The sequence below is a fragment of the Macaca mulatta genome, chromosome 5 (genome assembly GCF_049350105.2).
Source record: "Macaca mulatta isolate MMU2019108-1 chromosome 5, T2T-MMU8v2.0, whole genome shotgun sequence".
Taxonomy (NCBI): domain Eukaryota; kingdom Metazoa; phylum Chordata; class Mammalia; order Primates; family Cercopithecidae; genus Macaca; species Macaca mulatta.
The window spans coordinates 110,839,874-110,911,962 of NC_133410.1; the positions used below are offsets into that span (position 1 = coordinate 110,839,874).

At 37.5% G+C, this 72,089-nt stretch overlaps 1 protein-coding gene across 1 annotated transcript; it reads left to right on the forward strand.

The window, feature by feature from the left end:
• Positions 1-32,326: 32,326 nt before the first annotated feature.
• On the forward strand, positions 32,327-32,809 carry LOC144340816 (cytochrome c oxidase subunit NDUFA4). Its single transcript, XM_078002028.1, has one exon. It carries the CDS (start codon positions 32,341-32,343, stop codon positions 32,584-32,586), a length of 246 nt encoding a protein of 81 aa, XP_077858154.1. The 5' UTR covers positions 32,327-32,340; the 3' UTR covers positions 32,587-32,809.
• Positions 32,810-72,089: the final 39,280 nt, after the last annotated feature.

Below are 72,089 nucleotides of genomic sequence, written 5' to 3' on the forward strand. Positions count from 1 at the left end.
GTTATTAAAATAATAGAAAATAGTTCAATGGAACAAAATAGAGAGCCCAGAATAGATTCACATAAATATAGTCACCTGATATTTGTTGAAGCAGCAAAGGAAACACAGTGAAGAAAAGTTACTCTCTTCAAAAAAATAGTGCTAGAACAACTGGATATTCATGTGATGAAAAAAATGAATCTAGGCACAAACCTTATACCAGTCACAAAAATTAACTCAAAAGTGATTATAGACTTACATGTAAAATTCAAATCTGTAAGATTCATAGAAGTAACATGAGAGAAATCCTAGATGATGTTGGGTATGGTGATAAATTTTTAGGCATAACACCAAAGGAAGGATGCAGAAAAGAATTAATTGATGAGCTGGACTTCATTACAATTAAAAGTTTCTGCTTTGTGAAAGACAATGTCAAGAGAATAAGAAAAATCATAGACCTGTGGAAAAATTCACAAAAGACATATGTAATAAAGGACTATTATCCAAAATATGCAAGGAACAACTTGATTAAAATATGGAAAAATACCTGAACAAATTTCTTAGCAGAGAAGATATACAAATGGCAAACAAGCACATGAAAAGATTTTCACCATTGTACTTCATTAGGTAACTGCATATTAAAAAACAACAATGAGGTGCTACTACACATCTATTAAGATGACCAAAATCCAAAATATGATAACTTCAAATGTTGGTGAGGATGTGGAGCAACAGAATCCTCATTCACTGCTGGTGGGAATGCAAAATGATTCAACCACTTGGGAAGACAGTTTGGCAGTTTCCTACAAAACTAAATTTACTCTTTAGCGTAAGATTCATCAATCATGGTGTGAGTTGGTTGAAAGTAAAGTAGAAACAAAACACCAGAAAATTTCATCAATCACCCCTTGTTATTTACCCAAATGAACTGAAAATTTATGTCCACACAAAACCTACACACAAATTTTTATAGTAGCTTTATATATATATTTGCCTAAACTTGAAAATAACCAAGATTTATTTCAGTATCTGAGTGGGTAAATAAGATATGTTACATTCAGTGGAATATTATACGGTGCTTAAAAGAAATCAAGCCATGAAAACCCTTGGAAGAACCTTAAACTCAAAAATGAAAGAAGACATTCAGAAAAAGGCTATATACTGAATAGTCCCAACTATATGACATTCTGGAAAAGGAAAAACTGTGAAGATAGTAAAAAGATTAAATGTTTCCAAGGGTTAGAGGGGAGAAGGAATAGGCTTAGAACAGAACATTTTTAGGACAACAAAACAATTCTGTACAATACTTTATTTGTGGGTACATGCCATTATATATTTGTCGAAATCGATATTGCATGGTTTGGCTCTGTGTCTCCACCCAAGTATCGTCGCAAATTGTAATCCTCACATATAGAGAGAAGAAGATGATTGGATCATGGGGGAGGTCTCCGTTATTCTGTTCTCATGATAGTGAGTGAGTTCTCATGAGATCTGATGGGTTTACAAGTGTTTGACTGCTCCTCCTTCACGCACTTTTCTCTCCTGCTACCTTGTGAAGATGCCTGCTTCACCTTCCGCCATGATTGTAAGCTTCCTGAGGCTTCCCCAGCCATGCAGAACTGTGAATCAATTAAACCTCAATCTTAGGTATTTCTTTATAGCAGTGTGAAAATAGGCTAAAACACCATAGAATGGAAAACACCAGGCAGGGTGTGGTGGCTCATGCCTGTAATCCCAGCACTTTGAGAGGCCAAGGCTGGTGGATCATTTGAGGTCAGGAGTTTAAGTGAGCCTGGCCAACATGGGGAAACACCGTCTCTACTAAAAATACAAAAATTAGCCAGGTGCGATGGCGCACACCTGTAATCTCAGCTACTCAGGAAGCTGAGGCAGGAGAATTGCTTGAACTCAGGAGGCAGAGGTTGCAGTGAGCTGAGATTGTGCCACTGCACTCCAGCTTGGGTGACAGAGCCAGACTCCATATCAAAGGAAAAAAAAAAAAAAAGAAAAAGAAAATACCAGAAGTAAACTCTAAGGTAAACTATGGACTTTGGGTGATGATGTGTCAAAGCAGGTTGATGGAATGTAACAAATGTACCACTGTGGTGACTGATGTTGATAGTGGTGGAGGTTGTGCGTGTATGCTGGGATATGGGGTAGATGGGGGATATGGGAACTCTCCATTCTTCCCGTTCAATTTAACTGTGAACCTAAAACCACAGTAAAACAAAGTTTATTTTTTATAAAGGAAAAAAAAGGCAGCAAAGAAAACTGGGGGTAAGAACTTGAGAAATTTCATGATACATCATTCCTTTGATAGGAGTGATGGAATTGGTCACTCATCATGGAGGAAACACCCTGTGGAAAAAAAATGAAAATAAAGAATAAAATAAAATTATCCAATATTATGATTGAGACACTCATTATTCCTTTCCATTTACACATTGACAAAGGGATATTCATATAAATTGACACGATGCCATGAGTCATAGACTGAAAAGTTTCAGTTGACTTGTATGAGTTCATATGATGGATTAAATTGTGCCTACATAGAACTGCTGACTCAAAGATTTTGGGTCAAATTGTCTTTTGGCAATCATCTAGAAGAGGGCAAAAATATTTTCAAAGTTAAACAAACATTGTGGGTGGATCCATCTATATGCTGAAAATATTGAAGCACCGGTAGTCATACTTCCATTGGCATTTATGAATTCTAGAGGCTAGCTGGGGAGGCAGTGGGTAGGGAACAGTGCTAGGAGAAAATGGCAAGGACTTTGGAAATGAAATTCAGAAAGTATAGGATATCCCTGGGAATTTGGGGATTCCTTTTTTCGGTAGAAGTTGTTTTCTTTGCACTAAAATCTTCAAAACCAAAAAACAAAACAATTTCATCACTGCACAATATTCTGAACAATTGTGGCAAACAATTTTGTATAGGTTACATTTATAGAATATCAACATTTGATACATATGAGGTGACTTACAGAATGTGAGCTGGGTAAAGCTATCAAAATATAATTTAATTAAACAACTTAACTGTTATTTTTTACATATAAACTGTGATCAATTAGAGTATCAATTCTTGTATGAGAGAGTGACCATTGTTACAGATTGGCATGTAATGTTGACCAGATAAAGGCACATAGAACAGTGATGTTGCAAGAAGTGATGAAAAAACAAGAGGCTCCACGATAAAGGGAGAATCTGCTGTCTTATCACACTGAGTCATTGTCTTGGTCAGCTTGGACTGTCATAATAAAATATCCCAGGGTGGGTAAGTCAGCCAACAGGAATCTATTTCTCACAGTTATGGAGACTGGAAAGTTCAAGATCAAGGTGCCAACTAGTATGGTCTCCTGTGGGGGCTCTCACTGGCTTGCACATGGCTGGTTGTATCCTCACATGGTGGAGGGAGAGGGAGAAGAGAGAGAAAACACTTGTCTCTCTTCTTATAAGGACATGAATCCCATCTTGGGGGCCCTAGTCTTATGACCTCATCATCACTTAATTGCCTGTCAAAGTCTCCATCTCCAAATACCATCGCATTGGGAGTTAGGGCTTTGACATATGAATTTTGGGGGACACATTCAGTCCATAACAATCCTGATGACAAATCTTTGAAAAAGATATTGTTATGCCCATTTTCCAGATCAGGAAATTGAGTCTCAAAAAGATTAAACTATTTATTCACAGTTGAATACCTATGATCATTTCTTGAACCTCACTTGGCTACTTATAGCTAAACGTTTTATCATTTCTCTAGTGAGAAGGGACTCTGCTTAGCTTCACAACTATTCCGTAATGATACCCCTACATAATACATGGGTACATCTATCTGTATGTATGTTTACATGGGTCTGTTGAGGAGTTTTGTTTGTAAGCAACAAAATCATTAATTTCAATAAAATATGGAATTTGTAGGCAGGATGGTAGGGTTTGTCCAGAGTGGGTGGACAGGCTCAAGACATGAGTAGAGGAATTTGACCTGCTCTGGAAGATAGAGACAGGAGGGAGCCTAGGTAGGCCCCTTCACCCCTGGCAAAACCCTACCTTTAAGCCTAAAACAGCCTGAAGACTGAAAAACTGGACTGTTCCCAGATGAAGCCCGCCCTTCCCCCACCCAACTGATTCTTTCTGGATAATGCCCACCTGAGCACTGGGAGTCTGGGGTGGGGCCTCAGGAAGTTCATGCCCACTGGGGAGAAGCCTGTTGCCGTGGTAACCTGTTCCCATGTGGTAACCTGGGATTCAATCTGTGAGATGAGGGACTGTTAACAGGAACACCTCTCGCTTTGCTGAGCTTTTTTCCTTTTCACCCAACAAATTCCTTTCCCTCTCATCCTTGAAAGTGTCTGGGAGCCTAATCTTTCTTGGTCATATGACAAGAACCCAGTTTTTCCTACAACACGGGGACTTCAGCAACAGAGGCTCATGTATTTCTCATTAGGCCTTCAGTCCCTGGTATTTCCATTCCAATTTACATTTTCCCTAGTAAGATATTCTTTCTTGGGGGTTCGGGGGACAGAGTCTCAGTCATCCAGGCTGGAATGAAATGGCATGATCATGGCTCAGCTCACTGAGGCTTCAACCTCCTGAGCAGCTGTGACTACAGGTATGGGCCACCACGCCCAGCTAATTTTGTTGTAGATACAGGATTTCACCATGTTGCCCAGTGTATGAGTCTATTTTCACACTGCTATAAAGATACTATCTGAAACTGGGTAATTCATAGTTCCACATGGCTGGGGAAGCCTCAGAAAACTTACAATCATAGTCGAATGTGAAGGGGAAGCAGCCACGTTTATCACAAGGCGGCAGGAGAAAGAGAGAGCAAGGAAGTACCATACTTTAAAACTGTCAGCTCTCATGAGAATTCACTGTCATGAGGACAGCATGGGGGAAACAACCCCCATGATCCAACCACCTCCCACCAGGTCCCCCCTGGACATGTGGGGATTAAAATTTGAGATGAAATTTGGATTTTGAGGAGGACACAGAGCCAAATTATATTACCCAGGTTGGTCTCAAACTCTTGGTCTCAAAAAATCCACCTGCTTTGGGCTCCCAAAGTGCTGAGATTATAGGTGTGAACCACTGCGCCCAGCTCTAGTAAGATATTCTTAATGGCTTTGGTCATTTCACGTGATCAGGGAGGTTATGAGCTATGTGAAAGGTGATGTTAGCCACACTGATATGGTAACTAAAGAGACTTCTATATGTGATATGTACATATATAAATGTACATATTCACATATATACATGTACATATATACATTTACATACATAATCATGTCATATTTGTAATTATAGTAAACTATAAAGACTATACAATGAAATAGCCTGGTTAGGGTTGGTTTTGGCTTAAACTTTTTTTTGTACTTTTAAAAATGATTTATTCTTTTAGATATTGCTAAGGACAAGTATATGAACAAATAGGACTAAAAATAATATTTGGCAATGAAGAATTTTCTACCCAGAGTGAGCAAATCCAGTTCTTAAACCTTGAACCTGAATCTTGTACCTGAACACAAACCAACCCTTTTCAGGGATTTTATACTTAACACTTAACTATGCAAAGTGTTAGACAAAATCATTAATTTATTTCACATCTACTCATCAATTATCCCTCATTAAAGGAGCACAGGGTGTAACTTAAGAGGAAATATAGTGGGTAGTTCTAAAGTTTCTAACTTATTGGGGTTAAGTTTTTCAGTAAAGGTTTTAGACTTTTTTACTGAAAAAGCTGAAAACATGGTTGTACGTTTCACTTTTTAAAATATTTTAGAGGCTGGGTGCGGTGGCTCACGCTTGTAATCCCAGCACTTTGGGAGGCCGAGGTAGGCAGATCATGAGGTCAAGAGATTGAGACCATCCTGGCCAACATGGTAAAACCCCGTCTCTCCTGAAAAAAAAAAACAAATACAAAAATTAGCTGGGCGTCATGGCGTGTGCCTGTAGTCCTAGCTACTTGGGAGGCTGAGGCAGGAGATCACTTGAACCCAGGAGACGGAGGTTACAGTGAGCTGAGATCGCACCTCTGCACTCCAGCCTGGGCGACAGCAACAGAGCAAGACTCCATCTCAAAAAAAAAAAAAAGAAAAAGAAAAAATTTTAGAGTTATATCATAGACATAAATTCAGTTGTTTCTTCAGGACTACCGCTTAAATGCTTCTTCTGATCTCTATGAAATATTAATAGCTTGTCATGCTTTCTATAAAGGAACAACATAGCATAATTGACATTGTGAGGATCAATTTGACTACACACTGGGAGTGACCACATTTACCCATTTCACCATCTCCTATCATTCTAGTTGCTTCTTCTTTTAGCTTTTTGTAGAACTGACAGGTACAAATGTAAAAAAAAAAAAAAAAAAAAAAAAAAAAAAAAAAAGGAATGATAATGAATTAGGAAATTAGCATCTCCTACCTACCTTTCTTTGGGTTTAGTGGAGAGATGGAAACCTGTGGAGGGAATCATTTTCCTTCCTCATTTGCAAAGGCATATTATTTGTTCATCTGATCTCTGAGAGGAGAAATAATTAGTAATGAATTTCTCTTCATTTATACATTTTTTGTTGATTATTGAAGCAATCCTGAAAAGGAAGTAAGCAAGAATTATAATGGATCAATTTCATGTTAAGGAATCTGCAAACAAGACTTTCGTACCCCAGAAACATTCATCTAGCCTGCCAAACAAATGCCTCCCTAGGACTAACGCCTATAGTCAGGCAGAATTTTCCCAGATGCAGCTCTTGTTGCTTTCTCCTACTTGCAAATCTGAAAACCTGCAAGAGGGCAGGATGCCAATAATAGGGTAACTGCCCTTTGAGACATATCTAGTGAGGTTCAACTTTAATTTTTAACAAGTGTTTTTGATGAAGGTGATCACATTCTCCTGATGACTGCTGAGCCAGTTGCTAGTCAAAAGTAAGTATTATTCAGTGCAAACTTGAATGCAGATGATTTCTGAGAGCTCCATGGGTTTGTGTGTGTCTGTGCATGGGGAATAAGAGAGGAGGTGGGTAACTCCCTTAGCCAAGTTTTACAGTTGTTCTATGTGGGAGTTTCCAAGATCTTAAAAGGCAGAGAAAGCATCCTATATGTAAACTGTGTTTTAAATAGGTGAAGACTTACATCATCCATGAACAGAAATGGAAGAAATATCCATATTCTTTCTATCTCAGTTGAAATTGCAGAATATCCAGAAGCCCAGGAACTTCTCAGTTGATGCACTCTTGCCAAGAATGCTAGCCCTAGATTATATTTTTCTTCCCTGACAATATCCCAAGTAGGAGTGCTGTTCCTGCAAATGGTTCAGCATACTGCCTCACCAAAGGAGTAGCAGACAGTATCTCTATTATGCACCGTCCTTTTGTTCTTCCAGATGGATGTGATTTATGATCTAAGTTCCAGGTATAAAAATAGTGTGTGATGAACTTTTATATAATCTGGCTTTTTACCTGACAAAGGGTAGGGATGAAAACATTTTCACTCTTGGAAAAGTATCTCCATGGAAATAGATTCTATCCATTGGTTACATATATGATGGATTGAAGAATAAAATAATATCTCTGAATCCAGTATAGCACAGTCACTCTAGCACAGAGAAGTCATATAAATGAAAGTGAAAAAATGTGGCTGCTGTACAGACAACAATAGTATAAAGTAGCTATTAAATGTTCCAACCTGTCATCCAACAAAGTCTGGGCTACCACCTACCAGCTAGCTGTGCAGCCTTAGGCAATTATTTACGTTCTCTAAATGTAAATTTTTCTTTTCTTTTCTTTTCTTTTCTTTTCTTTTCTTTTCTTGAGATGGAGTCTCACTCTGTCGCCCAGGCTGGAGTGCAGTGATGCAATCTCGGCTCACTGCAAGCTCTGCCTCCTGGGTTCATGCCATTCTCCTGCCTCAGCCTCCCAAGTAGCGGGGACTACAGGCGCCCGCCACCATACCTGGCTAATTTTTTGTATTTTTAGTAGAGACAGGGTTTCACCATGTTAGCCAGGATGGTCTCGATCTCCTGACCTTGTGATCCGCCCACCTCGACCTCCCAAAGTGCTAGTATTACAGGCATGAGCCACCGCGCCTGGTCTCTAAATGTAAATTTTTCTATATGTATAGATGATATCATGTATCACATAGTTTTTTTTTTTGTAAGGATGCAATAATTAGAACAGCACTATGTCTAACATATAATTTTAGCTAGATTATTACTATTGCTATCACCAACGTGACCATATTAAATTAGGAAAATGAATCTTATATAACACTTTTATTATACCCAAACACATGGTCTCTGTGTATATTGACAAAAATGACATTTTCTACTCCCTAAGTAGATTTGTCTAACTGCCATTACCATTTATTCAATTTCAGTTGACCCTTGAACATGAGTTTGAACTGCATGGTCTACTTATATGTGAATTTTCTTAGCCCTCTGCCAACACTGAGACAGCAAGACCATCCCCAACTTTCTCTTTACAGCTGTAATGATATCTATTCAACCAGTCTCTGCTTATCAATATTAAGCTTTTTCTCCTTAACCTTTTGCTTTTACTAACTACATGCAATGAACAACCTTGAATACATCCCTTTTTGCACATGTCAGCATGTATTACTCGATATTCAGTTCTGAAAACAGAAACTGCTCTATTTTAAGGATGCAGGGATTTAATATAGGCAATTTTGTACTCACAAGTCATTAGAGGGTCATTGGCCTAGCTGGAACAATGAGTCCCCGGAAAGATCTCAGAATTGACAGGCCATGAGAACTCTTCTGTACCTTTGTGGCTCCCCCTGCAATATTAAGTTCAAATTAGAAAACACATTCCATACCTCTGATTCAAGAATCAGAAAGCCAAGGTCAAGAAAAAATTTTCTCCTTTGAAATTGCCCCTTCTTAGCTAGGGTCCTGGGGAACGGATGGTGGAATGCTGCTGCAGAAAAAGACCTCAGAAGTTGTTGACCTTGTTGGCCATCAGGACATAGTCAAAAGAGACCAAAAGGTGGCTTTATTCACACTTCTGCCCTCTAAATCTTATTTGACTGCATATGATTGATGGAACCTAACTTGCTTTTAGAACCCTAATTACATAGGAGTCTGAGAAATATTGACTTTTGTTTTCTAGACTGTGCAGTAGTATAAGAAGGCACTCTAGATAAAGGCTGGAATCAATGGTGAGTCAGTCTAACAGAGATAATAGCATCAATTTAATTGATAATATCATTCCAAAGAATTAAGAAAACCTCTCACAGAAACATTATAGTTTTCTCAAACGTGACTAATTGAAAGAATTATTTTTATTGATAGTTGATATTTGACCACATCAGATCAGAGCAAGACTTCCCTCTCATAAATATATTCCGTTTAGTCAAAGAGCATGGTCCCAAAGTAGCAGAAAGAATTAACTCTGGAACAAACAGGCTGAAGCACTCACACATACACATATAGCTCAAACCATAGTGATTCACTCAGGAAAGTGAAGTTGAAGTGGGATTCGTGTGTGATATTAAAGCCTACATATTCCAAGTGGGGGAAAACAGCAGAGAAGAAGAAGAAAGAAGGCAATCCTGAAAGGCTAGCTGATTGATAAAATGTTCAGTGTTGAAAGTAGTACGGTTAATGGGAATTGTCTTGCAAAGTTGTTGAAGCACTGTAATGTGCAGAAGTTAGGATGCAGTGCAAGTCAAAGGGCATTATTAGTAATTGTTTGGAGTAGTAAGGTAATGGCACATAATGTTTATAATTAGTAAAAATACAGAAATAAAGCACAGTGGCAGCTGTTACAGATTTGTAGTAATGAAAATCTGCATGATGATGCTGATGTTAAACTTCCATGGTTAAGAGGGAGCACATTTTTACTCACTGCTTGCATGTAGAAGAAAATGAAGTGCTGTATAAGCAGGAGCACAGAATAGGGATTCCTGGAAAGAATATATGTTAATAAATTTGTTTCTTAGAGGAGACTAATTATAAGTAACAATATTATGACTTTAATGGAGAACCAACATTCCTTGGACTATAAATTGGACTGTGGTCCAATTTTTCTGAGGAATTCTTAGAAGGGCTAAGTACAAAACCTAAGCTAGCTTTTATCTAAGGCCTGGCAACTACTTTCTTTCATTTGCCTAGGCAAAATGCTTGGGGTCATCTGAGTTTTGCTCTCTGAATGCACATTCAACCATTATAAAATCCTGTTGACTCTACCTTCAGAACTGATGCAGAACCTGACTGCTTCTCACTACTGCCACTGCAACCACTATGGGGCCACCCACCATCAGTTATTGACTGATTTTTTGCAGCTATTCCTCTGCTTCTTCACTAGCTCCCCACGTCTATTTTCAACTCAGCATCCACAGCAATCTTAAAAATCAGGTCACCCTTTGCTCAAAATTCTGAAATGCTTCCTTACTTTGCTTACAGAAAAAGCTAAAGTCTGTGCCTCTGCCTGAAGAGCCTGGAAGGCCCTATGTGACCTGCTTGCTCACCATCTCCAGCTTTCCCGTCCTCCTTATCTCCCTGCCCCAACCATTCACCCACCCACCCACCCACCCACATCATCTTCCTTGTTCCTTCAGCTGGCAGCCAAGATCCAACACTAATGCCCTTGCACTAGCTCTTCTCTTGCCAGAAATCTTTACATTACTGTCTCATCTCTTAAGCATTTGTCAAATGTGCTTTAAAATATATTAATCTGGCTGACTTATTTAAAGTGCAACCTACCCCACCACACATAATTTCTTAGCCCCTTTATCATTTCCTTTTTTCCCTTTATGACAATTTTAGCTTCTAAGTTGCTGTATAATATTCTTATGTATTGTTTTCATGGTTTATTGCATTTTGCTTCTGCTAGGTAAGTAACTTTAACTGTTTTATTCACTAATATATCCTAAATCCATTAGAACCAGGCCTGGCACAGAATGGTTGCTCAATACATACATTTAAGTTTTTGTTGGAAAGACAACCTCTCTGCACTGAGAGCAGATATGGCAGGTACTCTAATAGTTCATATAAGGCTATAACATTATTTGAGTGAACAGGAACTCAACCAATGGGTTCCTTTAGCTAATCCACCCATAACATCTCCTGATTCCCATACTACCAGTGCTTGTTTTTCACAGTCCAGCAGGAAGGAGTATGATATAATGACAATGGTTTGGTGTCTGACACTTTCCAGATTTTAACTCTACTAGCTGCTGACTAAATGGCTTGAAGGAAATTCGTCTTTTTTACACATCATTTTTCTCATCTGTGGAATGAAGATTCTATTAATCAGATCTCATAAAGTGGTTGTGAAAATTAAATGAGACAACGCAGGTAAAATGCTGAGCATTCAGTACATTACGTAAATGTAATTATAAAGCACTTGAGACAATGCATTTAGGATGTCATTCATTCCTCTATAATTTTAGTTGTGGTTTTAATTTGCTTACTAAACTTCCCTTTATTAGACAGTAGAAAGATAAACTTTATCCAAGCTCAAATCCGAATTATCAAGAACTCTAATACTAGTATATGAAGTATTTTATTGTATTGTGAACTCTTAGAAGTAAAATCCATATTCAAGTGAAAGTATAAAACAAAATATATTACATATGAATGAATTTGGATAATCTATTTACTTTTCTACATTATTAAGATATGACTTAACTACTAATTGAATCATATTTCTTAAAAATTATTATAAATAGACAATGAGCTTTTTATGGTTTCACCTTTCGAACATGAATTTATTATTTGGTATTTCTATTTTTAACAAAGTTTTTCTCTTAGGGCCATCTAGATTATGTCAATTTAATTTTTAAAATTTGATAATTTCAATTAGCTTCAATTTGTGAGTTACACATCTGAATTAAACAGTTGTCTAAATTTTAATCACCTTTGAGAATAAATCTTAGCATAATTGATTAGCAACTCTTGATATTATAGTTTTTTTAAGAATATTCTTTCTTTAAATGTGAGTTTTAAACCCATTGGAAATGGTCTCTTTTGTTATATAAATCTGGCTTTCAATTTTTGAATCCATTACCTTAATGTTCAATGCTATTTCCCATTCTGAAAACTCATTTTGTATGTGGGTATTTGAAATGATCAGAGATATTATCAAGAACATGACCAATAAGCCATAAAACTGCTCAACTCATTACTAGTACACTTTATTTGTTACTTGGAAAATTTCATTTCAGATTACTTTGGAAGAGAGGGTGAATATATATGTAGCAGTTCTCTGGGTGTAAGATGTATTTTCCCATGCATAATTTATTTAGAGTTGCACTCTAGCTGTTAGGTAAGTGTGAAACTAAGGCCACTGTGTTTAGAAAATGTCTTACAGGAATCTGAGCTTTCAGTGGAATCAGATAAGCTGGAGAAATGTACCCAGGAGCTAAGTGTTCATTTCATTCTCCTGACTTGCAATCCGCCTTAGGGTAAGACATCCCCATCCACAGCAACTTCACTAGCATTGAAACAGCATGGAAAAACACCCAAGAACAGCCTTCTGCAAACTGGCTTTCCTAAATAGGATATACTAAATTTCTCTTCCAAGACTGAAGGAATTAAACCAAAACCAAGAACTTAAATTAAGAGTAACCAGGGCGATTTCAATCAGAATTTCAACCTTTCACCATTTTTCAATACCTGTAGTGAATTTTGAATCAGTTACAAGACATTGTAGTCAAAGTCTTCTATGTAAAAAACTTCTTTAAACTTGTCAATCAAAGACAAAACAGGCACATGGCAGGGTACAGCTCTGTGACCTTCTGTTGGCTAGAAAGGAAGGGCCTGTCTCTTAATCTTTAGAAGGCTTCAGATAATTACTGAAATAGATTCCAGGTACACTTCAGAGGACATTTACTTTTCACCTCTGTCGATAAGTGGCATGATGGTACAGCCTATTTTTCTTTGGTTTTCAGTGGGATTAAAAGCTCACCTTGAATGTTTCAAAACCTTGTAAGAAGGTGCTTTGGAGCAGGTTGTAAGATGTATGAATATGTAGCAAAGCTTAGTTTGTTGTCCTTTATAAACACTTAAAGATCTTTGGATTAAAGGAATAATCTGTGGAGAACATTTTTAGTTGCTAAAATAAAGTGTGTGTTCATAGCTGGATAGTCTTTATCTTTATTTTAGGCCATAACTACTCTTTGTGATGAATAAGAGAAAGGCAAAAGATGAATGTGGAGATGTTCCGTTCCTGGAAAGCAAGTGTTGAGGATAAAAGCAGTTTCTAGAAATGAGTAAGTTAAGGTGGAAGCAGCAGGCCTTTGAATACTTAAGCCCTAAGCAAATGACAGTCGTCATTGTTAACTGTGAATTCACATGGCCCATGCGAATAGGATATGGCTGTTAATCATGTTTGAAAAGGTTACAGATTTGGATGGTAAAAAACTCAGCCCATAATGTCCAGAAAAAGAGGACACAAAATAGCTTTTTTTTTTCTGCAGGAAAGTTTTACAATGATACATAGGAAGTAGCAACGCTTCCAAGTGTTTCCTAATGTGAGAACTATTCTCAGCTTTTACTCCTATCAGTAAGTTATTCTTCCTGACAAAATGAGTGGAATGTCATCTTTTCTCTCACTGTAACACAGAATCACATAGCAGAAAAGACACAGGAAGCAGGATTTTCAGTTCACAGTGGCGAGAGAAACACAAAAGTGCAACTTCAAACTGAAAACAAAGAGAAAAAGCATTTCCCAGTAATAGGTTGCATATTTGCTTGGAAGAAGGGGCAGAATATAAGGGATAAGAATGATAGGTCAATTAAAAACAAAATGAAACTTAAAAAGAACATTGACTTTAGGAACAATCAGACATGTTTTCATTCCAACTTGTGAATATAGGCAGAAGCCCTATACCTCCATTTTGTCATGTATAACTTAGAAATAATAAAAAGATAATAAACTAACTCATATAGTTGTTGTGAGAGTTCAGTACTTAATGTAGTTAATGGAATGCTAGGCATGTAAGTGCCCAAGAGTTTGCTACTGCTATCATTCACCCCCAGAAAATCATCGATAAAGGCTATATAGTTAAAGTATATTTGAGCAAATACATGTGTAGGACCTGAAAGAAAAAGTCTTTATATGAGAAAACAACATGTAAGTATCAATCAGTAAGAGAAAAGAAGTCTGTGGTAGACAAGAGTGTCATCAGGTTTAGAAAGAAAAGCAACATGGACTGAACTGGAGACAGGCTTAAAAGTTGTCACAATTTTCCTTAGAATTGATGTAAGATTTGTCCTTATTTGTGTCTACATTTATGACAAGATTAATTGTAGAGTAACCTACAGATGATTAGTTCCAGTCATTAGTATACATCTGTCTTAAGTTAATAAACCTCTCCAGGTCTGGAAGATCCATTTCCATTCTGGGTTTGTTTTTTTTTTTCCCTGTATACTTGCAGCAGTCTAGATTTTGGTACTCAGAGAAAGGAAGAGCTAAAAAGTGACACTCCTTTATAGCAATTTTACTTTAACAAGCCTCTATTCTATCTGTCTGTGTTAAATACACATATCTACATGTATTTGTCTTAACATGCTACATTCTTACATATGGTTAAATGTTACTACAGACCCTCATGAGCTTTCATTCATTAGCATGAGTCTCCAAGGAAGCAGAAGAAAAACACTTTCTTTCTCTGGTCAGCTCTCATTTTCCTAACCAGAGGAACTATAGAAAGACATGTTGGGTTTGTTTCTCTCTGATCACTTACTTTTTGGCTATAGACCTCCTTTTAAGGGAGGCAATGAATGTTCTTGGATCAGTCCGATTTGGTCAGGAAAGAGGAAGCTATTTTAGGTATATTCGTGGAAAGAAAATTAATATAAAGAATTTGAGGCTTAGACAACCACTGGGAGAGCTACAAAAGGAAAGATCAGAAAGGTCTCTTCCAAGAAATCTGAAAGTGTGAGGATTTCATGGAAGCCACCAATAATGATTTTAGTTGCCAACAGAGCTGAAATAGGAGCACAGGAGAATTTCTGTAATAGGAGTGAACCAGACCTCATCTCTTTTCCTCTCCAGATCTTGTCTTTGTCTTCTCCTTCCCTGCCTTCTATCCCAGGGGACTGACTGTATGGACTAAATTGGTGGTTCACCTTGTCCTCTAGCTTCCAGTTGAGTTTGGTCAGTGGGAAGCACCAACAGGACACAAGAAGTTGTGGTTAGCACAGTTATTCTCCTGCCTTCCTCCCTTCAAGGTTATTTCAGGAAGGCTGTGTTCCTTGACTGCAGGTGCTCTCAGGTTAACCCCTTCTCCCAACATCTTCCTTCTTGGTATTGGTGACTGTTCCTTCCTCTTATCCTTTCAAGCCAACAGATAACAGCTTTTACCAACCCTACCATTCTGTACTACACTTTGGAGTTCCACTACATCCTGAAAGATCTTTGTATTATAAATACTCCAGGTTCCTGTTGGAAACTGGACTGATATAATAATTTTTTACCATGAGCTTCCCTAAGAAATGCACCTTTAAGATGGGTGACTGGAATTGTATGGTTTATATTTAAAGGAACTCAGGGATAACCTCTTTGCCAGGATTAAAGGGACATGTGTAATACACGGTGTGTGCTGGAATCTCCTTCTCACGTGATCATGCCTGATAGCATAAGATAAAGTAGAGGTGAGGGGCAAGACCTGACTGGAATGGCTGAGGAATTGAGTTATTTTGTAAATAATAGATAAAAATGCAAGAGCTATGGAATCAGTTGTTTATCAATTTGGGCAGCAGAGAGCATAAACAGAAATTAAGAGACATAGACATATAATTAAGAATACATGTGGGAGACTGGAACCTCTCCTGAGGTTGCATAGCTAGAAGCGTAAATGTAAGGAGTACAGAGTTGTAGCTCCAGTTAAACGTTCAGTCTTGCCAGATCTCTCCTTTTAAAGGAAGGACACATGGAAATAAGTGGGACCTTGAGTTTTGGGTTGGGACCATTTGGGAAAACTGTGGACTGACATTGAGATCTTGGATCTCCAACTACCTGTAAAATCCCCTTGCTGGGGAAGCAGCCTTGTCCCTCTATCAGCCCGCCTCTGAATTAAAGCCTTCAGTTATTACATGACAGGCAATTGTCTTAGGAGCTAATGATGATCTTTTCCACACCCACACTGACCTCTTATTACCTTTGTGTCCTCATTAATTACATACCAACATAGTCCTAAGAATTAAAAATCTTGCTTTGCAAGGAGGAGGTCTTAATTGTCACAAGATTTCAATATCTGTATTGTCAGGGGCATTGGGCATATGAGTAGGAGTATGTTTGAAAGATGATAAACCAAGAGCGAGGAAATATGCTCAGTTGGGTCAAATCTTCATCAATAAAGGTAAATTCATAAGGTATTTAGGATCTAATATGTGTGTTTAAGCCTCAGTGAGTCATCTAAATATTCTGATAGCTTGGGTCATTGAAGCCTGGGACTGAAAGATAACCAAGTTAATAAGATAAAGTCTAGAACTTTCCTGGCGCCATACAGGAAGGAATCTGAAGACTTAGCAATATAGGAATGTTAGATGAATATATTACACAAAATCTATGGAAAATCTCCCAATCATAAAATTCTAAGACGTTTGGAATTGTGAGATACCACCTATGAACTTACACTGATTTCTGGAGACCTGAAACATTACCATGATTTTCTGGTCAGAATGAGAGCTTATGATTGTCAGGTGATAATGAAGTCTTGGCTGATTTTCAGGTAAAATAAGTCCTATAATTACTGTATTTCTCAAGTCACAGAATGTATAATGAAAACAGATACACTTCGAAATTATTAGAACCCCTGATCCATGGGATGAAGACTAAATGGTAAGAAGGACTAAACATAAGTCCTGACACTGATTCTTCTAACAAAGATAATAAACCCAAAATACAACCTTATCTTTTGTGTAATTGCCAAGATTGATGTCACCATCAAATATTTAACTGATACAGTGATACTGATTCCTGCTACATCCTTATTTAAACTTGCCCATTTGGCTAGTGCCAAAGCCAGATGGGTTGTGGAAAATGAAAGCTAATTATCCCAAACTTATTCAGTGATTATGCCAATTGCAGCTGCAGTTCCAGATGTGCTACTTATACTAGAGCAAATAAACACAGCTTCTTGTAATGATTGATCTGCAATCTTTATTTTTATTTTTTTGTTTTTCATTTCAATCAGTGAGGAAAATCAGAAGCAATTTTCATTCAATGGCAGGAATAACAGTATATTTTTATTATGTTGAGCTCCTACTCTACGTTGAGTTATGTTCACCCTCCTACTCTCTAACATCTCTATCATCTGAAGGGACTTTGATCATCTTAATATCCCATAGAATGTCCTGCTGATCTGTAATATTGATAGTATTATGCCACTTAAAATTGCTGAACAAGATGTAGCAAGTGCTCTGAATGCCTTAGTAAGACATATTTGAACCAGAATGTGGAAGAAATTTCAGAGGCTTGTTGCATTATCTGTTTCTAGGGGTCCACGATTTGTGTTCTATTTAGCTTTACCATCTAAAGAGAAGAAGTGGTATTTTGCTGCTCATCATAAAAAGATGCTTGATGAGCTTCTGTACATTTTGGAGAAGGTATATAGCTCAACAATATGTTCCTCAACTCACCAAGGTTGAGCTGCTGCTTATTCTTCTGTGTTGCCCATCTGTCAAAAGCAGAGGCCAATGCTGAGTCTTTAATATGGCATTATTCCTCAGTGGGGATAGCCAGCAAAATGGTGGCTATTTGATTATACTGGACCACTTCCATCATCAAGGGGTCATGCTTTGTATCACATGAATAGATTAATATTCTGGGATAGGTTCGCCTTCTCTGTCAGCAGCAGAATGTGTGCACTCATGGAAAGCCTTATCTATCAATATCACCTCCAATCAGAGGGCTGCCTTGAGGTTAAAAATATATGTTAATAAGCCTAACCCTCAAAATTATTCCATACCACATTATCCAGAAGCAGCTGGCTTGATAGTGTCATAAAATGGCCTTCCATAGGTTCGGTTACATTGCTCACTAGTACATAACTCCTTTCAAGGTTGGGCTTTTATTACACACATTGGAACACCCCCCCACACACACACATATATACACATTTGTGTATATATGTATTGTGTATATATATTTGTATATATGTGTGTGAGTATATTTGTATTCTCATAGTTAGAATGTATAGATCTGGGAACCAATGGGTAAAAGTACAATCATCTTTGAAGATTGTTTATTTTTGAAAAAAAAAGATTAATAAACACCTTAATTATTGAATTATGATTGAATAACTTAATTGAATTTAATTAGCATAATACCATCAATGTCACAGATCAGCATGACATTCTATGGGATATTAAAATGATCAAGGTCCCTCCAGATGACAGAAATGCTAGAGAGTAGGAGCGTCAACATAATTCATCTGTAAGTTTTAAAGAATTTTGCCTGTATTTTTTTATCAGCTCGTGATGGAGTGGAATCTAGGATTGGAAGTAATTCTGAAATTTCTAAGATAGGTCTGGTATTCATTCAAAAGGAGATAACTTGTGGATATTAGGGAGGATTGATTTGTTGTCATCAAGGCTATCAATATAGTACCTTGGCCTTGATAGTTTGAGTTTTCTGAGAGCTTTGTTAATTATAGTTTTAAAATTCCCTTGGCTCTCTTCATCTTACCTGAAGTTTGGGATGATAAAGATAGTGGAAATTCCAAGTAATGATCATTTACAGAGTTCTTAAATAACAGAAATGATGAAATGTGTGTCCCTATTACTGGAGAGATAAGTTGGAATTCCTGAAGTGTAAAATCATGCTTTTTTTCCCCTACATTTACCATGAGAGCTTACATCAAGCTAAAGCCTCAAACTACCTGAAGAATAAAAACAATAATTATAACTCACTCATGGCTTATTTGAAGGTGTTCAAAGGAATCCTGAAGCACATTGTCTATTATTTAGACATTTTTATCTCTTGTATTATCAAATGTGATCCTCTCTATTGATGGCAGATCCCTCAACTAGGCACTGGGTAGCATGTCCACCTCTATCACCCACATACTAAATAAGCTTGCTCCATGTCAGACGCGGTGACTCATGCCTGTAATCCCAGCACTTTGGGAGGCCGAGGTGGGCGGATCACCTGAGGTCTGGAGTTTGAGACCAGCCTGGTCAACATGGTGAAACGCAGTCTCTAGTAAAAATACAAAAATTAGCCAGGCATGGTGGCTTGTGCCTGTTGTTCCAGCTACTCAGGAGGCTGAGGCAGGAGAATCAATATTGCACCCCAGCCTGGGTGACAAGAGCAAGACTCCATCTCAAAAAAATAAAATAAAATAAAAAATAAGCTTGCTCCATTGATTTTTTCCACCCTTCTCCCATTGCTTCACTCTCTCTCTTTCCTTTGGGTATACAAATGTGTTAGTCTCTCCCAAATACGAAGAACTTTCTCAGATGTTAAACCATCTCTAGATTTTTCTGTACCTCTCGCATTCCTTTAAAATGACACTTTTTGACTCTTAGTGTCCCCTCAAAGCATGGCACTCTAGTTTCAGACCTCATCACACCAAGCAAAAGTATCTTCATCAATAATCATTTCTCAAGACAAAGTTTACTCTACCAGCTTCAGATATGATATGATTACCTTTCTTCTCCTACAAAATTGCTGAATCCAATATTGCTCTTGTAAAAAATAATGTCAGCAAAGAGCAAAATGATAAAACTCAGGCTATAAATTATAAAAACATGTTCCAGAATCTCACCAGGTCTGTTTGAAAGAAAATTGGTGGCTTTTCTTGATGTTGTTTTTTGTAAGGTAATCATTTACTATTCTACTTGACCTCTACCAGTTTAAGTGCAACAAGAAATATTTGCTATAGTACACGTTTTTTTTCTTTGGCTAGCTAAGAAGTAATTAATTCCTAAGTAATTTACCATAACTCTAAGTAATAAATGTAACTTTAAAATTGATGGGCATACAGACAAAATTTGTATCATGTGTTATATCTGCCAGTTTCAAAATACCTTTTCCAATTGTCCCGTCTTACTGTATGCATCAAGAGAGGTTTGGCTATTCCTTCTAGAAGTTTCTCCAAAGTAGTCTAAGTTTGCCTCTTTTGGAAGGTTTTTGAGTGTTATTTTCAGGGAAAGATGATCTATGGGAGGTTGGTGATTTAAACATTAGAAAGTCTGGCAATTATTCTGAATACACAGGATAAGTTAGTACGTGGCAGGTTAAGGTAAGCTTGATGTCCACATTATCTAGTGGAACAACTAGCTGAAACGTGGTAAGGGTATTTTGCCAATAGAAGAGATTTTATGGCAGGGGAAACCATTAAGCTTAGTGGGCATTTACAATTAAATCAACCATGGATTTCACAAGTTTTTCTATTGCTGCTATCACTCTTAGACACGATGGATATGACTTGGCTACTGAATTTAAAGTAAGACTGAAATAAGTAATAGATCTTTGATTACATACATACTCTTGGCTCACACCGCTAATAATTTTTCAGACTTTAAATGAATAAAAAAGAAAAATTTTTATGAATCTAGAGTCATGGAAGTAAATCCCATTAGTGATGGTTATTGTACCCATATTTAAGGTGAAATAAAAATAATCTTTTTTTAATTTGAAAAGTTTTTCAATCATTAAAAGACAATTTATATTTATATATTTACTAGAAAGATACACTTTTGATTTTTACAGATTAAAAATATGTGTTGAGTTTGGTAGACAAGAGCTTTCATAACTATTATGAATTAAATAAAATTTAGAGCATTTTGAGATAAATCTATTTCTATGCCCCTTTCTTTTATAAGGTAAAGGAGAAAATTTTGGGAAACTCATAATGTAGGCCTTAAAGATAGTAGTTTTGTTTTACTGAATTTGGTACCTGAATTTGGGAGAGATAAAACTTTTCCAATAAAATTAGAATAAAATTCATTTCAGATCTGCCATCTGAGAAAAAAAAACCTAAATATTTATATTTATAGAAGATATATGATTTGGATGACAAATTAAAGAAACTTAAGCTTCTTTGCTATTGCCTAAGGAGATTGCCCTAATAAAAGTGGAATTTACAAAAAAATGCTTCATGATATTAATACAATAGAAGAAATAAACCTTTGTGGAGTTTATGAGGGACTGTTGAGGATGTTTCCAATTTACATGTTACCTGCTAATATAACATGACCTTGGGAAGCCCATAAAAGTAGGATGTGGACAGGAACCTGAGCTTCTGAATTATCTTTTCAATTTGTCACCAACAGAAACCTAAAGGTAAGTGTGATAGTTGATCTGAGAACTATGTAACTTAAAATTTAGATGACAGGGGCCAGGCACGGTAGATCATACCTGTAATCCCAGTACTGTGGGAGACCACGGTGGGAGAATTACTTGAATTTAGGAGTTTGAGACCAACCTGGGCAACATAGTGAGACCCCATTTGTACAAATAAAAATTAGCTGGATGTGGTGGTATGCACCTGCTAATCCTAGCTACTCAGGAGGCTGATAGGAGAATTTCTTGAGCCCAAGAAGTTGAGGCTGCAGTGAGCCATAATCACAATATAGCACTCAGCTTGAATAACAGAGTGAGACCCTGTCTCAAAAACAAACAAACAAACAAACAAACAAAATTAGATGCCAAAATCAGGAGTAATTTAATTAACTTACTTAATTTACATAACTAAATTACGTATGGTATTTTTGAGGCAGGAGATTGGGAGGACTTGTTTTCTGGTCACAACACTGCTGACCAAAACAGGATCTGGTCCATACAGGGCAAAGTAAAGAAACCTGCAGGTACCAGCAGATGGTGATGAAATCTCTCCCTAGCTTCCCTCTTTGCTCATTAGCATAAGACAGTCCCACCCATACCATGACAGTTTGAAAATGCCATGGCAAAAACCTGGAATTAACTGCCCCTTTCCTATAAAATTCTAAACAAACCTGCCTCTCAATTTACGTTGACCTACCTTTTAATTTGCATGTAATTGAAAGTGGGTTTACATGAGTATAAAGGGCTCAGTGCCAGGCACCCATATCTTGCTGACTCTGGGAGCACTGCCTATGAGTTATCCCTGCCCTGCAGGGAGTAGTACCATTTGATAAAAGATTTCAATCTAATACCTCAGGCTTGCCCTTGAATTTTTTCCTGGGCAAAGCCAAGAACCCTCTCAGGCTAAGCCCCAGTTTTGGGATTTGTCTACCTTGCATCGATCTGGTTCTGTGTGAAACAACCAGTAGGCATCCACTCCCTGAATCCTTAAAGTTTTGTATCCCTCCTTTACACTAGGCAAAGAAGTTGTGTGATTATGCCTAGGTGTCTAGGTCACAGCTTTAGAGGGCTTGGGTTTAAGTAACATGTTGTAGGATGATAATTCTCAGACTACACACTCAGCACTTAGCCTTGATCTTCTCAAATGCTTGCTGCACTTCTCCACCTGGATGCATCTGTGCAGATATTTGATATTGTCCAGAAATAAATTCAAACCAAATCATGCCTCTCAGCCTACACTTTTTCCTGCTTTCAGGAAAAACACCATACATTCATGTACCCCAAGCAAAAACATCTCAATTTTATTCTTGAATTTTTCTCCTTCATAATATATATCCAATCTCTTAAGTCCTCCTAAATCTTTCTTAGTTTCACCCCCACTGTTTTATCTATACACCAACACTTTTTAGCTTTGGTCCTTGGAATCTCTCACTTGGACTATTGTGAATCTTTGCTACTCCAAAACCTCAACTTTAATGTATATCTGTGATCATGTCCTTCTCCTTCATCACACTGTAAATTTTGTATGCAGGGAACTAATAAAGTTCATGGTACATGGTGAGCACCCAATAGACATTTGTCAAACAGAATTGAGGACAAATGGGAGGTCTCTAGCTGAGGAGACTTAGAACTACCATCACAGATGAAAACTCATCTTGCTAGACTGACCCCAGTCAGCCTTATTTTCAACCTTATTTCTCAGTCCTCTCTTATAACTGATTCTAATTGGACTTGTGCCCCAGAGATTCCCACAATAACATACATTCTCACCCAGCATAGCAGAATAGAATAATTACTGTACTTCTTTTAGAGTAAGACACACCTGGAATGTCAGCCCACTTCAGCCAATTACTATCTTTATGTGCTTGAGAAAACTCTGCAAACCAATTTAATTGGTAAAATAATAACCATCTCCATAGTGTAAATGTGAAGATTCAGATTATATATATATATATAATATAAATGTAAAATTATTGGCAAAATTACTGTTTCATAAGCTTTAACTATTATTGCTCGATACTAGATGGCCCTGCCCTACCTGCTCCTCTTTGTTCCTCTGAATCCTGTGTACACTTCCTATTCTTCATGGAAAGTTCATTCTCACCTTTATAATGCAAACTTCCCTGTTGAAAATTATTTTTTCCTCCTTTGCTCTGTTAAGAATTGCTTCAATAATGATATTAGCTACTTAATGTTTTAAGGACACTTTATATATAATTTTATTTAAAGAAGTAGAAATTATCTGTAGTTGACAAAGAAGAAAACTGAGAATACAGCAAAGTTGATTGCTCAGAGTCACATACAAGGAAAGAGCAAAATGATTATTTGAATTCATGAATATCCAATCAAAGCCAATGTTATAGGCTTTTGCAAAGCCAAATAGACTTCATCACCTGAAACTATTATTTACACTCATGTATTCTATTGCATTGTTGGTCATCAAGTGTGGTAGATTAAACATGGCCACACATTCTCTGCAGCTCTTTCCATAAAGAGGAGTCTATTTCTGTATACATCTTGAATCTGTATTGGCCTTGTGACTTGCTTGGCCAATATAATGTAGTGAAAGTAAAGATGTGTAATTTGTGGAACACAGGCCTCAAGAGACTGTGCAGATTTAGGCTTTACCCTCCTTAACTACTTCCACCACTATCTAAGGAAATGCAGGATAGCCTACTGAATGACAAGAGAACACATGAAGAGGGCTCAGCCAACAGCCAGCATCATACTCTTACTCCCTGCAACCACAGGCAAGCTGCTAGCACACTGTAACCACATGATAGGCCAACAGAGAACTTTGCAGATAATCCAAGAATCATGAGAAAAATAAATTTCAGTTTCAGCCACTGAATTTTAGTGTGATTTGTAAAATCTATAAATAGTTAGCTGATAGCAAAATTGGTACCTAGAGGTAAATTTCAGCTCTGATATAGACATGAAAATATGGCATTGGTTTTAAGACCAGGTGGTGGATCAATGATAGAGAATGAATTATGAAACTATTAGAGGAGGCTGGAAAAGTAGTGAGGAAATTGTTATGGGAGGCTGGAGAATGGACATCTGTATTATGTAATTGCTGTACAATTAGCATAACTGTTGCCTGTGGTAACTTAGAAGATAGAGAATATACCTGCCTTAGTCAGTTTAGGATGTTATGATAAAAATGCCATGGACCAAGTAGCCTGAACAAGAGACACATTTATCTCTCTTCTGGAGGGTGGAAAGTCCAAGATCATGGTGCCAGCTTATTTGGTTCCTGATGGGAGTCCTCTTCCTGGTTTGCAGATGAATCTTTTACTGTATTCTCACATGGCAGAAAGAGATGATCTCTTTTGTGTCTCTTTTTGTAAGGGCACCCATCTTATTCATGAGGGATCCACCCTCATAACTTAATTACCTCCCACCTCCAAATACATCACATTGGGAATTAAGGTTTGAACATGTCAATTTTGTGGGGTATACAAACATTCAATCCATGGCAATACCTAAAGAATACATAGCTCTGACAAAAGAGATTTATAGACAGAATACTGAATGTGACAGGTTGCTTCTGTTAGTGTATGATAAGATACAAGAAGAAAGAAAGAAACTATATGAGACTGTTCAGTTTGCAAGCCAAAACTATGAAGAGTATAGAAGTACCAGGACTTGCTGGATTGCAGAACAAACCACCTTTCACCCAGTCTCCTAGCTGGTAAAAAAAGTATCAATCAAATGAGGCCTGCAAGTAAATATCAAGTCATGTGTGTGGCCATGAGACCCTTTCCAAAAGGTATTGCTAAGCCAGTGTCTAGATAGGCGCTTATCTAGAAAACTCTAAATAGACTCTTTTTCTAGAAAAAAGGGCATTTAAGAATCTTAAGAATGTCCTCCCACAGTAGCCTCACATGTAGACTAAAGTAGAAATTTGGGAGTCATCAGTAGGTAGATAGTACATAAAGTCACAAAACTGGATGAGATAGGGAAAAATTGGTAGTCAGTGAACAAGAGTCAATATAACTAAACAGTTATAGCAATTAAGATGATATAATAAGGAGGAGAACAGCAGTGTTAGCTTGCCATTGAGATTTCAGAGGTGCTACTCTAGTTATTGATGATAACAATAAAAGTGTGTGGCAAAGGAGGGTGTAGGGGAGAAGATGGGTAGGCGTGAGAAACCACAGTGCTTGATGACTTCTTTGTGATTGTTGACATCACCAAGAATGATAGCAGGTTTAGTAGAGGAGGGAAATCCCAAGCTCTGCTGTTTTCATCTTTTGTTAAATCAAGATTCAAGTGTTTTTGTTTTTGTCTTCATCCCTTTCAAGTGTTTTAGATTCTGTCAAAAAATAGATTTTTCAAAAAGCAAGTTCCTAAACTATGGCAAACTATAATGGGTTATTATGTAAGAAAATAAGCCTAAAGGAGAGAATGATCAGAGAAATCTCAGTTAAGGAAGTCAGTGTGGTGGATCTCTCACTTCATATAATCCCCTTGGAATAAGAGCTCTTCTGGAGAAGAACAAATTTGAAATAAAATGTTGGAAAAAAATCAATAAATGATACTATATATGAGGCCATATTCTCTCCTGCTGATACATATTTTTATACTTAGCATCTTCAGAAAACAATGGTATAAATTAAAAAGAAAGGCTAAATAAGGTAGTGTCTATTCAGTTCTTTTTCTGTCACTAAAGAGTTTTTCTAGGGTTACCAAGAATTCATATTTTGCTCTGCGATGGCTTAAATTTAGTAGAAGCAGCAGTTTGGGTAGCAATGTATCTGTGACATAGTTCCCTAATTAGTAGTACTTAGGTTTACATCTTTATGCTGAATAGACACAAAGAAAATTATCTGACCTCTATTACTCAACAAGATAAATTTAACATCTCTAAATTTCAAAGATTTCCAAATATTTCAAGATTTCCACAGAATTGTTTGGAAATTGTTTGGAAATGAAGATTTCAAAGATTTCCATAGAATTGTTACATTTATTGAGAAAATATAAAATGTGTAAAACCTGTTTTAAACTTTTATAATGCTTTCAAATCAATTTGTATTTAAAAGTGATAATTGCAACATATGTTTATATACTAACATTGTTATATATGTATATACACATACACATATATAATTTAAATGCTTTTATTTCTCTGATATAAAATGCTTGGTGCTTATTTGGATTTGTAGAGTTCTCACAGTCTCCCAGGGAGCATGGTCCTGTCAATAAAAAATTGCATAGGACAAAGTTAAACAAGGAAGACTTTTGTCAAGACTATTGCAACAGAGGGGAGAGATTGAACTCAACTTCTCTGAAACAAAAGGCAGAGGGGTTTAAGAGCTGGGCTTAGCTGGTAGAAAAGTACTGGAGGATATTGGAAGGGAGGGTGATAAATGGAATGTGTCAAGTAAATAGAGTTATTCCTGAGTTTGCAGGAATGTTTTCCTCTGTGATTAGTCCATCTGTGTCTGCTACTTGGCAACAAGTAGATTGCTACCCTATACAGAGACCAGGAGATAGGGGTGCTATTGTCCTTGGTTACATTTCAAAGGGGTGGCTCCAGGTTCTTGAGAAAGACAGTCTGGGTTGTAAAACTGTCAAGAGGGTAGCAGATTTTACATACATTTCAAAAGGATGAGAAAGAATGTGCAATGACAGGTTTTCTAAAGTAAATTCTGTAAGCAAAGGGAGGTCAGAGGCCTATAATCAAAAAGAAGTCTGCCTAAAGTTTACTCAGCTGAGGGCAACTTTAAGGTCATCTGGGTCAATCCCCAGGTTAAAAACACTGAGTTTTAGACTACTTGTTATAGGAAGCCCACTAGACCAGAATTGAAAGTCCAGAGTTTTAGCTTTAGCTTTCCCATGGCTAGCTATAGCTCTTGAGCAGATTGCTTAAACTCTCTAAGCCAAAATCCTCGGGATAAAAATATATATAATTACATCTACTGTGACTATTTCTAAGGATTATCATCAAGTTCAAATAAGATAAGGAATACTAGAATAAATGTATATGATGAATAATTATTTTATAACAACAGAAAATATTGAATAATTTTCTCACTGTGAATCTAAGACATACTATCTTTCTACATTTCACATTAACTTATAATAAGTTCAAGAGACCCATTGTACAACATGGTGACTGTAGTTTACAATATATTGTGTCATTGGAAAGTGCCAAGAGAGTGGATGTAAAGTGTTGAAAACAGTATCTATGCCAGGTAATGCATATGTTAACTTGTGTAAGTCATTTTGCAATGTATATATATTTCAGAACAATATGTTGTACATGGTAAATACAATATTTTCTGTCAGTTAAAAAAAGTCTCTGCCAGGCGCAGTGGCTTATGCCTGTAATCCCAGCACTTTGGGAGGCCAAGGCAGGAGGATCACGAGGTAAGGAGATAGAGACCATCCTAGCTAACACGGTGAAACCTCGTCTCTACTAAAAATACAAAAAAATTAGCCGGGCGTGCTGGCGGGCGCCTGTAGTCCCAGCTACTCGGGAAGCTGAGGCAGGAGAATGGTGTGAACCCGGGAGGCGGAGCTTGCAGTGATCAGAGATCGCACCACTGCACTCCAACCTGGGCGACAGAGAGAGACTCTGTCTCAAAAAAAAAAAAAAAGTCTCACATTAACTTACAGTATAATTACCCTGGTATTAGTCAAAGGAGGAGCTAGTCCTTCCCAAGTTCCTAATATAACAAAATGGCAGCACTTAATTATTTTTTTTAATTTTATTTTTCCATAAGTTACTGGGGTACAGGTGGCATTTGGTTACATGAGTAAGTTCTTTAGTGGAGATTTGTGAGAACCTGGTGTACCCATCACCCGAGCAGTGTATACTGCACCATATTTGTTGTCTTTTATCCCTGGTCCCCCCTCCACCTCTCCCCCCAAGTCTCGAAAGGCCACTGTATCATTCTTATGCCTTTGCACCCTCATAGCTTAGCTCCCACATATCAGTGAGAACATACAGTGTTTGGTTTTCCATTCCTGAGTTACTTCACTTAGAATAATAGTCTCTAATCACATCCAGGTCATTGCAAATGCTGTTAATTCATTCCTTTTCATGGCTGAGTAGTATTCCATTGTGTGTGTGTGTGTGTGTGTGTGTGTGTGTGTGTGTGTGTGTGTGTATCAGTATATACCTGTTTCTTTTTTTTTTGTTTTTTGAGATGGACTCTCGCTCTGTCACCCAGGCTGAAGTGCAGTGACGCAATCTCGGTTCACTGCATCCTCCACCTCCCAGGTTCAAGCAATTCCTTGCCTCAGCCTCCCAAGTAGCTGGGATTACAGGTACACACTGCCACACCTGGCTAATTTTTGTATTTTTAGTAGAGATGGGATTTCACCATCTTAGCCAGGCTGGTCTTGAACTCCTGATCTCGTGATTCGCCCGCCTTGGCCTCCCAACATGCTAGGATTATGGGCGTGAGCCACTGTGCCCCAGCCCAGAGTTTCTTTTTCCACTGGTTGATTGATGGGCATTTGGGTTTGTTGCACAATTTTGCTATTGTGAATTGTGCTGCTGTAAACATGCGTGTGCAAGTATGTTTTGTGAATAATGACTTCTTTTCCCCTGGGTAGATACCCAGTATTGGGATTGCTGGATCAAATGGTAGTTCTATTTTTAGTTATTTAAGGAATCTCCACACTGTTTTCCATAGCAGCTGTACTAGTTCACATTCCCACCAGCAATGTAGAAGTGTTCCCTGTTCACCACATCCATGCCAGCATCTATTGTTTTTTGATTCTCTGATTATGGCCATTTTTACGAGAGTAAGGTAGAATTGCATTGTGGTTTTGATTTGCATTTCCTGGATCAATTAGTGATGTTTTTGAGCATCTTTTCATATGTTTTTGTCCATTTGTATATCTTCTTTTAAAATTGCTATTGATGTCCTTTGCCCACTTTTTGATGGGATTGTTTTTTTCTTACTGATTTGAGTTCGTTGTAGATTCTGGATATTAGCCCTTTGTCAAATGTATAGATTGTGAAGATTTTCTCCCACTCTGTGGGCTGTCTATTTTGCTGACTGTTCCTTTTGCCATGCAAAAGCACTTTACTTTAATTAGGTCCCAGCAATTTATCTTTGTTTTTATTGCAATTGCTTTTAGGTATTTGGTCATGAAATCCTTGCCTAAGCTGATATCTAGAAGGGTTTTTCCAGTGTCATCTTCTAGAATTTTTATAGTTTCAGATCTTAGGTTTAAGTCCTTAATCCATCTTGAGTTGATTTTTGTATAAGGTGAGAGATGAGAATCCAGTTTCATTCTTCTGCATGTGGCTAGCCAATTATCCCAGCACCATTTGTTGAAAAGGGAGTTATTTCCCCACTTTAAGTTTTTGTTTGCTTTGTCAAAGATCAGATGGCTGTAAGTATTTGGGTTTATTTCTGGGTTCTCTATTCTGTTCCATTGGTCTATGTGCCAATTTTTATACCAGTACCATGCTGTTTTGGTGATTATGGCCATATAGTATAGTTTGAAATCAGGTAGTGTGATGTCTCCAGATTTGTTCTTTTTGCTTAGTCTTGCTTTGGCTCTGAGGGCTCTTTTCTGGTTCCATATGAATTTTAGGATTGTTTTTTCTAATTCTGTGAAGAATGATGGTGGTATTTTGATGGAGATCGCATTGAATTTTTAGATTGCTTTGGCAGTATGGTCATTTTCACAATATTGATTCTACCCATCCATGATCATGGGATGTGTTTCCATTTGTTTGTGTTGTCTATGATTTCTTTTAGCAGTGTTTTGTAGTTTTCCTTACAGAGGTCGTTTGACTCCTTTGTTAGGTATATGCCTGATAATTTTATTTTTTATTTTTTGGCAGCTATTGCAAAAGGGGTTGAGTTCTTGATTTGATTCTCCGCTTGGTCACTGTTGGTGTATAGAAGTGCTACTGATTTGTGTACATTAATCTTGTGTCTGGAAACTTTGCTGAATTCATTTATCAGTTCTAGGAGCTTTCTGGAGGAGTCCTCAGGGTTTTCTAGGTAAATGATCATATCGTCAACAGACAGGCACAGTTTGACTTCCTCTTTACTGATTTGGATACCCTTTATCTCTTTCTCTTGTCGGACTGCTCTGGCTAAGACTTCTGGTACTAGACCTTCAATCCATTTTAATTAGCAAAACACAAATGGTGTGAATGTTGCAGAGGCTCTGGACACAATTTATGGGTTGGAGTTGTGGACTAGATTGGAATCCTGGACCAAAGAGTCTCCATTGCTACCAAGGCCTCAGAGGACTGTCAGTGTTGCGATCTACATAGAGAAAACATTCTCCAGGAGAGTAGAGGACTCAGAATTTGCATTACCATCTAGAAGAAAGGACATATATCATGCAGGGTGTGGTTGAGTGCTTCCCATTCTATTGGTAACTGTTGAGGTGCTTCCAGAGAAGGGAATAGAGTTATTTGAGTTGTTTTCTACATCCAAAAGTTTTGGACTCTACTGAGGCTACTTCTCTCTTGTTTCTTTAACTTAGGGTGGTGTAGTAAATGAGACACACTGAGACAAGCTCTCCCAGTATCCATCCATTCTTCTTGGTAAGAGATGATAAAGCCAAATCCCATTGATCCTTTCTAAATGAGGGTGAAGAGAAAAGGCAACATCAAAACCATTAAACTTAGGCACTACAGCATGAAGCAGTGAAGGTCAAAGCTGGGTATACCATAATCTATTCTCCTATCCCAGCTCTACCCCTAGTTAGCTGTATGCCTTTGGTAGGCCATTCTGTTCTCAGCCATGTTTTCATCATCTAAGAAAAAGAAGGTGTTGGATAAGATCATGTAACTGATCTAAAGCTGATTGAGTACGCATCTGAGAATTTTACAAACTATTTTTCAGAAGCCATTCTGTTAACCCTCTGTATTTCTTCTCTGCATGGGGTGACTTCCTCTTCTGCTTTCACTATTGTAATCTATTTGTGACTTTGGGCAAGTGGTCACCCAAGACATGAGATGATTCTCTTGTTATTATATCTGTCACCTCTGTCTGACAGCTGTTGACTATTTGTTAGCTAAGCCCATCTTTCAGGATACTCAAATCTCATTCCTCAATGAGAAGTTATATGTGAAGACATGGCCAAGAGCTTTAGATAAACATAATTAATTTAATTATCTTTTTCTGTAATTCTAAGTTTTCTACATCATAATGAAGATAAAGCAATCACTTTTGTTTTATTGAACCTCATGCTAATGAGGAGTCTTTTGGGGTTATAAGAAATTCCTCCAAAACCAAGACACTTTGAAGGAAGTGGTTCACTCTTACAGGCCCTGGGGGACAGTTTAAAAACTCCTAAGACAAAGGACATAATCTCTTGGGAGCCCTAGGGTCCTGCCCACCACCCCATTCTCCCTGTACTACCACAGCTGATGCTCTCTTGAAAGCTCCACCTCCTGGCTGGAAGCCAACTAACACAAAACTAGTGCAATAAACAAAATTACAACTAAGGGCTCTCATAGAGTCCATCTCACTTCCCTGCCACCTCCACTGGAGCAGGTGCTGGTATCCATGGCTGAGAGACCTGAAGGCAGTTCACATCACAGGACTCTATGCAGACACTCCCCAGTAACATCCAGTGCCTGGTAGCTCTGCAGTGTGGCTAGATCCAGAAGAAAAATAGCAATCACTGCAGTTTGGCTCTCAGGAAGCCACTCCCCTAGGGGACAGGGGAGAGCACTACATTAAGGGAGTACCATGTGAGACAAAAGAATCTGAACAGAAGCCCTTGAGTCACAGATCATTTCTCTGATACAGTCTGCCTGAGAAGAAACCAGAAAAACAATTCTGATAATATGAGAAAACAAGGTACTTTAACACCCCCCAAAGATCTCACTAGCTCACCAGCAATGGATCCAAACCAAGCAGAAATCCCTGAATTGCCAGAAAAATAATTGAGAAGGCTGATTATTAAGCTAATCAAGGAGCCACCAAGGAAAGATGAAGTCCAACTTAATGAAATGAAAAAAAAAAAAAAAAAAGATAGGTGATATGAAGGGGAAAATCTTTAGTGAAATAGATAGCATAAATAAAAAACAGTCACTGGAAAGGAGAGAACCTGTCTAGCCACCAGGCCCTGAGCTAAATAGTATCTGCAAAGCCTCTGCCGCAAACATGCTCCGCCACATCCTCGGTCTGGCCAAGAAGCATCCGAGCTTGATCCCCCTCTTTGTATTTCTTGGAACTGGAGCTACTGGAGCAACACTGTATCTCTTGCGTCTGGCCTTGTTCAGTCCAGATGTTTGTTGGGACAGAAATAACCCAGAGCCCTGGAACAAACTGGGTCCCAATGATCAATACAAGTTCTACTCAGTGAATGTGGATTACGACAAACTGAAGAAGGAACGTCCAGATTTCTAAATGAAATGTTTCACTATAACGCTGCTTTAGAATGAAGGTCTTCCAGAAGCCACATCCGCACAATTTTCCACTTAACCAGGAAATATTTCTCCTCTAAATGCATGAAATCATGTTGGAGATCTCTATTGTAATCTCTATTGGAGATTACACTGATTAATAAATAACTGAAACTTGAAAAAAAAACAGAACAAAAAACAAACAAACAAAAAAAAACAGTCACAACTTCTGGAAATGAAGGACACACTGAAATGAAATGCAAAATACACTGGAAAGTATCAGCAATAGAATCAAACAAAACTTCAGAACTCAAACACAAGGTTTTCAAATAACCCAGTCCAACAAAGACAAAATGAATTTATAAAATGAACAAAGCCTCCAAGAAGTTTCAAATTATGTTAAATGACCAAACCTAAGAACAACTGGTGTTCTTGAGGAAGAAAATAAATCTGAAAGTTTGGAAAACATATTTGAGTGAATAATCAAGGAAAACTTCCATGGCCTCGCTAGACATCTAGATATCCAAATACAAGAAGCTCAAAGAACTCCTGAAAAATTTACCTCAAAAAGATATCATCTAGGCACATAATCATCAGGTTATCTAAAGTCAAGATGAAAGAAAGACTCTAAGAGCTGTGAGGCAAAAGCACCAGGTAACCTATAAAGGAAAATCTATCAGATTAACAGATTCCTTAGCAGAAACCCTACAGGCTAAAAGGAATTGAGGTCCTATCTTAAGCCTCCTTAAACAAACTAATTATCAGCCAAGAATTTTGTATCCAGTGAAACTAAGCTTCATAAATGAAGGAAAGATAACAGTCCTTAGACAAACAAATACTGAGAGAATTCACCACTACCAAGCGAACACTGTAAGCACTACTAAAAGTAGCTCTAAATCCTCAACATACACCAAAATTGAACCTCCTTAAAGCATAAATCTCACAGGACCTGTAAAACAAAAACACATGTGAATTGCCTAAATGCTCCACATAAAAGATACAGAATGGCAGAATGCATAAGAATTCACCAACCAAGTATCTGTTATCTTCAAGAGACTCATCTAACACATAAGGATTCACATACATTTAAGGTAAAGGGGTGGAAAAAGATATTCCATGTAAATGGACATCAAAAGCAAGCAGGAAAGCTATTTTTATATCAGACAAAACAAACTTAAAGCACTAACGGTTAAAAAAGATAAAGAGGAACATTACTTAATGATAGAAGAACTTGTCCAACCAGGAAGTATCATAATCCAAAATAAATATACGCCTAACACTGGAGCTTTGAAATTTATAAAACAGGGCTGGGCGCAGTGGCTCAAGCCTGTAATGACAGCACTTTGGGAGGCCGAGACGGGCGGATCACTAGGTCAGGAGATCAAGACTATGCTGGCTAACACGGTGAAACCCAGTCTCTACTAAAAACTACAAAAAACTAGCTGGGAGAGGTGGCGGGCGCCTGCAGTCCCAGCTACTTGGGAGGCTGAGGCAGGAGAATGGCGTAAACCCGGGAGGTGGAGCTTGCAGTGAGCTGAGATCCGGCCACTGCACTCCAGCCTGGGCGACAGAGCCAGACTCCGTCTCAAAAAAAAAAAAAAAAAAGAAAAAAGAAATTTATAAAACAGTTACTACTAGTCCTAAGAAATGAGATAGACTGCAACATTGTAATAGCGGGGGACTTTAGTTCTCCACTGAGGGCACTAGACAGGTCACCAAGACAAAAAGTCAACAAAGAAACAATGAATTTAAACTATACCCTAGCACAAATGGACTCAACAGATATTTATAAAACATTCTACCCAACAACTGCAGAATATACATTGTATTCGTCAGTGCAGGGAACCATCTCCAAGACAGATCATATGATAGGTCACAAAATAAGTCTGAATAAGTTTAAGAAAATTGAAATTATATCAAGTACTCTCTCAGACCACTGTGGAATATAATTGGAAATCAACTCCAAAAGGAACCCTCAAATTACATGGAGATTAAATAGTCTACTCTTGAATGATCATTCGGTCAACAATGAAATCAAGATGGAAATTTAAAAATTCCTTGAACTGGGCCAGGAGCAGTGGCTCACGCCTGTAATCCCAGCACTTTGGGAGGCCGAGGCGGGAGGATCATGAGGTCAGGAGACCAAGACCATCATGGCTAACACAGTGAAACACCATCTCTACAAAAGATACAAAAAATTAGCCGGACGTTGTGGCAGGCACGTGTACTTGGGAGTACTGAGTAGTACTCCCCAGCTACTTGGGAGGCTGAGGCAGGAGAATGGTGTGAACCCAGGAGGCAGAGCTTGAAGTGAGCTGAGATCATGCCACTGCACTCCAGCCTGGGTGACAGAGCGAGACTCCATCTCAAAAAAAAAAAAAAAAAAAAAAAAAAATCTTTGAACTGAATGATCATAGTGACACAACCTCTCAAAACCTCTGGGCTACAGCAACAGCATTGTTAAGAGGAAAGTTCGTAGTATAAATGCCTATATCAAAAAGTCTGAAAGAGCACAAATAGACAATCTAAGGACACACCTCATGGAACTAGAGGAAAAAAAAAAAAAAAACCAACCAAACCCAAACCCAGCAGAAGAAAAGAAATAACAAAGATCAGAGCAGAAGTAAATGAGATTGAAACAACAACAAAAAAGACAAAAGATAAATGAAACGAAAAGCTGGTTTTTTTTTTTTTTGTAAAGATAAATAAAATTGATAGACCATTAGCAAGATTAACCAAGACAAGAGGGGACAAGATCCAAATAAATTCAATTAGAAATGAAACAGGAGATATTACAACTGATACCACAGAAATACAAAAGATCATTCAAGGGCTACTATGAACACCTTTATGCACATAAACTAGAAAATGTAGAGAAGATGGATAAATTACTGGAAATATATACAATTTTCTCAGATTAAACCAGGAAGAAATAGAAACTTGAAAGAGACCGATAACAACTAATGAGACTGAAAGAGTGATTTTAAAAATTGCCAACAAAACAAGTTCATGACAACATGGACTCACAGCTGAATTGTATCAGATATTCAAAGAAAAATTGGTACCAATTCTATCAACACTATTCCACAAGATAGAGAAAAAGGGAATCCCCTTTATACCATTCTATGAAGCCAGTATCACCCTAATTCTAAAACCAGGAATGGACATAACAGAAAAAGGAAACTACAGACCAATATCTCTGATGAATATCGATGCAAAAATCTGTAACAAAATATTAGCTAGCTGAATCCAACAGTATATCAAAAAGACAATATGCCATGATCAACTGGGTTTCATACCAGGGATGCAGGGATGGTTCAACATACACAAGTCAATAAATGTGATACACCACATACACAGAATTAAAAACAAAAAAATACATGATAATCTCAATAGATGCAGAAAAAGCATTTGACAAATTTTAGCATCCTTTATAATCAAAACCTTCAGCAAAATCAGCATACAAGGGACATACTTTAATGTAATAAAAGTCATGTATGACAAACCCACAGCCAAAATAACAAGGGAAAAACCCTTGTAGACATTGGCTTAGGCAAAGACTTCATGACCAATAACCCAAAAGCAAATGCAACAAAAACAAAGATAAATAGATGGAACTTAAACTAAAAACCTTGTATACAGTAAAAGAAATAATCAGTAACAACCCACAGAGTGGGAGAAAATCTTCACAATCTATACATCCAACAATGGACTAATATCCGTAATCTAATCTAATCTACAAGATTAGATTACGGATATTAGTCCATATCAGCAAGAAATCAGCAAGAAAAAAACAATTCCATCAAAAAGTGGGCTAAGAACATGCATAGACAATTATCAGAAAAAGATTTACAAATGGCCAAAAAACATATGAAAAAATGCTCAACATCATAACGATCAGGGAAATACAAAACAAACTCACAACGCAATACCACCTTACTTCTGCAAGAATGACCATGATCAAAAAATCAAAAAATGAAAAAATAGATGTTGGAGTGGTTGTGATGAAAAGGGAACACCTTCACATTGCTGGTGGGAATGTTAGCTAGTACAACCACTATGGAAAACAGTGTTGAGATTCCTTAAAGAAGTAAAATAGAACTATCATTTGATCCAACAATCCCACTACTAGGTATCTACCCAGAGGAAAATAAATCATTACATGAAAAAGATACCTGCACATGCATGTTTACAGCAGCACAATTCACAGTTGCAAAAATATGGAACCACTTCAAATGTCCATTGATCAACAATTGGATAAAGAAATCATGATATATGTGCCATGGAATACTACTCAGCCATAAAAAGGAACAAAGTAATGGCATTCACAGCAACCTGGATGGATGGAGATCCTTATTCCAAGTGAACTAACTCTGGAATGGAAAACCAAACATCATATATTCTCACTTATAAGTGGGAGCTAAGCGATGAAGATGCAAAATCAAAAGAATAATACAATGGAATTTGGGGACTTGGGGGAAAGGGTGGGAGGGGAGTAAGGGATAAAAGATTACACATAGGGTACAGTGTATACTTATCAGGCAATGGGTGCACCAAAATCTCAGAAATCACCATTCAGAACTTGTTAATGTAACCAAATACCATTTGTTCCCCAAAAACCTATTGAAACACATTGGAAAAGAAAAGAAATTCCCCCAAAACCTCTTAGACAATGTGCACAAAACTAATACCTCCTCAATTCTGCCTATGTGTTCTTGACATTCTACCTTTTAAGATTCCCCCTCTAATAATGTTCAGCTTGCTTCTCAGTTTTAATTTTAAGCAGAGGAAACCAAGAAAATTTTTTTTAGGGTTATAATGAAAAGGGTCATAAAAGAGACATGACTTTTCATTGTAAGATGAGATGGGTTGCCATAGATAGAAGCAGATATTTAAAAGGCATGGTGTTTCAGCTTCACGTGGCACACTTCTGAGGCTGTTAGTGCCATCTCACTGCAAATAGGCAGCACTGGCTTTAGTCAGCTGAGACAAAGATGAGTACTCAATGATGTTAGACCATTTTTATAATTATCTGTCTCTCTCTTCTCACTTTCTCCCACCTGTCTCTCCTCTCTCCACCCCATGCTCTTTCATACACACACTTCTGTGTTACACTAACATTTTATAAATCTTAGAGAAGAAAGAGTGTTAAGAAAAACACTTGCTGAATGACATCCTCTCTTAATTAATGCTTAAAATTCCACCATTGAAATTATTCTTCCACGGTAGGCAATTTTACTGCAGGTTCTTCCTTAAAATATTAAATTAATAGAACAAAACTTTGTGTATTATTATCATAAAAATAACAAAAAGCACCTCAGTTACTGCATGATGAAAGTGACAACAAATGCCTTCTCTGGCCATAAGAAAATTAAATTTGTAATTAACTCTGCATCAATCAATCATATTTTCTTTCTTGAGATACCCCAGGAGCTAGAATTTTTTCCCATGTGATTTCAAACATTTCTTATGCTGAATGATATTTAATTTTTGTTGCTTTCAAATAAACCAATATGTTCTTTAGATCTTTTGGACTATTTACTTGGTTTTCTGACTAACCTCCAGAAGACATGAAATGATATTTTGTTTACAACCAGAGTTGAATTTTCCAGTTTATAACCAGAGTGGTACAAACATAACTACAGCAACCAACACCAACATGACAAATTTTGCAACAATTAGAGAAGAGGAAGTTCCTTTTCTACACTATCAAAACATTCATGCTTGCTCCATTCCTTTGTGTGTGTGTATACATGTATATTTTAACTTTATTTATTATTTCTTAATTTTTTTAATTCTCCACACTACCAGCCATTCAAAGAAAGGGGCCATATCTGTCTTGTTTATTGCTATATCCCATATGTCCAGAATTGCTTATCAAATGAGAGAATGATATAATTCCTGCAATTCTGCCTAAATCAATGCACATACATACACATATACACACCACACACACACACGTACTATCTATCCATATATATATTTGTTGCAACTACACACACACACACACACACACACACACACACACACGTACCATCTATCTATCCGTATATATATTTGTTGCAACTACACATTTAAATTTTGTTGATGGAGTACATCTTCTATCCCAATGAAAGTATATAAATGTTATATTTAAGAGTTACTCATAGGAGAGAAAATAGAGAGGAAACGGTGTGAAGAGTGGAATAGTTCAAGGCTAGGTAAAACATGGCTTCATGAAATTCACAGCTACTTCACAATCTTACTGTAAGCAATAGTTTCAGCATTTTCAAATCTTTAAACCTCCATTTAGAATACTAAAAATAACTTATTTTCTAAATATTTCCACATTTTCTCAGAGGAGAGGGCAATCCGTTTACATGTACTATGAGTACATCAGGGGAGGGGAGGGGAGGGAAGAACAAATAGCTCTCTGTGCACAGCATACACTGGATTATAATCCCGCTGGGAAACCTTAGCCAGATAAAGAGGAAAATGCATAGGCTTTGGAGTCAGACAGATTCTGATTTAGACGCTGGCCATAGTATACTTTCTCATTGAAAAGCCTTGGTCAAATCACTCTGAGCTGCAGCTTCCTCTTTGGAAAAAGAGGGATTATAATGCCCGTCTCAAGGGATGTTGTGAGGATTAAATGCAATGCAGGAAAAGCACCTAGCATAACTCATAACATATGGCAGAAAGTTAATAATTATTCCTTTTGTGTCTCTTACCTTTGTCAAGGAGGAAGTTCTTTTCTAAATAGATTCAGTTAAATATATTGCTCATATTTTCTGATAAGTCTTTGAACACAAAGGGTCACTATATTTAGCGGTTTGTGATATCTCTATTAAAATGAGCATCACTTTCCATTGTAATTGTTCATTTGAGGACCCACTACATGGTCCACATTCTGAAGGTCTCTAGGGCCACTTTCTGTATCCCACTAGCTCCATGTCTGCCTATGGTGGGTATTCTAAATACAATTTAAGCAACTCTATTATAAAGATAATTTAGAGGATATAGTGAGACAAAATACATCCTTATAATACTCACAGTGATTCCCAAACTTAGTTACATGTCAAAATGACATGGATAACTTCTGAAGAGTAGAAATAACATCTACACACAATCCCCTAAATTCAACCAGGTAAACAGAATTTAAAACTCGAGGTTATGAGGCAAACTTACTTGTATTTAAAAAAATATCCTGGGTAGGCTGCATGTGGTGGCTCACGCCTGTAATCCCAGCACTTTGGGAGGCCGAGGCTGGTGGATCACAAGGTCAGGAGATCGAGACCATCCTGGCTAACACAGTGAAACCCTGCCTCTACTAGAAATACAAAAAATTAGCCGGGTGTGGTGGTGGGTGCCTGCAGTCCCAGCTACTCGGGAGGCTGAGGCAGGAGAATCATTTGAACCCGTGAAGCAGAGGTTGCAATGAGCTGAGATTGTGCCACTGCACTCCAGCCTGGGCGACAGAGCGAGACTCTGTTAAAAAAAAAAAAAATACCCTGGGTAATTCTGATGATCTTCCAGGTTTAGAAAACACCGCCCAATGATTGGTGGTTATCAAATCATGCTCCTTAGACTAGCTGCTTAAAAACCATTGAGGGGGTTTGCAGGTGGGAGGATGTTTTGTGAAATGTGGATTCTCAAAACAAGAAAACCAAATTATCGGGGAATGAGGCCCAATGATATGCATTTTTGTGTGCCCAAGAAATTTGAAATGTACATCAGGAAATTTCTAGACCCGTGTGCTAAACAATCACTAGAATCTCCTGAAGAGGGCGGGGCATGGTGGCGCACACCTGTAATCCCAGCACTGTGAGAGGCCAAGGGTGGATCATGTAGTCAGGAGTTCCAGATTAACCTGGTCAATATGGTGAAACCCCGTCTCTACTAAAAAAACTACAAAAATTTGCCGGGTATGGTGGCCCATGCCTGTAGTCCCAGCTACTCGGGAGGCTGAGGCAGAAGAATCACTTGAACCCAGGGAGATGGAGGTTGCAGTGAGTCGAGATTGTGCCACTGCACTCCAGCTTGGGTGACAGAGTGAGATCTGTCTCAAAAAAAAAAAAAAAAAAAAAAAAAAAAAACCAAAAAAACTCCTGAGGAGGTTAAGAGGTTATCTTCAAAATAACCACCCACTCCTGAATTTTAATGTGCCTTTAGAAAAGGAGGGGAGAGTCTCTCTGTTGAATTCTAAAAGCCATTTAGAAGATTCTGATAACCTGCCCCACACTACTTTAGGAGATATTGGATTTCAGTATTTTAACTAGTCTAGGAAGAAATCATATGATATGCCATTTAAAAAGTTTTGTCTTTCTGCTAATAACCACTTTACTGAAAAAAAAGTTCCTCTACATTTTAGTTAGCAACCAGGACATAAATGGGATAAATAAACAGTGAAATTTGTTCTGCAGAGACAAATACTTTACATCTTTTAGAAATCCTATCTATCCTAATAAACAATGCAAAAACTAAAGCCTCTACTGATTGATTCCAAAAGGATCTACAATTTTCTACATCAACTTAATTTCAACCTAAGTGTTCATCAATGGACAAATGGATAAAGAAAATGTGGTATATGTATATAGGAAATACTATTTGGTCATAAAAATAATAAAATTCCATCATTTGCAGCAACATGGAAGGAACTAGAGGTCATTATTTTAATTAAAATAAGCCAGACACAGAAAGACACATGTTGCATGTTCTCACTCACATGTAAGAGCTAAAAAAGTTAATGTCATTAAGGTAGAAAGAATGATAGATACCAGAGACTGGGAAGGGCGTGTGTTGACAGCAGGGGGACGAAGAGAGCTTGGCCAATGTGTACAAACATAGTTCAATAAAAAGAATAAGTTTGAATGTTTAAAAGGAGGGTAGAGTGACTATAGTTAGCCAAAAAGTATTGTATATTTCAAAATAGCTAGAAGTAAGGACTTGAAATGTTCCCAATATGCAGACATGAATACTTGAGGTGATAGATATCCTAAATACCCTAATTTGACCATTACAACATCCTATGCATGTAACAAAATACCAAATGTATACCATAAAAATGTACAAATGTTAGTATATCAATATTTTTTAAAAAAGGCTTATACTTATAAATGAACCCACTGGCTGCATTTACAATGAAAACTGTCATTCCTAAGTTGGTAGAGAACAGTGGAGCAACCAAATGCTGTGCATTACTTATTAAACTCATTATGTTACAAAATAAGTGACTGCCTTTTTCTCAAACACAATTTTAAGGAGGTTCTGAAAGTGCCTCAAAGCAGCCACTAGAGGTAAGTGAATATCATGTTCAGTATTTTTCACCAATAAGGTCAGTGTAAGTATACTGATCTAAAACTCTAAGCTCCTAATCTAAAACTCTCTGAGGCCAGACGCAGTGGCTCATGCCCGTAATCCAAGCACTTTGGGAGGCTGAGGCAAATGGATCACTTGAAGTCAGGAGTTGGAGACCAGGCTTGCCAACATGGCGAAACCTCGTCTCCACTAAAAATATCAAAATTAGCCAGGCATGTTGGTGGGCGACTGTAATCTCAGCTACTCAGGAAGCTGAGGGAGGAGAATCCCTTGAACCTGAGAGGCGGAGGTGGCAGTGAGCCTAGATTGAACCACTGCACGCCAGCCTGGGCGACTGAGCGAGTCTCCATCTCAAAAAAACCACAAAAAACAACAACAAGAAACCTCTCTGAGAACAACTCTTTTTCTTTTAATTTTTCTCAAAAAAAGGTGAGAAATGAAAATATGATATATATTATAAGCAAAAATATTAGTGATGATGCATTATCTTTGCAAATAATTTTAAATTTACATAGTATTTCTTCTTGAAAGTGTGATGTATTTCCAAATCATTGACATGCGTGTGTCTGTAAATATCCATTTAAATTCATGTAAATATATCTACCTATTATCTTTCTATCTGGGCTTATCAATGCTTTTGGAATTTTGACACTCCATGGCCATTCCTGCATACAAAATTCGAAATGTATCACAAGGCATTTAGATCTACTAAAGTAACTTTAAAAGTTATTTTTGTTTTCTGAGAATGTGCCATTTGATGACTATCTAAAATAATTGGAAGCATCGTAGAATATTAAAGACCAAGAAAGGACCACATGGGGAGAACTCTACACTGGGAATTATTCCTTAACTAAGCATACAAATGGGCTTCTCTGCTTAGTTGCATTATCTGGCCTGCTAATGGGATAACAATAAATGTTGCAGTAAAGTCCATGAGTAAAGCCTTGGGCAGGCTTCCTACCTGTAGCTTTTTTGAAAGGCCTCCTATATTAGTAGAAACATATTTGACAGAATATTTATTTCCAAATCTAGGGCAAAAATTACTAAATGGTGTTTGAGTGTGAAAGATCTAACTCTAGATTATCTCTTACGGCCCCATCAACTACTTTCCCCAGCCTTCTCTTTCCCTCTTTCCAGGTAGATGATATTGTTAGGGAAAGGAGAGTGAATGCTGCATTTCAGGATCCGGGAAGTGGTAGGCAGAGAGGAAAAAACTTGATGTTGGATTGTTCATCTGAAGATATCTTTTCTCCCAGTCTTAGCTTGTCTTTTCATCTTCTTAACAGGGACTTTCACAGAGCTAAAGTTTTTAGTTTTGAAGAAGTTTAATTTATTGATTATTTTTCTTTTATGGGCTATATTTTTTGTGTCACATCTGAGAAGTCTTCACCAAGTACTATTTTCCACAGATTTTTTCCAATAATTTGTTCCAAAAGTTTTATGGTTTTACATTTTATGTTTTAATCTGTGATGTATTTTACAGTAATTTTTGCATAAGCTGTGAGTTTTGGGTTAGGTTTGATTATTATTATTATTATTTCTTGCCAATGCATGTCCAATTCCTCTAGCACTATTTGTTAAAAAGACTATCTGACCTCCATTGAATTACTTTTGCATCTTTGTCCAAAATCAGTTGACCTTCATATTACTTTCCTACTGGTGCTGTAAAAAGTCACGACTTTACAGCAGTGACTTAAAATAACACAAAATTATTATCTCATGCTTCTGGAGGTCCAAAATGCAAAATGGACATTCATGGGCTAAATCAAGGTATTGGCAAGGCTGAATTCTTTCTGGAGGCTCTGTAGAAGAATCTTGTGCTTTTTCCAGCTTTGAGAGTTTGCCTGCATTCTTTGGCTCATAGTCCCTTCCTCCATCTTCAAAGCCAAAAACATAACATCTCAATTTTTTCTCTGACTCTGAACTTCCTGCCTCCCCTTTTCACTTATAAGAATAGCTGTGATTACACTGGTCTTCACTGACTAATCCAAGGCAAACTCATTCTTTTAAGATCCTTAATTTAAACACATCTACAAATTCCTTTTTCCATGTAACCTAAGTTAATCATGGGTTCCAGGAACTGGATGTGGCTATTGCAGTGGGAGGGGGCATTATTCTGACTATATGTGAGACTATTTCTGGGTTCTCCATTTTTTCTCATTCATCTATGTGTTTATCCCTTTGCCAATACCATGTAGTCATTGTAGCTATATAATAAGTCTTGAAATCAGGTAGGCTGATTCCTAAAATAATTTTGAAATTATTATTTCAAAGAGAATTATACAATTCTCTTCGAAATAATAATTTCAAAATTATTTTAGTTATCCCAGTTGTTTTGCCATTACATATAAATTTTAAAATAATCTTGTATAAATCTATCACTTGCTAAGATGTTGACAGAAACTGTGTTAATTAATTCTACATTTCAGTTTGGGGGAGAATGACATCTTTACTGTGTTCCATGATCCATGAACAAGATATGTCTCTCTGTTTATTTAGAGGTTTTTTTTATTTCTTTACATGAGCATTTTGTAATTTCAGCATTCAAGTCCTTTATGTCGTTTTGGGTTGATGTCTACGGATTTTATTATTTTTGAATAACTAAGTGGTTTTATATTTTTAATTTTGATTTTCATGTGTACATTGCTAGTATATAGAAATACAGCTATGTTATACATGTTGATTCTGTATCCTGTGATCTTATTGAACTCACTTATTAGCTTTAGGAAATTTTTGTCATTGTTTCCTTGGGATTTCCACATCATTTGTATATCAAAACAAATCTTTTTTAAAAATCTGTATGCCCTTTATTTCTTTTCTTGCCTTTGTGGACTGGCTAGATGTCTTAGTACTATGTCGGATATGAGTAGTGAGAGTGGAAGTTCTTTCCTTCATCCTGATCTTAGGAGGAAAGTTCCCCAGTATTCCTAGTTTTGTGATAGTTTTCATCATGAAATGGTGTTTTTATCTTAAATCACAAATGGGTGTTTTATCATGAATTTTGCAAAATGCGTATTCTGCACCAATTGATATGGTTATATAATTCTCCCTTAGCCATTAATATGGTGGAATACATTAATTGATTTTTGCATATTGAACCAGTTTTGCTTTTCAAGGAACTGGTCCATTTCATCTAGGTTATAAAATTCATCTGTGCAGAGTTCTTGGTAGCTGTTCCCTTACATCCTCATTTTATAGAGTCACACCTATCACATTTAATAAAATAGGATATATTATCCTATCATAAATATCCCTTTGAAGTAACTGAAAGGTTCAGGGTTTATATGATCATTCCCACATAGTTGCCATGGAGCACTCAGTGTTGATTAGGAAAATGAAAAACCATTTTATTCTGTCTTTGGTATAGACAATATAATTAGATATAGAAAAAATTTGTTACAAATACTGACGACTAGAAGCATTTTGCAAAGACAAATACAATTCTTATAGTACATATAAATTTGCTTTTTACCCTTGTATTACAAATACCCCAAATATATTAACTTAATATCCACCTCCAAAATGTTAAACCCTATCTTATTAAATATGAAAACATATTTAGTATTAATGATGATTAGGCATACCTGTATATATTTGGCTCTACAGAAATTATATTCACAACAAATCACAGGGTGACAATTTTTTATGTTCTGCAGAATTTTGATTTCTCATTATCATTCACAGTTATTTTCAGAATTGCTTAAGGGAAAGTTATTACCCTGAGAGCACAAAGAATGTACACTTTTATTCTAGACCAGAGAAGTTGAAATTCTTTTGGCTTTATGCTATCCTTATCTTGGTGAGTATCTTAGAGTGGAGACGGTAGATTCATGGTATTTAGGCTCCCATTTCCCACTTTTGCACCCATTGGAGACATCATTATTCAGCCTTTCCTAAATAGTAAGGCAAAAAATTGTTATTATTTTTAACATAATCTTTCAGGCAACTATTTCCTATCTAGCAATATAACACACAAGATGTAACCCATTAGCCTTGACTATCCTAAATGTTTTAGGAGGAAATTATTTAAAAATAAAATAAAAAAGCATGACACCATCTCCACCTGAAACTTATAGCTGGTCAATCATTGGAAGCATTTGATCAAAAGATTATTAGACATGATACATTAAAATAACATGCAATTATTTAAAAATATGTAATAGGGAAATAGCAGGAAAAACATTGCAATAATCATTTTTGTAGCTGCATTATAAAAAATATGCTGAAATTTTATGGTGCCAACTTCCAGATTAATCTCTGGTTGTCTATGGTTCAAAATTGATTGATTTTTTTTTTGCTCTTCTAAATTTTTAAATAGCAGAAGTATTGTCTTTTGAAAAATTACTCTGTAACTTTAAAAGAGTTTATTATATGTAGGATTTTGGTAATCACTCATTTATTCACTTATTCCACAAATTTACTGAATACTTAATAAGCACTGGCCACTGTTTTCAACTCTAAGGGTAAGTAGTGAAAAGAAAGTCATAGTTCTGCTCGCACAGAGGGAGGATACGGAGACATAGAAATGTACAGAAAAACATTCATATACAACTTTACGGAGAGTACTGAGAAAGGATGTTTTGCTAGAGAGCCCCAGCTGACAAATTTAGATTGATGGGTGACAGGTGACTTCTCAAATAAGCTGGTAATTGATCAGAGATATAAATTACATGAAGGAGTCACTTTGGTAAGGTTGTGGGCAGAGGAAGAACACTCCATATAAGCAGGGCTGGCTATATAAATTGCAGGGCCCAGTGCAAAATGAAAATGATCTTTTCTTCCAAAAACAGAAAAAAAAGTGTTATTAAGATGATAACAAATAAAGCTTTCCCTTTCTTCTCTCTACTCATGGTGTTTTGTTATTTCCTATTTAACGTCATTCTAAGCAAACAAGATTAATATTTCCAATTATCAGCCTAAATGTTACCATTCATCTTTATAGTGTGCACTGCGCCAGTTTTAATAGGAAACAAGAAATTTTTAAAGAGCATTTAACTCATACGTGTCATCACAAAAACCAAATGATTTTTAGTTTTGTAACTTGTACATACATAGGTATTTCATTCTTACCATGACAGTAGAAGCATTATATAGAATTAACAGTTTTTTATTTCACTCCTTGACAGGCAAACATTCGTTCCACACTCTCTACCTTTAGCTTACTTATGAGTAAGGAGAAACTAAAGGAAAATGAACTGTGGATTGCCTTATCTTTCTTTTTCCTTCTATTCCATTATTTTCACTATAGATGTTTATTTAATACTGAGAAGTTACATGAGTAAGAAAGGTTATAAAAGGGTTTTTTGGTTGTTCATGTTTCTTGGAATGCAATTTTCTCCTTTCTGTAGAAAGGAGAAATTTTTGAAGAAAGTTCTGTTTCTTAACAGAAGCCTGACCTTTCAGAGCTGTCAGTGCCCCTGTTTACCCAGTTCTAGACATAATAACATGATTACCTTGTATTTATTTTGTGTCATGATGAACTCCCACATATTGTAGGTCCACCAGAATTCTGTGCGTTTAAAATTGCAAATGCTGTGTACAAATTAGCTGGCAAAAAATGATGGAAATCTTGCATGTATTTCTTCTGCTCACCTATGTGCTCCATTGTCCCATTAGATTTCATTTAAAAATACAAATTAAAAGATAAAAATTCTTAAAAATCTTGAGACAGCAATGGCAGAGCATTAAACCAGGCCTGGGGCTCTTCTGAGCCCAGTGCGCTTCTGTGACTTCACAGGTCACACACCCGTGCAGCCAACCCTACGCAACCAGGTCAAGACCTGGTGTGAAGGCCTTAAAGTAGAAATAAACTTGGCACTTTTGAGAATGAGAAAAAAGGCCATTTAAGCTTGGCAGATGGGAAAAAAAGAGTGGAGGAGTTGAGGTCAGTGAGGAAGGAGAGAGCAGATGATAAGGCTTTATAGGCCTAGGTAAGAAGTGTAATTTTATTTGATGGGAAGCTCTTGAAATATAATAAACTAGGAGATTGCCAGCTTCTTTGGGAAGTCACCTGTCACCCACCAATCTAAATTTGTCACCTGGTGCTCTAGTTGTCACCAGTGTGATCTGATTTATATTTTTAAAAATTGACTCTCATGTGGAGTGCTGCAGTTTTGATGTCTGTTCCCCACAAAACTCATGTCAAAATTTAATTGCCATTGTAGCAGGATTAAGAGGTGGGACCTTTAAGAGGTGATTAGGCCGTGAGGGCTGCATCCTCATGGTGCTGTTCTGAAAGGGCAAGTTTAGATAGATCTCTCTCTCTCTCTCGTTTTTCCACCATGTAATGATGCAGTAAGAAGGTCCATGTCACATGCCGACACCTTGATATTAGACTTCCCAGCCTCCAGAATATGAGCCACTAAATTTCTGTTCATTATAAATTACCCAGTCTGTGGTATACTGTTATAGCACCACAAAAGTAGGGAAAACTGTGGTGGTTTGAATTACATTGGAAATAGTATAGGTAGAGAGGTGTCCAAGACTTGGGATAAGTTTTAGAAGCTGAATGGATAGAGCTTCTGTTGAGTTGGATGTAGGGTGTGAGGGAAAGAGAGTAATAAGAGATGCCTGTGTGTGTTTTGTTTCTTCTTTGAACAATGAGGTGGGGAGGACTAGTGGTAGGGCACATTTGCTGAAGAGAGGAAACCAGTAGTTCTTTTTTGGCCGTGGTGAGTCTTATTTGTCTGCTAAACCTATAAGTGATTTTTCCAAGTTGCCTATTTAGGATTAAAGGTATAACAGCCAATGAATACGTAAGTATAGATTATAGCAACATATAGAGAAAACTTGTAAGAATTACAAGCCATTTGCCATTTTTCTCTGCATAAGGAATGATTGCTATTTCAGATGGTCAGGATCAGTGCACAATATAGAGAGATCAAAATAAACATCTTTCCTCCCCTTAATGACGGGTCACTATACACACCAAGGACCATCTGCTGGTTCATCCATTAGAGAAAAAAATGCAATCTTATTTGTACCGAATCACATAGGTACTTGAATTCATAAGGATGGTCTAAAACTTCATTTTAATAATTGCTAGCAGCTCACATACTATTCCTACAAACATGTCCCCAGATGAGGTCCCTGAGGTTCTTTACCTTTGTTAGTCTTATCCTTTTTTTTTCTGTTTTATCTCTCTGTTTGTTGTGTTTCATTTATGTGGTAAAAACCAATGGGTACATGCTGACCTGTGGCAAGGTCATAACCAGAAGACTGTTATCCTGACTCCATCCCTAGTCCCTCATGTTACAGATACTCATCCTCAGTATGAGGTTGCTTGGAATTCACAGGAGTGATATCTAGACCAAGAATGGTTCTCTTACTAATATCCATTACTTCTCATTCCACAGCATCCATGAATTATTATGTGAAAAAATATTTTGCTTCCATAGGTGAAGATGTGAAGGAATGAAGAAGTAATGGAGAAGAGCATCGTATCATGCCCCAAATAGCTACAATTATTGAGGATCTATTACGTAGAAGCAGTTTCTATGCCTTCTTGTAAAACCTTATGGAACCCATGCAGGACAAATAACTTATTTCTTCATTTTATGGTGAGGTCAAAATCATATCGATAGAGACAGGAGGCAGGGAAATTCTGGGCAGAGGGCAGGTCTCTGGTGAGGGCCTCACCCTCAAGCCGAAAAGCCAGGAACCGTGGCCCAAAGTGAGAACTGACATCCATGTTTTCCCACTCAAGTGCTGCCTTTTCCAAAACCACCCATGGACCACTCTGCCCACAATTCTGTGCCCATAAAAGCCCCAGGCTTAGCTGGCAGAGAGATGAGAAGCAGTCGAATGTCACAGACTATGGTTGAACACAGGAGAGGAGCGGCTTGACTTCAGAGGGACAGCTTGACAATGTAGCTTCAGAGAGGAGTCTGGCCAGAGATAGGTGGACTCCAGGGGAAGATTACCTTCCTGCTCCATCCCCTTTTCAGCTCCCCCTCCCACTGAGAGCCACTTTCATTGGCTATAAAATCCCCCACATTTATCACCTTCAATTCATTTGTGTGATCTCATTCTTCCTGGACGCCAGACAAGAACTCAGGTGTGCATGTAAAAGGCTGTCATGCTGAACTGTTAATACTTAAGCCATCTGCAGATGGCAAAGGTAAAAGGGCACTGTAACTCTCCTTCTGGGGCTTCAGGGGTTGCAAGCATCCCCCTAGATGCTGTTGCAGGGCCCCTACAGTTTGGCTCCTGCTGATGCCCAAAAGCACTCACCCTGGCTCTTGCACCTGCTCACCTGTGCTCCCCCTCCCCCGCGGGGGGTGGAAAGCAGTGGAATAGAGTGAGTGTCCGGCTAGTTCTAGCACCTGAGAATTACAGTTCCCACCTGTGAAAGGATAAGGGAAATAACCTGCTTCAATATTGCGAATAAATTTCATTTTGGTGAATCCAGTTCATATACTCAAGCCACAAAATCTGTGCTCTTTCCGTCACACAACACTGCTTCTCCAAAGAAAACCTTACTATTTGAAAACTTCCTTTTTACATCTCAAATATCCATTTACTTTTGAGTTCTAACTGGAATCACTAGAATGTTACTTTTAAAGAGTAATGCAGTATAAAATTTTACAGATGAGAAAACCAAAGCACAGAGAGGTCTTTTCTTACATATACTAGACACTAACAGGTGTAAGAAAAGACCAAAGGTTATGAGCGGTGACAACACGCTAGCAGCCCTCACTCACTCTCGGTGCCTCCTCAGCCTCGGCATCTGCTCTGGCAGTGCTCGAGGAGCCCTTCAGCCAGCTGCTGCACTGTGGGGGCCCCTCTCTGGGGCTGGCCAACGCCAGAGCCAGATCCCTCTGCTCGCAGGGAGGTGTGGAGCTGGAGAGGCACGGGTGGGAGTCAGGGCTGTGCCTGGCACATGCCGGCCACTGTGGGTTCCCGGTGGGCATGGGCTCACGGACCCACACTTGGCATCCCCAGCTGGTGCCTGCTGGGCTTGATCAGGGGAAAAGCTCCCTCTGGGCTGCCAGAGTGCCCGGGCTAGGAGCCACAAAGTCATGCAGCGAGTGCCAGTGAGAGGTAAAGCCGGCTGGACTTCTGGGACCGGTGGGGACTTGGAGAAGTTTTCTGCCTAAAGGATTGTAAGTGCACCAATCAGCACTCTGTGTCTAGCTAAAGGTTTGTAAACGCACCAATCAATACTACGTGTCTAGCTAAAGGTTTGTAAATGCACAAATCAGCACTCTGTGTCTAGCTAATCTGGTGGGGAGTTGCAGAACTTTTCTGTCTAGCTAAAGGATTATAAATGCACCAATCAGCACTCTGTGTCTAGCTAAAGGTTTGTAAATGCACCAATCAGCACTCTGTCAAAATGGACCAATCAGGTCTCTGTGAAATGGACCAATCAGCTCTCTGTAAAATGGGTCAATAGGGCTCTATAAAATGGACCAATCAGCAGGATGTGGGTGGGACCAGATAAGGGAACAAAAGCAGGCCACCTGCGGCCAGCAGGGGTAACCCCCTTGGGTCCCCTTCCAGGGTGTGGAAGATTTGTTCTTTCACTCTTTGCAATAAATCTTGCTGCTGCTCTGTCTTTGGGTTTTCGCCACCTTTATGAGCTGCAACACTCATCGCGAAGGTCTGCAGCTTCACTCCTGAAGCCAGCAAGACCACAAACCCACCAGGAGGAATGAACAACTCCGGACAGGAGGAACGAACAACTCTGGACATGCGGCCTTTAAGAACTGTGACACTCACCACGAGGGTCTGCGGCTTCATTCTTGAAGTCAGCAAGACCAAGAGCCCACCAATTCTGGACACAGTTACATTTAATTTTATTCCAATCTGGCAGGGTGTGGTGGCTCACACCTGTAATCCCAGCACTTGGGGAGACCAAGGCGGGTGGATCACGAGGTCAGGAGTTTAAGACCGGTCAGGAGTTCAAGACCAACTTGACCAACGTGGTGAAAGCTTGTCTCTACTAAAAATACAAAAATTAGCCGGGTATGGTGACACGCACCTGTAATCCCAGCTATTTAGGAGGCTGAGGCAGGAGAATTGCTTAAACCCAGGAGGCAGAGGTTGCAGTGAGCCAAGATCTAGCCACTGCATTCCAGCAAAAAATTTTACTCCAATCCCCCGTATAAAATGCAAAACTTACTTTGCACAGTTTAAATGAATCCTGACAGGCAAATGTGATCATAGATAGGTGTAGATTGTAGTGTGTCTTCTAGTTAGCATAACTACGTCTTGGAACAAATGCAATTCAACCTTTTATTTATGAAAACTAGTTAGAATGTAACCTCATTGTGTAAATGGAGGCAAACATTAGAAAGTACACATCAAACATGCAAAAGCCATTCTCTTTTTAACACAAAAACAGAAAAAAATATTATACAACTCTCCTGTAACACAAATTAAACTGAAATAATTTACTTGGGACCATAACTAGATACATGAAGGTTTGACTTTTCTTAAGTATCTGCAATTAGGTATAATGTTAACCATGGGTGAATAAGGCTCAGGAAGGAGGGTATTTCAAATGTTGCTCAGCTTAGAACCTGTTTCTTAAGAAAAAAACAAACAACCCCATCAAAAAGTGGGCAAAGGATATGAACAGACATTTCTCAAAAGAAGACATTCATACAGCCAACAGACACATGAAAAAATGCTCATCATCACTGGCCATCAGAGAAATGCAAATCAAAACCACAATGAGATACCATCTCACACCAGTTAGAATGGCGATCATTAAAAAGTCAGGAAACAACAGGTGCTGGAGAGGATGTGGAGAAATAGGAACACTTTTACACTGTTGGTGGGATTGTAAACTAGTTCAACCATTATGGAAAACAGTATGGCAATTCCTCAAGGATCTAGAACTAGATGTACCATATGACCCAGCCATCCCATTACTGGGTATATACCCAAAGGATTATAAATTATGCTGCTATAAAGACACATGCACACGTATGTTTATTGCAGCACTATTCACAATAGCAAAGACTTGGAATCAACCCAAATGTCCATCAGTGACAGATTGGATTAAGAAAATGTGGCACATATACACCATGGAATACTATGCAGCCATCAAAAAGGATGAGTTTGTGTCCTTTGTAGGGACATGGATGCAGCTGGAAACCATCATTCTTAGCAAACTATCACAAGAACAGAAAACCAAACACCGCATGTTCTCACTCATAGGTGGGAACTGAACAATGAGATCACTTGGACTCAGGAAGGGGAACATCACACACCGGGCCCTATCATGGGGAGGGGGGAGGGGGGAGGGATTGCATTGGGAGTTATACCTGATGTAAATGACCAGTTGATGGGTGCAGCACACCAACATGGCACAAGTATACATATGTAACAAACCTGCACGTTATGCACATGTACCCTACAACTTAAAAGTATAATAATAATAAATAAATTTAAAAAAAAAAGAAATTAGGCTTAAAATTACTTGGTTTTATTATTTTTCAGTGTCTCCAAAGATTTCTGGGACCTAGATAAGTTGTTAGCAGTGTTTCAAAGCTTTGCAATTTTTAGGTGTCAGATCTACAGGATGGGGACTGCTTGGTTTGAAAGTTAGAAAGAAGCCATATTTTGCAGCACTGTAAAATCCATCCAGAACTACAGTGGATGAAAACAGCTAAGTACAACACAGTTTTAGTGGCTTATGTAAAATACATTGGTAATTTGTCCAGATATTCATGTGAAAAATCAACTCTGAGGGAAATTATGCTGTTCAAGCTAGAATGCAAGGGAGAGATGGAACATACAGTGATGGTGACTACTCTGTATGCCAAGGGGAACTATGTGGAGACTAAAGAGCAAGTGAAAAATTGAAAGAGAAATACATGCTGCATTCTTCAGTGAATAAAGTAGTATGTATTCTTCCAAAGCAAAGACACAAATGATGTATCTGAGAATGTTACCCAAACACCAAGGCTTCAGTCTAGGTCTTGCTGCTCACCACACAGAAAGCCAGTCGCTATACAAGTATTGCCAAGGAAGAAGGCTTTAATCAGGTGCTGCTGTCAAGAAGATGGGAGCTCATTCTCAAATCCATCTCCTTGACTGATTAAAACTTGGGGTTTATAGAGTAGGGAAGAAATGTAAAAGCGTGTAGGAAAACAGGAACTAGGGAGAGGCAAGGAAGCAATCATGATGAATGAGCACCACCCCCCCACCCCTTTGACTGGATATGGTGATCTGGTGAGTTTCAGTTCTTTGATATTTCTTTTGAGAGAACTGAAAATCTTTCCTGAGGAAGGAACTCAGATAAAACAAATACTCCTTTGGGTATATACCCAGTAATGGGATGGCTGGGTCATATGGTACATCTAGTTCTAGATCCTTGAGGAATCGCCATACTGTTTTCCATAGTGGTTGAACTAGCTTACAATCCCACCAACAGTGTAAAAGTGTTCCTATTTCTCCACTTCCTCTCCAGCACCTGTTGTTTCCTGACTTTTTAATGATTGCCATTCTAACTGGTGTGAGATGGTATCTCATTGTGGTTTTGATTTGCATTTCTCTGATGGCCAGTGATGATGAGCATTTTTTCATGTGTCTGTTGGCTGTATGAATGTCTTCTTTTGAGAAATGTCTGTTCATGTCCTTTGCCCACTTTTTGATGGGGTTGTTTGTTTTTTTCTTGTAAATTTGTTTGAGTTCTTTGTAGGTTCTGGATATTAGCCCTTTGTCAGATGAGTAGATTGCAAAAATTTTCTCCCATTCTGTAGGTTGCCTGTTCACTCTGATGGTAGTGTCTTTTGCTGTGCAGAAGCTCTTTAGTTTAATGAGATCCCATTTGTCAATTTTGGCTTTTGCTGCCGTTGCTTTTGGTGTTTTAGACATGAAATCTTTGCCCATGCCTATGTCCTGAATGGTACTACCTAGGTTTTCCTCTAGGATTTTTATGGTATTAGGTCTAACATTTAAGTCTCTAATCCATCTTGAATTAATTTTCGTATAAGGAGTAAGGAAAAGATCCAGTTTCAGCTTTCTACTTATGGCTAGCCAATTTTCCCAGCACCATTTATTAAATAGGGAATCCTTTCCCCATTTCTTGTTTCTCTCAGGTTTGTCAAAGATCAGATGGCTGTAGATGTGTGGTATTATTTCTGAGGACTCTGTTGTGTTCCATTGGTCTATATCTCTGTTTTGGTACCAGTACCATGCTGTTTTGGTTACTGTAGCCTTGTAGTATAGTTTGAAGTCAGGTAGCGTGATGCCTCCAGCTTTGTTCTTTTGACTTAGGATTGTCTTGGAGATGCGGGCTCTTTTTTGGTTCCATATGAACTTTAAAGCAGTTTTTTCCAATTCTGTGAAGAAACTCATTGGTAGCTTGATGGGGATGGCATTGAATCTATAAATTACCTTGGGCAGTATGGCCATTTTCACGATATTGATTCTTCCTATCCATGAGCATGGTATGTTCTTCCATTTGTTTGTGTCCTCTTTGATTTCACTGAGCAGTGGTTTGTAGTTCTCCTTGAAGAGGTCCTTTACATCCCTTGTAAGTTGGATTCCTAGGTATTTGATTCTCTTTGAAGCAATTGTGAATGGAAGTTCATTCCTGATTTGGCTCTCTGTTTGTCTGTTACTGGTGTATAAGAATGCTTGTGATTTTTGCACATTAATTTTGTATCCTGAGACTTTGCTGCACACGTATGTTTATTGCAGCACTATTCACAATAGCAAAGACTTGGAATCAACCCAAATGTCCCTCAGTGACAGATTGGATTAAGAAAATGTGGCACATATACACCATGGAATACTATGCAGCCATAAAAAAGGATGAGTTTGAGTCCTTTGTAGGGACTTGGATGCAGCTGGAATCCATCATTCTTAGCAAACTATCACAAGAACAGAAAACCAAACACCGCATGTTCTCACTCATAGGTGGGAACTGAACAATGAGATCACTCGGACTCAGGAAGGGGAACATCACACACCGGGGCCTATCATGGGGAGGGGGGAGGGGGGAGGGATTGCACTGGGAGTTATACCTGATGTAAATGACGAGTTGATGGGTGCAGCACAGCAACATGGCACAAGTATACATATGTAACAAAACTGCATATTATGCACATGTACCCTACAACTTAAAGTATAATAATAATAAATAAATTTAAAAAATAAAAAAAAATAAAAAAAATAAAAAAAAAATTCTAAAAAAAAAAACAAACAAACAAACAAAAAAAAAACAAATACAATTTTGAAACTTTAAGATCAGAAGGGTCAATTTTTATGTTTTTCCAAAAAAGTTTCTATGTTTATCCAAAAAAAGTATCTGTTTATCCAAAAAAAAAAAAAAAAAAAAAAAAGTATCTATTGACTTTGACTTGGCTTCAAGACCTCCATTAAAAAAATCTCCAAATAGGCCAGGCACATTGGCTCTCACCTGTGATCCCAGCACTTTGGGAGGCTGAGGCGGGTGGATCACCTGAAGTCACGAGTTCGAGACCAGCCTGGCCAAGATGGTGAAACCTCGTGTCTACTAAAAATACAAAAATTAGCCAGGCATGGTGGAGGGTGCCTGTAATCTCAGCTACTTGGGAGGCTGAGACAGGAAAATCGCTTGAACCCAGGAGGCAGAGGTTGCAGTGAGCCGAGATTGCACCATTGCACTCCACCCTGGGCAACAAGAGTGAAAGTCTGTCTCAAAAATAAAAAAACCAAGAAAACAAAAAAAGTGCAACAGTTAGCTTGAAAAGACTTTTAGGTGATACAGACAACACATACAATAATGTTTCTCTACTATTGTCCAAATGTGGCTTCAAGAGCTAGTTCATAGTCAGCATTGTAATCTCCATCATAGGAACTGTTTTGGAAAAATGCTCTGACAAATGTCTAGACTATATTGTATGGATATGGTGGCTGTGTGATTGGAGAAAATAATCTCTCTGTTTCTAAGCCATGCACAAATGGGTATATTAACAGTACTTGCTAATATTGTTATGCGATTCAAAATATATATGTATGTAAAATTCTCAGCCTTGACTTAATAATAGTAGTTGTTATTATTGTTATCATTATTATATTATGAACCTTCTGCAGAGATTTTGTTGATAGCTTGAGTTGAATGGGAATGAAAATAGAATTTTTCTCCTTTTTGTAGCAGTATTTCTTCTGAGAGAAGACTGTGACTATGTACATACGTTGATAGCACCACTACCTGACCTTGTAATTACATTCACTCAAATAAAAAAAAAAAAAAACCTGTTTACAACCAGTTCAACAAACAATTGTTGAGCATGAGAATATGTTAGGCAGAATGACATTATAATGAAAAGAAGATTACAGTAGGAAGAGGCAGAAGGCTGCACAGTGAGATGACTTGACCAATTCTAAGCAAGAGGAAATGGATACCTGAACTAGGTCAGCTGAAGGGGATGTGGAATGCAGGTGAGCCTGAGAAAAACACTTATGAGACTAATCATCAGGACTTCATGACTGATGGAAGGTACAGAATGCAGAAGAAAAATGATGGGTTTTACATACATTCGCTTGTTTCTGAACTTCTGAGTGTACCAGAAATTCCAGTAATAATTGCCTTAATCATCTAGGATCAGTTCCATCTTTTTAAATGTTAAAGTAGATTCTAGAGGCATTTTAAGACTGTAAAACATTTCTCTTAATGATTTAGGTCATAAGAATCATGCCGGCTGGGCGTGGTGGCTCATGCCTGTAACCTGTAATCCTAACACTTTTGGAGGGTAAGATCAGGTGTTGGAGACCAGCCTGGCCCATATGGTGAAACCCCATCTCTACTAAAAATACAAAAATTAGCTGGGAATGGTAGCACATGCCTGTAATCCTAGCTACCTGGGAGGATGAGGCAGGTGAATTGCTCAGACCCAGGAGGCGGAGGTTGCAGTGAGCCAATATCAGGCCACTACACCCCAGACTTTTGTCTAAAAAAAAAAATCCTCCCTTCACTGGGCCTTGAGAATCCCAGTGTCAGGGCTATGTAGTATTTTAGTGTATTCTCTATTACATACTGGTGTTTGTTTTCTTTATATTAGTTTCCTTTCTCTAATCTTATTTATTTATTTATTTAGAGATGGAGTCTTTGTCTGTTGTCCAGGCTGGAGTGCAGTGGTGTTGTCTCGGCTCACTGCAACCTCCCACTCCAGGGTTCAGGAGATTCTCCTGCCTCAGCCTCCTGAGTAGCTGGGACTACAGGTGTGCGCCACCATGCCCGGCTAGTTTTTTGTATTTTTAGTAGAGACAGGGTTTCACTATGTTGGCCAGGCTGGTCTCAAACTCCCGACCTCTGGTGATCTGCATGCCCTGGCCTCCTAAAGTCCTGGGATTACAGGTGTGAGCCACCATGCCCGGCCCATTCTTTATTTTACATAAATCTCTTAGTCTTAAGGAGGAACACATATTCTTCTGCATGTACACATATACATATATATGTATGAAGATGACATAAACTCATAATAAAGACTTGAAAAAAATCAGAAATCACCAAAACAGTATTAAAAGAATATAAATATATATAATAATCTTATTCTAATATCTAAATGCTGATATTAAACACATTATTACCACCTAGTCATATCCTGTACAGTGCTATATGTTTTTACATAATTCATATTCAGTTTGAAATTCCATTACAAGGTATATTAGTCTGTTCTCATGCTACTATAAGGACATACCCAGGACTGAGTAATTTATAAAGGAAAGAAGTTTAATTGACTCACAGTTCTGCATGTCTGAGGAGGCCTCAGGAAACTTACAATAACAGTGACAGGAGAACTCACTATCACGAGAACAGCATGAGGGGACTACCCCCATGTCTAATTGCCTCCCAGGAGGTCCCTCCCACAACACATTGAGATTGCAATTCAGATTACAATTCAAGATGAGATTTGGGTGGGGACACACAGCTAGATTATATCACAGGGCTTTCAAAATTAACTTATTATTAAAGCTGCTCAGATTGTTATTAGCAGCCTGGTAAGGGAGAACATGTTTTCTGGATAAAGTCTGAATTCTTCATTATGATATATAAGGCCCTCTACAATCTGACTCTTGCCGGCCACCCTCACCACACTTCCCCAGTGTTGTCCACTTGCACCAAGTATCTTGCAATTTTCCAGACACACCCAATGGGGTTGTGCCTACCTGCCATATTTGCTTGCTGTATTCATATTTCAAGAACCCAGGTTAGGATTGATTATTAACTCCTTTCAGTTTCTCTTCTACTCTGTATGTAGTCCTATCACAGCTATCATAGGAACATTTTATATCAGAATTGGAAATATGCCATTTCAACATTGCCTGTAGGCTATGCCTATTGCGCCATGACTGTTGATAAAATTTAGCACTCAGGAAAACTGCTCTTTTGAGAAAAAATATTTTAGTAGAACTTCTGGTTTTGCAAAAGATCTAGATCCAGAGTGGCCTAGGTTTTCTTCTAGGGTTTTTACAGTTTGGGGTTTTACATTTAAGTCTTTAATCCATCTTGAGTTAATTTTGTAGAAGGTGTAAGGAAGGGGTCCAGTTTCCATTTTCTGCATATGGCTAGCCAGTTTTCCCAGTACCACTTATTAAATAGGGAATCCTTTCCCCATTGCTTGTTATTGTCAGGTTTGTCAAAGATCAGATGGTTGTATACGTGTGTTGCTATTTCTGAGGTCTCTGTTCTGTTCCATTGGTTTATATGTCTGTTTTGGTACCAGTACCATGCTGTTTTGTTTACTGTAGCCTTGTAATATAGTCTGAACTTAGGTAGCATGATGCCTCCAGCTGTGTTCTTTTTGCTTAGGACTCTCTTGGCTATATGGGCCCTTTTTTGGTTCCATATGAAATGTAAAGTAGTTTTTATTCTAATTTTGTGAAGAAAACCAATGGTAGTTTGATGGGAATAGCATTGAATCTGTAAATTATTTTGGACAGTACAGCCATTTTCATGATATTGATTCTTCCTATCCATGAACATGAATAGTTTTTCCATTTAACTATTCAGGGCATAGGCATGGGCAAAGACTTCATCATGAAAACACCAAAAGCAATTGCAACAAAAACCAAAATTGACAATTGGGATCTAACTAAAGTAAAGAGCTTCTGCACAGCAAAATAAACTAGCATCAGAGTGAACAGGCAACATATGGAATGGGAGACAATTCTTGCAATCTACATATCTGACAAAGGTCTAATATCCAGAATTCACAAGGAACTTACACAAATTTATAAGAAAAAACAACCCCATCAAAAAGTGGGCAAAGGATATGAACAGACACTTTTCAAAAGAAGACATTTATGTGGCCAACAGATTAAAAAAAAAGCTCATCATCACTGATTATTAGATAAATGCAAATCAAAACCATAATGAGATACCATCTCACACCAGTCAGATTGGCGATTATTAAAAAGTCAGGAAACAACAGATGCTGGTGAGGCTGTGGAGAAATAGGAACACTTTTACACTGTTGGTGGGAATGTAAATTACTTCAACCATGGTGGAAGACAGTGTGGCAATTCTTCAAGGGTCTAGAACCAGAAATACCATTTGACCCAGCAATCCCATTACTGATTATATACTCAAATGATTACAAATCATTCTATAAAGACACATGCACACGTATGTTTATTGCAGTACTATTTACAATAGCAGAGACTTGAAACCAACCCAAATGCCCATGAATAATAGACTGGATAAAGAAAATTTGGTACAAATACACCATGGAATACTATGCAGCCATAAAAAGAATGAGATCATGTTCTTTGCAGGGACATGGGTGAAGCTAGAAGCCATCATGCTCAGCAAACTAACACAAGAACAGAAAACCAAACACTGCATGTTCTCACTCATAAGTGGGAGTTGAACAATGTGAACACATGGACACAGGGAGGGGGACAACACACACTGGGGCCTGTTCGGGGGTGGGAGAGAGGAGGAGAGCATTAGGACAAATACCTAATGCATGCAGGGCCTAAAACCTAAATGATGGGTTGACAGGTGCCGCAAACCACAATGGCACATGTATACCTATGTAACAAACCTGCAAATTCTGCATATGTATCCCAGAACTTAAAGTAAAACAAAACAAAACAAACTCTAGCCTCTGACTTTTGGGGGGAGGCTGATTTGAGTAATAATAAAACTCAAATCTCCCCCACCAAAACAACAGCAACAACAACAAAGATCAATCCAGATTTTACTCCTATGGGAAAATTAAGAAGAAGAATAAAAAGTTTCAGGATAATAGGGCTGGCAGGACTCATGATTTTCTGGGGCAGCAGATGCTCTCTGCCAAGGCAAGGGCAAGTTCAGAGTGACAGAGGGGATGCAGAGTCCTGAATTTCAAAGAGTTGTTAGAGTGTTTTGAAGCAGCAGGCTGAATTTGATCCCAGAGCAGAGGCTCTTAGTCCTGCAGTCTGACTTGATGCCGACTGATGAGTCCAAATCCACAGGGGTTTATTGGAGACAGAAGGAAATTAGAGACTTCCAAATGCCTCTTGTTTCTTGAGTCATAGACAACAGTACTAGAAAATGTTAAATTAACCATCAAGTCTCTCAAACAAAACAGCCTATGAAAGGCGATTCTTACCAGGTTATCTAAAGCCTCTATAAGCCCCTGGTATGAGAGGCAGAGGAGGACCTGTAACCACACAGTGAATCAGAGCAGAGATATGTCATGGGATGGGTTTGGTTACATTAAAAATAAATATCCTTTATTGAGTGCTAACTATAAATACTAAGGATGTCATGTGTCTTACCTCCTTTGATCTTCACCATAACCTACAAATTTTGCCCAATTACTATCTTAGAGTAAAATAAGGATGGAGAAATTGAGGCACAGAGAATGTAGAGTCAAAACAACTATCAAGTGGCAGATTGAGTTTTGACCCTTGCTTCAAGTCTAGCTATGGCTTTCTCTTTTAAACACTCTGCAACTTAGGACAATACACTCTGCAATGCCAAAGGAAGGCCAAACCTGCAGAAAATGTTTATTATGAATTGAAGGGAAAAGATTAGAATAACATTTTATACTGATTATATATTTAAGTACACCACTGGCCACTTACAAACTGCATATATATGAAAAACAAAACGAAAAACAAAAACCTTATTTAGGACCTGTGTCAAAGTCAGCCACCTCTGATACTTTTTTTCTTTGTAGCTAAGTTGTTCTTATTCTAATAAATGTAGTTTCAATGGAGTTAAATTGCCTAATAGTTTACCTGTACTGATATAGATTTTTATCTTGTTGAAATGTACCGTATTTTGTGAAGGTACATTCTTTTCCATTTAATGATGTTTACCACCTTTAAATATATTAAAAAACATTCTCTATTAAGTTAAACTTGGATTTTACAAAAGAAATCCCTTTTTGATAGGTAATTCATTTTTCTGTTTTTAGGGAAGGAAATATTTCAAAATTTATTTTGAAAATAATCTACAATGCGATAGAATTTCTTTTAACTTGAGGAAAGGTAAATAGTTTTCCAACTGAAAACAAATTCCCATAATTGTGACACAGTACAGATAAATCCTACTCACAGACCCAGGCTTACATAAGTATCATTTAAGAGATATTCATAATGTAATATATATAAAATGACCTTTCTGAAGAAGAAAGGACTTTTGCTTTTTGGATTGTATAAAATGAGTTGAATTTGAATATTGTCTCTTTAGGTTATTTGTGAGTTTCCATGGCTGACACTAAGTACGCAGTGATTTTGACAAAGCAGTAAGCTGTAGAGTTCTGGTAAGTAAATAGTGGTTCTGGTGAAGTAAAGCTCTTAGAAAGTACAGAGCTATCCATGGATTTCAACTGATAAAATCAATAGAAGTCATCTGTGGTCAACTCAGAACTGCTGGAACATGGTGTGTAGAGTTCTAAAGGGCAGAATAAAGAAAAATTTTCTTTTTTCCTTACAGATCAAGATGTTGTGAACATTCTTTTGCTGGCACAATACTCCCAGGGTTGACTTTGGTAATTAAAACCACTCATCCTTATTATTAAGGTTTATCTTTGTTTAAAATCTGAAGTCAGCCAGTATGAAGAGCTCAAATCATAATTAGTATAATAAAAACGGCCACTAGCTGTGATCTAGAAGAAAACAGGTCTAAACAGAACATCAAGATGGTTTGGTCACGGCTTTGTAACTGAGACCTATGCTCAATATAATGCCTCAACCTACCCTCAATATAATGAAGGCAATAGACTTTCCTTCATGAGAGGATGGGCAAGATATTCAGTGTTGACATCTTCACTGATGATTCTCCCTGACAGGCGGTATACAGTTGGAAGAGTGTTAAGTTTTTCTTCTGTTTGCCCTAAGGCTGGTTTTCCAATGTTTTCCCTTGCATACATCACACCTTCCTGACATTCCCACTACTTCGCATTCACATGTGGGCCATACTCAAATGGCTTGACACATTATTTTACTGTTGGAAAAAAATGTTTTACTTACCTTTAAATATTTTAACATTGTTAATGCATGGTCTAATGCATTGTTAATATATGTCAATATATGGTTAATGTACTTGTTCTTTCATCCCAGAGCCTGCCATATATTAATGCTTTTTCCTTTGGTACTGATGTTTAGTTAAGAATTTCATTTTACTTTTATTTACTTTACACACACACACACACACACACACACTCAGGTTAACATCGAAATAGATTTGTAATATATTACATTTCTGAATATTCAACTGCTGGACAGATATAGAAGGCAGTGGAGATCACGTTGAGTAAAAGAGTGGCAAATTAAAGGTTGACATGAAAAAAAGTGCATGATTGAGAATAGACTTCAATGCTCAGATGAGTAAAAAATGAATCAGTAAAAAAACTGTCTTTTTAAAAATCTTTCCATTTTTCTTTTTAACAAACTGGGACATTAAGTATCTATTAAGACAAATTTATGGAAAATTCTTTGATTTTGGAATCGGAAAGATTTGACTTTGAATGTCAGTTTTGCCTTTTTAGTAGTCATGACACTTGGGCAACCTACTTTTAATAATTCTCATACCTTTTTTTGGGAAAATGAGAGTAATAGGAGGCTGAACAATGTAGTGTTGGCATATAAAATATCTAGCACATGACAACCATTACACAGGTTGCTACCCCACTCCCTCTCCACTCCTTACCCACCCACCACACATGCAAAGGTGTTAGGGATACAGAAATGATTATGACAACAGCCACCAGACTGTAGGTTTCCTTAGGGCAGATGTTGTTTCCTATTCACTTTTGTTTCTCCAGTCCTTAGCTTGGTGCCTTGGATATTATATATCCAATAAATGTTTGCTGAATGAATATACCATGTTTATCAACAAAAATTCACAATCTATACTGGTTATAAATAGATATTCCTTCAAAAATATAGAAATATTACACTAAAAGTCATGCGTTTAGTGACAAATATAAATACTTAGGAAAGTGAAGTAGACTAGTGGAAGCTAAGCTTCTTGAGAAGGCTAGGGACCCAGATGAAGAAGTTATAGGAAGGTTAGGAGTTAATGTGAAAGACATAGAGAAGAAATAGAGAAAGAATAGGTGTCTTAACACTTTCTGTCAAATCTTGATGAGGTGTCACCATTACTAAAGAAGAATACTTTTCTTTTCAATTAAAAAATAGGCTTCAGTGGAGGAAATATTTTATTATGAATTTTCAGCAGCTGCTAAGAAAGATCTTTAGACTAATCTCAGACTAGACACAGAATCTAGGGAATGTGTGGCCTGGTCTGGTCCTAAAGAAGCTATGATCTGTTCTGGAAATGTTCATAATCTGAGGACTCATTTTGCTATCTGTAAGTAGAGATTAATCGTTAGGTTTGTTTATTTAAAGTTATTTTATTGGCTGGGTGCGGTGGTTCACACCTGTATTCCCAGCACTTTGGAAGGCTGAGGTGGGCACAGATCACTTGAGCCCAGGAATTTGAGACCAGTCAGCCTGAGCAACATGGAGAAACCCTGTCTCTATTTAAACAACAACAAAAAAAATCAGCTGAACATGATGGTGCCTGCTTTATAATTCCAGCTACTGGGGAAGCTGAGGTGGGAGGTGGGAGGATCACTTGAGCCTGGGATGTTGAGGCTGCCATGAGCTGAGATTGCATCACTGCACTCCAGCCTGGATGACAGAGTGAGACACTGTCTCCAAAAAATTTATTTTATTCACTACAGCAATTTTCTCTAAGAGCCCAAAGTGCTTATCTGCTCAGAGAGCTTCTGAGAGAGGGACGGAGTTATTCTTCCAGCTATTAAGGGACTCTTAAAGAACTAAAGTAACAAGAAAAAAGACATCACTATTTCAACTTCACTACAATTTTCATCAGGACAGGGTTTATTCTCAATGTGTTAAATAATGTTTTTGAGTGGATTCTGTTGTTGCAAAATGAAAATTAGGATTCTTTTCCAATATGATCTCAGAACCTAAACACCATTACTAAAGATATCATTATTACTAAATTGCTCAAGAATAAAAATACGGCATGGTTAAGCCTGGGAGATATTTTACAACCTTGGTGCTTTCTATTATCTATTTTTAAATAATTCTCCAGTGGTTTGACTTGATAATTTAATCATTTAAAAGGCATTGACTAGAGTATTTGCATAGAAGCTGACAATGTCTCTTCACCTTCAGTGCTATTATTGTTGTCTAAGGCATGATCATTTCCCCCCCCCAGATTGCTGAAAAAATCTCCTTAACTGATCTTTTCTTCATGCTTGCCTCATTCTCCTGCCCCTACTCTCTTTTCTTTATAGTAGACAGAGAACTAATGATAAATTGTGCCATATCATGTCACTCCTTTGCTCAAAACCTACAGTGGCTCCCCACTTCATGCTTTGTAAAAAGTCAAAGGCCTTACAGGGGTTTATATAAGAACATATATAATTGACCCCCCAGTCATCTCTTGTTTCTCCTCTTCCCATTTACATCATTCCAGCCACGCTGGCTTTCTTGATGTTTCACAAGAGTATCAGGAACTTTCTCACTTAAAGATGTAGTGCTGGCTGTTCCTTCTGTCTGGAATTCCCATTTTGTAGATATTCACATTGCTTTTTACCTTCACTTCCTTCATGTTCTTGTTCAAATGTCATTTTCTCTTTGAGGTGAACCCTAGCTACTCTATTTACAATTGCAAGCCTTTATTCTTGAGACTCCATTCCTTTTACAATGCTTTTTTCATTTCATATCGTTTATTACCTTCTAACAAACCACAATTAATTTTATTATAATTATTACCATATATAAGCTCATTGATGGCAGGACTTTGTTCACTACTAAATCTTCACTGCCTATAACAGTTCTGGCACATAGGAGGTTATCAATAAATATTTTTAAATTAATATTTTAATATTATATACAGACTTGATAAAGCCCCAAATTGTGAAATGTCAATAATTAAAGAAAAGGGACTTGGGAAAAGATGGCAGCTAGGAGACAGGGCTAACATGCAGCTCTAACTTGCATGGACAGAACAGCATGTGGAGACTCACACTGTGAACTTTTGAACCACCACAAGAGCATACCAGGAAAACCAAATAATTCACAGATCCTTTAAAATAAGTGGCATGCCACTACAAATTCTGCAAGACAGCCAAAAAGTGTGAGTTCCCAAAGTGTGAAGGGGGAGCCTGCCTCCAACCATATATCCACGCTTTCTCAGTTGCTCTAAGTTGTCTAGGGTAAGCATTCTGGTTTCTCAGGCAATAGGTAGGGCCACAAACCTCCCAAGAGTTTCTATCTTTTGTGTTCAGCTACCAGGAGGGATAGAAAAATACCATCAGGTTGGGGCAGGGTTAGGTGGGTTTGGGCTTGCCACAGTCATAATTGGGGTTGGGTGAGGGGTCGTTTTTAGGCACCAAATCAAGGGATCACCCTGTGGGACAAAGGAACCTGAACAGTAGGCCTTGAGTTCTAGACCTTTCCAATGAAATAGTCTACCCAAATGAGAAAGAAAAATTCTGGTACTATGACCAAACAGGGTTCGATAGCATCTCCAAAACATCACACTAGCTCCCCAGCAATGGATCAAAACCAAGAGAAATCTCTGAATTGGTAGATAAATAATTCACAAGGTTGATTATTAAGCTACTCAAAAAGATACCAGAGAAAGGTGAAAACCAACTTAAAAAAATATTTTTTAAAATACAGGATATGGAAGAAAAATTCTCCAGAGAAATAGATTATCATAAAGAAGAAACAATAAAAAATTTTGGAAAAAAACACTTAGAGAAATACAAAATTCACTGGAAAGTTTCAAGAATAGACTAGAATAAGTAGAAGAAAGAACTTCAGTGCTTGAATACAAGACTTCCAAATTAACCCAATCAGACAAAAACAAAAATAATTTTCAAATAATGAACAGGCTGGGCACAGTGACTCACGCCTGTAATCCCAGCACTTTGGGAGGCCAAGGTGGCTGGATCACTTCAGGTCAGGAGTTCAACACCAGCCTGGACCACAGGGTGATACCCTGCCTCTACTAAAAATACAAAACAATTAGCCAGGCATGGTGGAGTGTGCCTGTAATCCCAGCTCCTCAGGCAGCTGAGGCAGGAGAACTGTTTGAACCCGAGATGTGAAGGTTGCAATGAGCCAAGATCACGCCACTGCACTCCAGCATAATAATAAAAATTATTATAATAATATAATATTATGAACAAAGCCTCCAAAAAATTTGAGATTATGTTAAATGGCCAAACCTAAGAATAATTGGTGTTCCTGAGGAAAAAGACAAATCTGAAAGTTTGGAAAAATTATTTGAGGGAATAATTGAGGAATACTTCCCTGTTCTTGCTAGAGATCTAGAGGTCTAAATACAAGAAGTTCAAAGAACACCTGAGAAATTTATCACAAAAAGATAATCACCTAAACACATAATCATCAGGTTACCTAAGTCAAGATGAAGGAAAGAATCTTAAGAGCTGTGGGGTGAAAGCATCAGCTAACCATCAGCTAAAGAAAAACCTATCAGATTAATGTCAGATTTATCCAGCAGAAAACCTACAAGCTTGAAGAGACTGGGGTCCTATCTTTAGCCTCCTCAAACAAAATAATTGCCAGTCAAGACTTTCATATCCAGCAAAACTAAGCTTCATAGGTGGGAGAGATACATTTTTTTTCAGACAAAGAAATGCTGAAAGAATTCACCACTACCAAGCCAGCACTACAAGGACTGCTAAAAGTTGCTCTAAATCTTGGGACAAAATTCAAAATACAACAAAATAGAGCCTCCTGAAAGCATAAATCTCACAGAGCATGTAAAACAATAACACAATGAACAAAAAAAACAAGGTATTCAGGAAACAACTAGCATGATGAATAAAACAGTACACCTCACATCTCTCACTACTAACATTGAATGTAAATAACTTCAATGCTCCACTTAAAAGATACAGAATACCAGAATGGATAAAAATCCACCAACCAAGTATCTGTTGTCTTCAAGAGACTAACCTGATGCATAAGGACTCACATAACTTAAGGTAAAGGGATGGAAAAAGATATTTGATGCAAATGTAAACCAAAAGTGAGCAGAAGTAGCTATGCTTATATCAGACAAGACAGACTTTAAAGCAACAACACTTTAAAAAGAGGGACATTACATAATAATAAAAAGTTCAATAGGAAAATATCATAATTCTAAATATATATGCACCTAACACTGGAGCTCCCAAATTTATAAAACAATTATTAGTAGACTTAAGAAATGAGATATATGGTAACACAATAATAGTGGGAGACTTCAATACTCCACTCAAAGCACTAGACAGGTCATCAAGACAGAAAGTCAACAACAACAACAAAAAATGAACTTAAACTATACCCTAGAACAAATGGACTTATCAGATATTTACAGAACATTTTACACAACAACTGCATCATTCTTTTTATCATTCTTTTCATCAGAACATGGAACCATCTCCAAGACAGGACATATGATAGGCCACAAAACAAGTCTCAATAAATTTGAGAAAATCAAAATTATATCAAGTACTCCCTCAGACTACAATGGAATAAAATTGGAAATTAACTCCAAAAGGAACCATCGAAACCATGCAAATACATGGAAATTAAATAACCTGCTCTTGAATGATCATTGGGTCAACAATGAAATCAAGATGAAAATTTAAAAAATTCTTTGAACTGAATGATAATAGTAACACAACTTATCAGAATTCTCTGGGATACAGCAAAAGCAGTGCTAAGAGGAAAGTTCATAGCATTAAATGCTTACATCAAAAAGTCTGAAACAGCACAAATAAAAAATCTAAGGTCACACCTCAAGGAACTAGTGAAACAAGATCAAGCCAAACCCAAAAGCAGCAGCAGAAAAGAAATAACAAAGATCAGTGCAAAACTAAGTGAAATTGAAACAAACAAACAAAAAAAAAATACAAAAGATAAATGAAACAAAAAGCTGTTTCTTTGAAAAGATAAAATTGATAAACCATTAGTGAGATTAACCAAGAAAAGAAGAGAGAAGATCCAAATAGGCTCAATTAGAAATGAAATAGGAGATATTATAGCTGATACCAGAGAAACACAAAAGATCATTCAAGGTTACTATGAAAGCATTTATGCACACAAACTATTAATAGAAAATCTGGAGTAGATGGATAAAGTTATGAAAATATACAATTCTCTTAGAATAAATCAGGAAGAACTAGAAACTTGGAACAGACCAATAATAACTAGCAAGATTGAAACAGTAATTTAAAAGATTGCCAAGAAATAAAAAGTCCAGGACTAGATGGATTCACAGCTGAATTCTATCAGACATTCAAAGAAGAATTAGTAACAATCTTACTGAAACTATTCCAAAAGTTACAGAAAGAAGGAATCACCCCCAAATCATTCTATGAAGCCAGTATCACCCTGATACCAATACCAGGAAAGGCCATAACAAAAGAAGAAAACTATGGACCAATTTCCCTGATAAACATAGATGCAAAAATCCTCAATAAATAATTGCTAACTGAATCCAACAGCATATCAAAAAGATAATAAATCATGAGCAAGTAAGTTTCATATGAAAGATGCAGGGATGGTTTAACATACACAAGTCAATAAATGTGATGCATTAAATAAACGGATTTAAAAACAAAAATCATATTATTATCTCAATAGATGCATTTGACAAAATCCAGCATCCCTTTATGATTAAAACCCTCAGCAAAATTGCCACAAAAGGGACATACCTCAAGATAATAAAAGCCATCTGTGACAAACCCATAGCCAGCAAAGCATTCCCCCTGAGAACCAGAACAAGACAAGGATGCCCACTTTCACCGCTTCTGTTCAACATTGCACTGGAAGTCCTAGCCAGAGCGATCAGATAAGAGAAAGAAATAAAGAACATTCAAATTGGTAAAGAGAAAGTCAAACTGTTGCTGTTAGCCCATGATATGACTTATGCCTTAAAAACCCTAAAATCTCATCCAAAAAGCTCCTGGGTCTGATAAATGAATTCAGTAAAGTTTCAAGATACAAATTCAATGTACACAAAATAGTAGCACTGCTGTACACCAATAGCAACCAAGCTGAGAATCAAATCAAGAACTCCACCCCCTTTATGACAGCTGCCATTAAACAAAATATATAGTTAGGAATATACCTACCAAGGAGGTAAAAAGTCTCTATGTGGAATTCTACAAAACACTGCTGAAAGAAATCATAGATAACACAAATTAATGGAAACTCTTCCCATGCTCATGGATGGGTAGAATATTGTGAAAAATGACCATATTTCCAAAAGCAATCTACAGATTCAATGCAATACCCATGAAAATACCACCATCAAAACTAGAAAAAAGCAATCCTAAAATTCATATGGAACCAAAAAAGATTCCACATAGCCAAACAAGACTACACAAAAAGAACCGATCTGGAGGCATCACTTTACCTGATTTGAAACTATACTACAAGGCTATAATTACCAAAACAGCATGGTATGGGTGTAAAAATAGACACATAGTGCAGCTGAACACAATAGAGAGCCCAGAAATAAAGCCACATACTTACAGCCAGCTGATCTTTGACAAAACAGAAACATAAAGTGGGGAAAGTACACCCTATTCAACAAATGGTGTTGGGATAATTGGCTAGCCAAAGGAGAAGAGTAACACTGATGCCTCATCTCTCACCTTATACGAAAATCAACTCATGATAAACTACATCTAAGACCTGAAACCATAAAAATCCTAGAAGACAACTTCAGAAAAACCCTTCTAGACACTGGCTTAGACAAAGAATTTATGACCAAGAAGCAAACAGCAAATGCAACAAAATAAAAAATAAACAGTTGGGACCTATTAAACTAAAAAGCTTCTTCAAAGCAAAAGAAATAATCAGCAGAGTAAAAAGACAACCCACAAAGTTGGAGAAAATACTTGCAAGCCATGCATAAATCAAAGGACTAATATCCAGAATCTATAAGGGATTCAAAGAAAAGAGCAAGAAAAAAACAATCCCATCCAAAAGTGGGCAAAGGACATGAATAGAAAGTTCGTAAAAGAAGATATACAAATGGCCAGCAAACATATGAAAAAATGTTCAATATCACTAATTATCAGGGAAAGACAAATTAAAACCACAATGAGATAAACCTGCAAGAATGGCCATAGTTAAAAGTAAAAAAATTATATGTCTTGGTGTGGATGGGGTGAAAAGGGAACAATTTACACTGCTGGTGGGAATGTAAAACTAGTATAACCACTATGCAAAATAGTATGGAGATTCCTTAAATAACTAGAAGTAGAACTACCATTTGACCCAGCAATCCCATTGCTGGGTATCTACTCCAAGGAAAAGAAGTCATTATATGAAAAAAACACTTGCACATGCATGTTTATAGCAGAACAATTTGCAGTTACAGAATTATGGAGCCTGTCTAAATGTCCATGAACCAATGAGTGGATAAAGAAAATGTGGTATATATACACCATGAAATACTACTCAGTGGTAAAAAGAAATGAAATAATGGCATTTGCAGCAATCTGGATGGAGTTGGAGACCATTATTTTAAGTGAAGTAACTCAGGATTGGAAAAGCAAATATCATTATGTTTTCACTTATAAGTGGTAGCTAAACACTTAAGAATGATATAATGAGCTCGTGTTTCAGGGGGTGAGGGATGAAGACTACACATTGGGTACAGTGTACACTGCTTGGCTGATGGGGTACACCAAAATATCAGAAATTACTTATCCATGTAACTAAAAACTACCTCTTCCCCAGAACTGTTGAAACTAAAAAATA

What these genes read in the sequence shown, in the direction of transcription:
- LOC144340816 (XM_078002028.1), top strand. Translation starts at nt 32,341, where the DNA reads ATGCTCCGCCACATCCTCGGTCTGGCCAAGAAGCATCCGAGCTTGATC.